At 39.2% G+C, this 72089-nt stretch overlaps 2 protein-coding genes across 5 annotated transcripts; one reads left to right on the top strand and one right to left on the bottom strand.

Annotated features, from left to right (window-relative positions):
• The first annotated feature begins 15160 nt into the window (after positions 1-15160).
• On the top strand, positions 15161-27259 carry LOC108132591 (uncharacterized). 4 transcript variants are annotated; one of them, XM_043213752.2, is made up of 4 exons: positions 15161-15319; positions 19128-19571; positions 26656-26816; positions 27012-27259. In XM_043213752.2, exons 1-4 carry the CDS (start codon positions 15226-15228, stop codon positions 27039-27041), a joined length of 729 nt encoding a protein of 242 aa, XP_043069687.1. In that variant the 5' UTR covers positions 15161-15225; the 3' UTR covers positions 27042-27259. The 4 variants fall into 4 exon arrangements, with proteins under 4 accessions (XP_043069687.1, XP_043069686.1, XP_043069688.1 ...); XM_043213751.2 differs by having other exon boundaries at positions 26656-26866; positions 26986-27259; XM_043213753.2 differs by having other exon boundaries at positions 26986-27123.
• Positions 27260-27327: 68 nt separating this feature from the next.
• hrm (solute carrier family 16 member hermes) lies at positions 27328-57798 on the bottom strand. The gene is made up of 5 exons (XM_043213702.2): positions 57440-57798; positions 42733-42835; positions 29326-29550; positions 29140-29266; positions 27328-29085 (listed from the first exon to the last, which is right to left on the bottom strand). The coding sequence occupies exons 2-5, from the start codon at positions 42830-42832 to the stop codon at positions 27564-27566; spliced, it is 1974 nt and encodes a 657-aa protein (XP_043069637.1). The 5' UTR covers positions 42833-42835; positions 57440-57798; the 3' UTR covers positions 27328-27563.
• Positions 57799-72089: the final 14291 nt, after the last annotated feature.

Here is a 72089-nt window from a genome sequence, read left to right as displayed (position 1 = left end):
AAGTGGCAGGTAATTAGAGCGGGTAAAGCCTGTTTCTGCTGCCTCAAGGTACACCGGAACAGATGCTGAACCGGGAACTGTGGAATTAATGGCTGTACAAGGAGACACCATGAGTTACTTTATACAAAATACGTTCCTAACAACATAGCCCAAGACAGATCACAAAGTCACGTGAGTACGCATCGAGCATCAGTTCTTTCGCATCATTTTAGACAAGCTGCATTAAGGCAGCAGGCAGACCAAAATCATCGCCTTTCTAGATGAAGTCATGACCTTAGCAGACGCATCAGTATTCCAAAGACTGGGAATACTAGGCCAGGTAGCGCAAATGTTTTTACAGTGGACCGGAGAGACGACTCGATTCGAAAGTGGATCCGTAAATGCATCCGTTCAAAGAGCTATGCGACCGATTCCAGCATTTGAGAGACATACCGTTACAGTCCTACTCTGCCCAGCCGACAATGCTAATCGGAACAAATAACTAAAAGCTAGCAGTCCCTCGCAAGGTCCGCGAAGGAAAATGAAACGAGCCGATAGCATCGAAGTGCATACTAGGATGGAGAATCCAAGGATCGGCGTACCAACAACGATCCATTTCCATGTACCACTGCTACTGGACATGGAACATGTGAAGAAAAAGGTTTCTCAGGAACCTGCTCTGTACGAAAAGATTTACGCCCAAATCAAGAAGCTCCTAGATAAAGGATATGCGGTTAAACTGTCTGAGGAAGAAACCAGCCGGGTGAACAGCCGTACCTGGTATCTGCCGATATTCATAGCGTTGAATCCAAACAACAAAAATCCAAACCGAAAAATTGCCGGCACCCAGCCAGAACCCACTCATAGACGTCTTACTAGACGTCATAGATTCTTGCAGCTTGAAGAATAATGTCAACTTTGGAAGCCAAAAGCATGTAGATTTTTGTTCAACAGAATAGATACTTGGTATGTCCTGGGACCCACATAATAATATGTTAAAGTTTATCTGCAGATTTTTAAGGCTGAAGCCTGACGTTCTGGCGAAAAACGCAGTCCCCACCAAGCGAGAAGTACTACAAGTTCTGATGTGGATCTTAGATCCATTGGGATTTTTATCATGCCAGACGATTTGGCTGAAAATACTCCTCCCGCGCATATGGCGGCAAAAAATTGAATGGGATCAGGAGCTACCTGAAAGGATTCTAGAGGAATGCTTTTGCTCTTCCCTAGCTACATGGGAGCCATGTCAAATTGGGCTTCATACATTCGTCGACGCCAGCGAGCAGGCGTATTCTGTAGTCTGCTACTTGCGCGTGGCAACGGATGACAGAGTCATCGTATCTTTGGTGATAGGGAAATCCAAGGTGACATCTTTAAAACCACTATCGATTCCCCGTATGGAGCTGCAGGCAGCAGTTATGGGAGCACGGTTAGCCCACAAGGTTATGAACACACGCAACCTACGAATTGACAACGCCACATACTGGTCGAACTCCAAGACAGTGTTGCAGTGGCTAACTGTGGACCCCCGCAACATTCATCAGTTCATGATGCACAGAGTCGCCGAATTGTTGCGAATTGGATGTTGCTGGATTAGTGCCTGAACGAGATGATGCAGTGCTCGCCCAGAAAAATACCTCGTGTGAACGATGGACAGGAGATAGTAAGATGTGGCAGTGAAGCCAGCGTCATCCGCCCGTGCTGATCCCGTTATGTTCACTGAGGTTAGAGTAGTTCAGCTGCCATTTGCAACGGGAATAGCCGCACTTAACCCAACAAGTGCTTGTGTGGCGTCAGATAGACCGCCATTTTGGAGTGAACCCGTACCGTGTACCGTTTCGCAGAGCTGTACGACGTGGAATATCTTCGTGCCGCGCCTACATGGTGCCTGTGAGACGACCAATGAAGGATATGGAAGCTCGATTCCACGAAAGCTTCCCGAGCTGCCTACGTTGCAGGTATTCAGACCTATCCGACTCCGCACGACCGACGATAGTTTGTATTGTTTTGCCAAATCAAATAGTATCCATAGAAAATCCCAAATTTCTAACTCTAAAAAGGTTTGGAATTTTTGAATAATCATTATATGTATAACTGCCATATAGGACCTGTAGGATTAGTCGGCTGATTTCGGCCGTCCCTTTTTGTATACTGCATGCAAAAGAAAGAAAGGTGTGTGCTAAGTTTCAAGTCGATAGCTGTAAAACTGAGACACTAAAAACGGGCATGCTCATATCAATTCATGAGGTGATCCCGACCCCTTCATAGAGTCGGAGATGTCTCTACTGCGTTGCTAACTTTAGACCAAAATTGTAATACCCTCTGTAATGGTACAAAAAAAACAAAGGACGACTGTTTTTACCGTTTCGACCTTAACTTTTTGGGGCACTGTCGAAATAAAATGTTATTTATTGTATTCTTTCTATTTTACTCAAACAGTATTTGAGTAAAAATGTGAGTCCCCATACCTACCAGTTTAGGCACTACCGGAAGTTGGTTTTTTAGTTTGAAGTTTTTTTCTGTTTATTTTCAATTTTTAAGTATCGTAAGATAAAAAACTGTTTGTTACAGCATTTGACAATAGCGTTTCTATCTTACACAGTCTGCAACGCTCTTTTTTAGCAAATACCACAGAATGTTCAATGCAATGGTTTTCACACAAAGATAGTAGTTGAATCGACATATTATCAAACTATTTGACGCATTCATGATATCATTGTTTTGACCAAGCCAATTTTCATTGCGGTACTTTTATACACCCAAGTATAACAAAACTCCGATATACCTTTTCATTTGATCTCCGCGTTTGGCAACTCTCCATGAGATCACAACAATGACCGAGATGGAGGTTAATGATTGAATATGGGCTAATTGCCTTTCTAGACATTGAAGGTGCTTTCAACATTTTTCCATGCCAATAACCGATGCGCTGACGAACCTACGCGAAACTAATTAATCCATTGACCTAATACGTCGGATCCTTGTAAATAGTACTGTCAAAGTTACAGGCGGATCTCTGCCAATTTTTTTAACGTGGCGTGTTCCTCAGGAAAGGGACTACAAACACAGCACTCGAATATACCTTCAAGAGGCATTTAGTGCATGGGCACGGATGGCATGTCTTCCAGCGCTCCAGACTAGTACATAGTGACCATCCTGGTACCTTTCAAATATGTGCTTGCTGTGCTGTATACTCCCTCTGAATACGAGGGGAAGTGTATCTTTCACCTTTACTGATCTATGGGTCACAGAACCCGAGTTAAATCGAATCTGAAGATTCTACCCGGGAAATGGGTATCAACCACAGCCACCACGATACCCCCACAAGAGGCCTACCTCAATGGTAGTGCTTTGGCACTATCCAACCCGTGGCATCAAAGATTGTCGGTCGGTGACCCATCCCTTTAGCTCCGACAAGCTCGAAAGGGGCGCCATGCCATGTTAGTCGCCTCCTACGATAAGCTATGGCGACCTGTGGCAGAATTCTCCGCCTCTAGCCACACAGCGCATAATCGCTTAGAGCTCGTTTTTGCAGAAATGCATTGAACGACACGTACCCGTACACGAGCACGTATCTCGCCGGACTGGCGGTGACACTGCTCTTCACATGCCACTAGGCATCGTCGACACATCGTCCTTGGCGGAATCCGAACTGCCACCTGCAACCTTCCGGACAAACTTCTCTTACCCGATCAATCATGATGGCCTCAAGCACCTTGCCGAATACCGGTAACAGGCATATCTCACGGTACAACGAGGGTTCGCACCGGTCCTACCGCCATCAGGTGCTTAGGTATAGCGCGCCACATTGCTTTGCAGATAGTGCCTGTGATGCCATCCATGCCGGAAGAGCGTCTGCTCTTCAGCCAGGGAAAAACTGGGATAAAGTTATGTCACCCCACTCGGTTACCAGCTCGCCATCAACGCGGAGGTACCCAATCTTCGTGCATTACCTGCGTCCTTGGCAGATCTTGTAGACGCGCACCCAGGGTCGTGTGAGTTTTCTCCAACGAAGACTCTCCAGATCTTCTCCTTCGCCTTTAGGATGAGCTTCTTGCACTTGGCTGAGGCTTGCCTCACCACGACGACGAGCGATTTGAAGCCGGTGGCAAAGTCTCCTGACTTCGCGCTCACGTCGAGTCCCAAGATTGCGAGTCCCAAGATTGGTTCTGTTGGCCTGCAATAGGACCGCATGCATGTACCTGAGGTACGGTTCTAGCTCGGCTTCGAATTGTCGGTGGTTGAGGGGCTCCATCAGCATGCAGATGACATCCTGGCCTTTTCTCTCCGGTCGGTGTATATTCGCATTCCATCTAGCAGAACATCCTTCATCCCGCTGCCAATCGCTCCTGCAGCAGTGCAAACATGCAACCGGACTCTCTGAGCCGGACCGCTAGCTCAATGGTCCCAGCTCGACCACAGTTTGCTTGTATGAAGCTAAGCATTAGTGTCTAGCATTCACCTTCGCAAGAATCACCGCGTACACCGTACCTGTGTAGGGCAAAGAGGATTTCCTGGACCGTTGTGCCGTAGCATTTAGGAGACCTTGGAGGCTCCCGCACAAACGAACACTTCCCAGGATGCTTACAGGAGAAGAAAATCCAGAAAACGCCAAGCCAGGCGGACTCGAGTCCGCTCGAATACTTCCAAAAAATATGAATCTCAGTTAGGCGATAAACAGTTTCAAGCTATTTAAATCACCAGGCCGAATGGCACCTTCCCGTCCCAATTAACTAAAGCCGGGACTAATCTGAGGTTATGGATCAAGAAAATCATCACAGAAATCTTAAGGACAGGTATCATGCCAGAAAAATACCTCACCGCATTGCTCTCCTAAGGACTTCAGCTCTACACGATATCACTACGTTGGTCGAAAAGGCATTTAATGACAAGGAATATGCGGTTATTGCTTTTCTAGACATGGAAGGTGCGTTCAACAATAACTTGCCATGTTCGATCACTAAGGCGCCGACGAGACCAATGCGTAGATAATGGATCCGTACAACTGTTAAGGCAGATCCTGGCAAACAAGACTGCTAAGGCGACACTAAGAGGAAAGTCTATTTAAAGATTCGTCAGGAGAGGCAAGGACCCCCCTTCTCTCTAACGTGGCGGTGAATAACTTACTACGACCCTTAGAGGGCGGTGGATGCAAAGTTATTGCTTATGTGGATGTTTGGCAATTGCCTTTACTGGAAAATTTCCAAAGACTGCGTGACCGTATAACGGACAAACTTAGGGTTCTCTCCACATGGGGAGATATCAACGGACTAGGAGTGAATCCATCCAAGACCGAACAAACTACCAAGTTTGAGGCTTCCAAAGCTTTGAGAGGATACACTTACCCTTAGGGGTAACGCCAAGTAATTCCTTGTACGCTAGACAGGCAACTGGAGTGGATTCTCAATACCATGGATAGAGCAAACAAAGCGTCTATCGCGCTCTATACCTGTTGTAAGACCATTGGTCCAAAAATAGTGAGATGGCTCATAAACCTATCCTGTTCTACTGGGGAATAGTCTGCTCCTTACACTGTCTATGGGGTGTATGGGGAATAACATACACTCCTTATGTAGGAAAAGGTTTAGGAAAACTCAAAAGATGGCGAAAGTTTGCATTACAGGCAGCTTTGGTACTATACCAAATAATCAAGGTAGCCACGCTATCGGCATTTAGGCTACGAGAGGCGATCCTATGGAAAAGGACTAACTATGGTCATACCTAAAACTATAAGGTCTTCATTCCTCATATATGTGTTCGGACATAGGGACCACGAGGGACCACTCCGCCGAGGACGAATTACTAAAGGCAGGTACTACCAATCCTCTCCTCCCAGAGAACGAACCAGAAGGCATCCCCTTACCCTACCAACTTGTAGGTTGCAAGAAAAATTGCAAGTAATACTTTGACCTGTTAGCACTGGAGAAATGTAGGAATCTCTAGAACTTTCTACAGAACAGAACGCTCAGGAAAAGATTAATTATACTTAACTCCCTTGATGGGGAGAACTGCAATCTATCGATAAAGGCCATCGCGGGGCACTGACTAATAGGAAAGCACGCGGCTGCCAAACTGGCCCATGCGATTCAGTTACTGGCCTCCCGATTCGTCGCCTCATCCTAACATAACTATTTAACTTCCTTGGCTTATTAAGCGCAGTACTGATTAAAGGAAAGATCCTATTGCAGGAGCTCAATCAACTAGATTAAAATAAGTCAATTCCACTCCATGAAGTCGGACCTATTTTGCTTCCTTGGCTTATTAAGCCCAATACATATTAAAAAAAAAAGATCCTATTGCTGGAACTTAATAACCTAGATTAAGATAAGTTAATTCCTCTGCACTAAAAGAGAGCGTGAAACAAAATTCATATTGCCGTGTCGAAAGTGGGGGTAATCTCGATACCAAGACTTGTGTTTCCCGAGCTGATGTCACCATTTCAAATTCATGCCTTTTCTGACGCTTCGATATATTCTTTTAAAAACTGCCGTAGGTTTTAAAGCAGTGGTGCCCAAGCTCTGTATACGGGAGAGCAAACTCCCATACCAATGCAAAAAATCATCAATACATTGGTGCGAGAATTTTTTTCCCATCCATGTGGGAACAATTATACTGAAAACTGAAATTATACTGAAAAATAAAATTATAGTAACATTCACAAGGGGTTTGAAAAAATATATATAATAAAAAAATATATTTTATTACAGCAATTATAAAAAGTCACAACATTTTTTACAACAGCTTATTTTTATACTATGACAAATAATGCGGAGCTTCTTACTTAAAAAAAATGTTCTGCGAAGAACAAATTCATCGCTTCAGGTCGAGAATTTTGGCAGAAACAAAAACAAGAATGAATTTCTGGCAGTGAACAGTTTTCGGCACTCCAACAACAAAATGCATTCGAATTAGCACGATTGAGGAACACGAAAAATTTTTATTGTAATTGCCCTTTGCCTATGCTGGGACCAACGAATCTTATGGCGTGAGCAACGGAACCTTATGGCGTGAACAGTCACACACAACTCCGTATGCATGAGCATTTGCAAAAACAAATGAGCAGCGAGAGCGATGGGATGAGCAACACTGTTTTAAAGATTCGGTGTTGACTAAGTTCCGATAACACGAAATGTATTTTAGTAGGGTTTAACTTTCCACTTCATTGAATCCTTTCCTTTCTTCATTGTCGTCAACGTTCATATCAAATAGAGTGGCTGAGATTCGAAAGTAGTAATTTGAAAAGTGGCAACTAGACAACTTAACAAAACCCGGAATAAAGTTTAAAGAGGTGTAGACGTAAGAGTCCCCGTTTTAATCTGCCCCCAGCACCTTTACAGATGAAAGCAAAAAACAATGCGGTCGGATTTACCCCAATATATTTATTGGAAGTGACATGTCGAAAATGAAGCCTTTAAGACGACTGTCGAGGTAGTTCAAAGGCGCGAGTATCAATACAAAATTGAAAATATCCAAAAACGGTGGTGGTTAACCCAAGGCTACAAAAGCTAAATTATGGATTTGGTTTATCTTTCCTTAATTTTTCCTCAAATCAATCAACCTCGCCCCGATCCCAACATTTCTAAAAAACTTCCTCCAAAAACTTCGTTACCTGCGGATTAGGGCGGAGAAACATCGTCGCGTCGCTTGCAGACAAAAGCTAGCTAGGACCTGCGGACCTAGGCCCAGGCACTTAAGAAGAAGAGCTTATGCCATATTTCACGCACGCCGGACGACGCGAAGCATAAATATAGAAGTGTGCAGAATTTGCGAGAACAAACACGAGACAGCCTAAAAAAATTAGGTCCAATGTGACTTTTGCGGAAGGTTGTACCATTTCGAGTGTGCCGGCATAGAAGACCACAATGAGAGCAAGGATTGGAGCTGCGATTACTGTCTCGCGGGATGCAGCCACATAGCACCGTACAGCGGTATGCAAAGATCACCAGTACAGCCTCAAACACGTGAAGACGCAATGGCTACCCCAGAACCGCTCGGCAAAGCGCTAGCTACAATAATCAATACTGCCGGCAACGGAGAGAACATGAATGTTGGGGAAGACAATCCGGACCTGAACAAGAACTAACTATTGTTAAAGATGCTCGGGGAGAAAAAACAATCTGAGGCAACGTTCATAGAAGAAAAGTACAAATGGGATGTTTCGAGCCACAGATTCACCTACGAGTACTCAAATAGCGGCCCGGCAAGCTATACCCAAGCACCTTCCAACATTCACAGGAGTCCTGAGGACGTTATTTATCAGCACATTTGAACACAGCACGTCAGCAGATATACGAATGTCGAAAATATGCTACGTCTGCAAAAGTCGCTTAAAGGGAAAGCTCGTGAACTGGTTGGAGATAATCTCCTACTTTCTAACCAAGTCCCAGAAGTTCTCAGCACTTTGAAAGCATTCAGTGATTCGCTGTGTAAAATCGCTGCGGCAGCGTCATTAGTGGTGGCGCCATCGTTTTACAAAACGGGCGCAGTTAACTTCCTCAACAGTCGCCGCCCGGTCAAGGGAGAGGAAGATGTGCCTGGAGCATCACGAGGACAAACACGATCGAACGCGATCCATTCTGAAGCAGCTCAGCAGCAAGTTTAATTGAGGTCCGTAGCTTGCGGCGACACGAGTCACAGCCAAGCACAATGCCACGTATTCTTGAACCTTGACGCGGAGCACAGGTGGCAGGTAATTAGAGCGGGTAAAGCCTGTTTCTGCTGCCTCAAGGTACACCGGAACAGATGCTGAACCGGGAACTGTGGAATTAATGGCTGTACAAGGAGACACCATGAGTTACTTTATACAAAATACGTTCCTAACAACATAGCCCAAGACAGATCACAAAGTCACGTGAGTACGCATCGAGCATCAGTTCTTTCGCATCATTTTAGACAAGCTGCATTAAGGCAGCAGGCAGACCAAAATCATCGCCTTTCTAGATGAAGTCAGGACCTTAGCAGACGCATCAGTATTCCAAAGACTGGGAATACTAGGCCAGGCAGCGCAAATGTTTTTACAGTGGACCGGAGAGACGACTCGATTCGAAAGTGGATCCGTAAATGCATCCGTTCAAAGAGCTATGCGACCGATTCCAGCATTTGAGAGACATACCGTTACAGTCCTACTCTTCCCAGCCGACAATGCTAATCGGAACAAATAACTGGAAGCTAGCAGTCCCTCGCAAGGTCCGCGAAGGAAAATGGAACGAGCCGATAGCATCGAAGTGCATACTAGGATGGAGAATCCAAAGATCGGCGTACCAACAACGATCCATTTCCATGTACCACTGCTACTGGACATGGAACATGTGAAGAAAAAGGTCTCTCAGGAACCTGCTCTGTACGAAAAGATTTACGCCCAAATCAGGAAGCTCCTAGATAAAGGATATGCGGTTAAACTGTCTGAGGAAGAAACCAGCCGGGTGAACAGCCGTACCTGGTATCTGCCGATATTCATAGCGTTGAATCCAAACAACAAATATCCAAACCGAAAAATTGCCGGCACCCAGCCAGAACCCACTCATAGACTTCTTACTAGACGTCATAGATTCTTGCAGCTTGCAGAATAATGTCAACTTTGGAAGCCAAAAGCATGTAGATTTTTGTTCAACAGAATAGATACTTGGTATGTCCTGGGACCCAAACAATAATATGTTAAAGTTTATCTGCAGATTTTTAAGGCTGAAGCGTGACGTTCTGGCGAAAAACGCAGTCCCCACCAAGCGAGAAGTACTACAAGTTCTGATGTGGATCTTAGATCCATTGGGATTTTTATCATGCCAGACGATTTGGCTGAAAATACTCCTCCCGCGCATATGGCGCGGAAATCCAAGGTGGCATCTTTAAAACCACTATCGATTCCCCGTATGGAGCTGCAGGCAGCAGTTATGGGAGCACGGTTAGCCCACAAGGTTATGAGCACACGCAACCTACGAATTGACAACGCCACATACTGGTCGAACTCCAAGACTGTGTTGCAGTGGCTAACTGTGGACCCCCGCAACATTCATCAGTTCATGATGCACAGAGTCGCCGAATTGTTGCGAATTGGATGTTGCTGGATTAGTGCCTGAACGAGATGATGCAGTGCTCGCCCAGAAAAATACCTCGTGTGAACGATGGACAGGAGATAGTAAGATGTGGCAGTGAAGCCAGCGTCATCCGCCCGTGCTGATCCCGTTATGTTCACTGAGGTTAGAGTAGTTCAGCTGCCATTTGCAACGGGAATAGCCGCACTTAACTCAACAAGTGCTTGTGTGGCGTCAGACAGACCGCCATTTTGGAGTGAACCCGTACCGTGTACCGTTTCGCAGAGCTGTACGACGAGGAATATCTACGTGCCGCGCCTACATGGTGCCTTTTTATTTATACTTTGTTTTTATTAATATCAACAACATTTAACATACATACATACATAAGTATAACCATAATAATAAGGGGGGGGGGGGGGGGGAGGGGGGGTGGTTGTTCATGGATGATGGATAGTGAGGGATTGAGTGCGGGCGGGACGACCGCTAGGCATTGCTTCGCCCGCCACAGGCCCCAACTCTCCACCCTACCGCCTCTCCTGCTCGATGCTCCTGAGCCTCTGCATTAATGCTGCAGCAAAAGTTGCTACTGCGTCCCAGAGCATCTGGTTCTCCAGCATTACCTCCACTAGGTTTCCCGGGTGGATTGATCTACCCGCCGTCATCTCCAGTCGGTGGCGCTCTCGTGCAAACCGCCGGCACTCAAAGACAACGTGCCTGGCGTCCTCGATTATCGAACTCCCGCACTCCGGGCACCAGTCATCCTCCGTGTGGCCAAAACGCTTCAGGTATTGCCGGAAGCAGCCATGTCCACTCAGGACCTGGGTCAGGTAAAAGTCGACCTGCCCATGGCTTCGCAGCACCCACCTTCTAAGGTTAGGAATGAGGGTGTGTGTCCATCGTCCCTTCGTCGACGCGTCCCAGCACTCCTGCCAGGCTGTGAGCGACCTCTCCTTGGCGTCCTCCTTTGCAGCTGTATTGGGGGTGCCGCCCGCACCCTCATTGCGAGCACGGGTTTCCTTGAGCTCCTTGAGCTCACGAGCGCGCTCCTTCAGCGGGACCATCCCCGCAATGACCAGAATGGCGTCGTCGGAGACTGTCCTGAAGCCGGACGCGACTCTTATAGCACCCAGCCTGTAGACTGCATCTACCCCTCTCCTGTAGCTGGGCGTATTCATCGCCTCAGCCCAGATGGGTGCTGCATACAAAATTTGCGCCGAGGCAACGCTCACGAGGAGCCTTCTCCTGTTCTGCTTGGGGCCTCTGGTGTTTAGAAGGATCCTGGCAAGGCCCCTGTTAGTGGCTGCAGCCTTGCCCTGGATATAATCAAGGTGCTCGCGGAAGGTGAGCCGGGCGTCGATCATCACGCCCAGGTATTTTATGGCCCGCTGGGAGGTTATGGCCATACCACCAACCCGGATTGTCGCCGTTTCCAGCACCTTGCGGCTGCTGACCAGCACCGCTTCGGTCTTTTGCGGGGCTAGGCTTAGACCGGCATTTTTGAGCCACATCTCCATTGTCTCGATAGCCTTGTTCGCCGCTCTCTCCGCTTCCTCCCTGTGCTTGGCCACTATCACCAACGCTACGTCGTCTGCGAAGCCGACGACGTCGCATCCCGCTGGGAGCTGCAGCCTCAGGATTCCGTCATACATGATGTTCCACAGCAGCGGTCCTAGGACCGATCCTTGGGGCACACCCGCCGTAACGTCATAGGACTCCGTGCCCATGTCCGTGTCGACCAGTAGCACTCTGGAGCTAAAGTAGCTACTGACGACGTTCATTATGGCACTGGGAACGTTGAACCGCCTTAGGGCTGCCAGTGTTTTGCTCCAGTCCGCCGTGTTGAAGGCGTTCCTGATGTCCAGGGTGACTATCAGGCAGTATTGCTTGGAGCCACCTTTCCACCTGGTTCCCGATATTGCGTTGCGAGCAATGCCGACCACCTCTGCTATGGCATCCACCGTTGACCTTCCCTTCCGGAATCCATACTGCTTGGGAGACAGCCCTCCCGCCTCCTCTATGGCAGCTTCGAGCCTCGCCGCGATCACCCTCTCGAAGACCTTGCCCGTTGCGTCCAGCAGGCAGATTGGCCTATAGGACGACGCCTCCTCCCTTGGTTTCCCTGGCTTGAGGAGCAGCAGGAGCTTCTGTACCTTCCACCTGGTGGGAAAAGTGCCTTCGCGGATACATTTATTGTAGAGCTCCGCAAAGCTGCCCGGCTGCAGAGCTAGAGCCAGCTTCAGGGCTCGGTTAGGAACCGAGTCCGGGCCGGGTGCTTTGTTCGGGGCCAGGCCTCTCCCTATGGCCAGTACTTCCTCTTCCGTTACCTCCTCATTCGCTTCATTGTCTGCTGGGGGGGTGGGAAGCTGGGTGACCTGGTTGCCGGCTGGGAACAGTGCTTGCACTATGGTCCTTAGCACGTTCGGGTCCGTGGGGGACTGGTTTCCTGCGCGCAGCCTCTTCACCACTATCCGGTACGCGTTGCCCCATGGATTTTCTTCCGCCGAGTCGCATAGCTCCAGGAAGCATTTCCTTTTGCTGTCTCGGATGGCCACCTTCAATGCTTTGCGCCGGTCCTTGAAGGCTAGGAGCCGCTCCTCAAAGGCGTCGCTGCCTCTCGCACGCTGCATGAGCCTCCTTGCTCTCATGCACTCAGCTCGGATGGAGCCGATCTCGACGCTCCACCAGTAAACGGGAGCGTGGTTCCTGCGGTAGCGGTAGCCTACATGGTGCCTGTGAGACGACCAATGAAGGATATGGAAGCTCGATTCCACGAAAGCTTCCCGAGCTGCCTACGTTGCAGGTATTCAGACCTATCCGACTCCGCACGACCGACGATAGTTTGTATTGTTTTGCCAAATCAAATAGTATCCATAGAAAATCCCAAATTTCTAACTCTAAAAAAACGAGAGGTTTGGAATTTTTGAATAATCATTATATGTATAACTGCCATATAGGACCTGTAGGATTAGTCGGCCGATTTCGGCCGTCCCTTTTTGTATACTGCATGCAAAAGAAAGAAAGGTGTGTGCTAAGTTTCAACTTTGAAACTTTCAAGTCGATAGCTGTAAAACTGAGACACTAAAAACGGGCATGCTCATATCAATTCATGAGGTGATCCCGACCCCTTCATAGAGTCGGAGATGTCTCTACTGCGTTGCAAACTTTTGACCAAAATTGTAATGGTACAAAAAAAACAAAGGACGACTGTGTTTACCGTTTCGACCTTAACTTTTTGGGGCCCTGTCGAAATAAAATGTTATTTATTGTATTCTTTCTATTTTACTCAAACAGTATTTGAGTAAAAATGTGAGTCCCCATACGTACCAGTTTAGGCACTACCGGAAGTTGGTTTTTTAGTTTGAAGTTTTTTTCTGTTTATTTTCAATTCTTAAGTATCGTAAGATAAACAAGAAAGGAATGCTAACTTCGGGCGGAGCCGAAGTTTATATACCCTTGCAGTTAAAACCGGATATATATCGCAAACACCGGATATGGTTGGCCGATCCTTATGGGAATAGGAATATATAATCCAATTTATTACAATACAAAATCTAAAAAAAGTCCCAAACTTCTATCTTCAAAAATACGAAAGTTGATATTTCTACCAAATACCATTTCCGATCGTTCAGTTATATGGCAGCTATAGGATATAGTCGACCGATCCTAATGAAATTTGGTAGGTCGGATCAACTGATCAAATATATAATCTGTACCAAGTTCCAGCTTTCTATCTTCAAAAACACGAAAGTTGGGTCATTTCCGATCGTTCAGTTATATGGCAGCTATAGGATATAGTCGGCCGATCCTTACGAAATTTGGCATGTCGTATTATTTTGCCAAAAATAGCTCTCATCTCAAATTTGAACTCTCTAACTCTAAAAACACCAAAGTTATACCATTTCCGATCAATCAGTTATATGGCAGCTATATGATATAGTCGGCCGATCCGGGCCGTTCCGACTTATATACTGCGTGCAAAGGAAAGAAGGGTGTGTGCAAAGTTTCAAGTCGATAGCTTTAAAACTGAGAGACTAGTTTGCGTAGAAACAGACAGACGGACAGACAGACGGACAGACGGACAGACGGACATGCTTATATCAACTCAGGAGGTGATCCTGATCAAGAATATATATACTTTATAGGGTCGGAGATGTCTCCTTCACTGCGTTGCACACTTTTGACCAAAATTATAATACCCTCTGCAAGGGTATAAAAACTGTTTTTATTGTTACAGCATTTGACAATAGCGTTTCGATCTTACACAGTCTGCAACGCTCTTTTTTAGCAAATACCACAGAATGTTCCATGCAATGGTTTTCACACAAAGATAGTAGTTGAATCGACATATTATCAAACTATTTGACGCATTCATGATATCATTGTTTTGACCAAGCCAATTTTCATTGCGGTACTTTTATACACCCAAGTATAACAAAACTCCGATATACCTTTTCATTTGATCTCCGTACATTGAAGATTAATGCCGTTTGTGTGGGTATATAATCGATACAAATTAGTTTTATTTGTTATTTAATCAATTACATTATTGTCACTTCATCGATTCGGCGAATATTGCTGAAATGGCCTACATTCTTTTCACTCTACTCAAGTGTTTTGGGATCAATTTTTTCAAAGCAACTACACAGGCCCACAATTTCCAATTTTTGTTTTCTTCCCCGCATAGGTTAAACTGCTCAGTAACCTTTAGACTTCCTGGAAAGGGGAAGGTTCAGAAGAAACATATGTAAGTGCCATCACCCACAATTTCCGCGGAACACCTACGAGAAAAAATGGTTCAAATATTGCCATATTGAATTATATTGAATATAATATTATGTGGGACCATATTGAATTATGAAGGACGTGAAATTGCGTTGACCACCATTGTTTTTAGTACAATATCTGTCGGACTGTGTTTTCAAATAATCAAATTTTTCTAGGGAAATATATAATTTGCCCGCTATCCGCTATTTATAAATTTTTCCCTCATTTTATACTTAAAATATAAAAGATTTAGTAAAAAATAGCTAAATTCTGTTTGAATACTCAGCATTAAAAAACAATTTACTATTAGAAAACATGAAATACATAGTATTATAGTATTTGTAGTATTTTTTGGTATATTTTGGGTGGAAAACCGGTATATTATATCGAAACTGTTCCTGTGCTCATACATACATATACTGTTGTGGAATTTTATCAAGTTATTTACAAAATGTTTATAAATTCAAGAAAAACCCTTTTTCGCCTTGGACACCATTTTCCTACTTTAATAAATCGTTCCGATACCTTTTTCCAAAAGTATCCTGGTAAATATGCACATATATACTTAATTTAATTTGAAATATAAATTGCGCTACTTAAAGCGCATAAGGGTTCAAAGGTTGATATTCTCTGAATGTGAATAAAAATACATTTACACACAAAACAATTGACAAAAATTTTCTTAATCAGCAACTGATAAAGTGGCATGTTTTAAACTTGGCAATTTACCACAGTATTCTGAAAAATTCTAGTCGAAGCACATATTAAGTCGAAGCAGCATATTGCTTCTTCGATTCATTGCGACTAAAAGGTAGGTAGAAAGTTTCTACTAGAAACAACTGGGGAATTTGTTGCATTCCTCTTATTTTGCGAAAATAGAAAAATTATCGCAGCTGCAGTTATAAATGAAAAAAAGTTGGACACACCACAAACGATCCGAGCCAGAGCCAAACGCCAAAGTTGTGAGAGTTTCACTTACATATATATGTATGTATTTACATAAATATGTATGCAAATACTTCATAATTTTTATACTTGTTGGATTTAAAGAGACGTAGTAGAAATTGTTTATCAGGTCGAATATAGCACGAAACCGTGTTTAAAATATTTTTAAACACGGAAAAAATGAACGTTCCAGTTTGCCAACTATTTTCATAGCAACACTCCCGCAGTCCAAAGGCAACAAGAACTACATAGCAATGCGAAGACTGGCGCCGGCCCCGCCTTGGCCAAAGGCCCAGAACATCAGCAGCACCCGGGACTCGAGGAAAATGTGCAGCCAGCACCGGCCCCGTCGGGCGCATTAAGTCCGACCAAGGATATAGAGATATGGCCTCACCTTTGAAACCGGGAACGAGCCTTTATGATCAAGAAAAGATAAAAGCTTCTCCTAACCTGGACCCTTAATGTCAGCCAGCGAATAAGTCTATGCATTAAAAGTCAGTCAGTAAATATATAGGTATTAGAGAAACTTGGATTATTAGCAAAAGTAAGGAATTAAGGATGGAGTTTTAGTAGATACTTAAGTAGCAATTTAAAATAATAAAGATGAGGACTATGGGGCGTCCTTACAATATCTGTTCAGATGGGGCTTTGTTTGAAGTTCGCAGTTCTTGATGTCGTGCTGACAATAAACAAAGCGAAAAATTAACATTCCTTTTTCTTTGTTATATATACGGAGCGGTCCAAGTTACGGGTCTGCAGGAATAAATTATTGCTATGAAACCCAGTGGGAAGTAAAAAGAACGGAAATGGTTTTTTTAACACACTCTATGCATTAATTTATTTTCTTCTGTTGAGCAAAAAGCTTTTTTAATACTTCTTTAATAATGGCAGAGTTGACCGAAAGGTAATTTATAATGTTTGTGTTGTTTTCGCGAATGCATAATTAATTCTTCTATACGTATGGTTTTTTTTTATTTTATTAATCTTGCTTTTATGCTTTTGCTTTGCTTTTTTTCGTTGCGAACATACCAAGGTACCCCAATGATAGTTCTCAAGATTTTTGATTATACGCGCTGATGTCTATGTTGCTGCTGCTCGCGTTCCCTCACAGCTGGGAGCCATACGTCCAGACTGGCTTTAGGACTGAATTCTAGAGTAGCACCTTGTATTCCAGGCAAAGTGGCGAACGTAAATTTATGACTCCGTGGAGGCGGCTAGCTTTTAGTTTTAGGTGCATCTTGCATTCGATGTGCTTACGCCAGATTAGTCGTCTATCGAGGTGGGCTGCAAGATACGTCACTTCGTTACCTTGAGGAATCGGAGTTAAGTGAAATCGCAGGGCATGTTTGTCAAAACATTAAACGGCGAACATTGTCGTTGTTAGTTGTTCGTTCGTAGGAATATCCGCAGTATACAAAACATATAGACAAGGGCCGAGTGCGCTTTCTTGTGGAACTCTAGCTTCGATGATGCAGTTTCCCAAAGTAGCTGCGTTGCATCTTACTGAGAAAACTTATTGAAGAGGTACGACTCGAGTAGCTTGTGGGTGTTGGCAAATGCGTTTAAACTTTGTGCATGAGTCCATTAAGCCAAACTCGGTCGAAAGCTTGAGATACGTCGAGAAAAATTGACGGACGAATATGGCGAAACGCGAAATTTGCTCGAACACAAAAAAGGGAATAAGTCGGAAAGTTGCAGTAAAAATTTAAAACATAGTCAAAAACCAAAGAGAGAACAAAAATGAAAATACTGTTCCTTTTATTAGTCTGTTAAAAAATATTTTTAAGACAAAAAGTGACCAATTTCTAAATTGGTTTTTTTGTTTTTGGCCTATGAAATCAACCACTGTGCACCGGGAACCTTTTTTTGGTTTTAGCTCCCTTATGACTTTTTCGATTTCAGAGGGCAAAGGGATAGCTTTTGAATAAGTGGCAGGAGGAATGAATTCGAGGCAGGATTTGGTGGAAGAAACATGAGGGGTGACTTTCTCCGAGTTGTTCTCAGTTCGGTAGTTATTATTGTTTCTTCCTCTTAAAAAATTTTATTTTTTAATATTCGCTCTTCAACTTTTTTTTTTTTTTGATAGGACTCTTAAAAAATTATTAACTATTAAAAAACGTCGGAAATCGTAAAATCGGTTTGAAATTACGCGTTTAGGAATTTTAAAGCTCAAAAAGCCACGAAAAACGGGTTTTTCCAAATAAATCACGATTTTGAGGGTGTTCAAATATTTTCAACACGGTTTTTAGCTATATTCGACCTAATAAAGAATTCCTACTAGGTCTCTTTAAAAGTTCCTCCAACCCTCCGGAAGGCCCTCCGGTTCAGAGGTGATCGAAGGTGCGCCATTCTCGAATTCCTGTCGTCGAAAATTGCGACACAATCGCCGAATTTGTCCCGAGGGACCGACATAGTAGCAGCTGTAGCATTGGCCAAGAGCGGAGCATGAGTCATAAAACTGTTATAAACCATTTGAAGAAGCTTGGATTAAAAAAAAAACGACTTGACGCAAAATAAACATTTTTGACCGTATGGATGCATGCGAATCGCTTCTGAATCGCAACAAAATCGACCCGTTTTTGAAGCGGATGGTGACTGGCGATGAAAATGTGGTTACTTACGACAACGTGAAGCGCAAACGGTCGTGGTCAAAAAGCTATGAAGCTGCCCAGATGGTGGCCAACCCTGGATTAATGGCCAGGAAGGCTCTGCTGTTTTTTTTATGGGATTGGCAGGGAATCATCAGACCTTTCCTGCCAACAATTCGACCGCTTGAAGGCAGAACTCATGGAGAAGAATCCATCTTTGATCAACCGAATTGTCTTCCATCAGGGCAACGGCAGGCCACACACATCTTTGGTGACGCGCCAGAAGCTCTTGGAGTTCGGATGGGAGGTTCTTTTGCATCCACCGTATAGTGATTACCACCTATTTCTGTCCATGGCGAACGCGCTTGTTAGTCAGTTGGCTACAAGTTGGCCACAAGAGAGTCCTGTGAAAATTGGCTCTCCGAGTTTTTTGCCAATAAGGAAGCGAACTCCTATAACAGGGATATTATGAAGTAAGAATATCGTTGAAAACTCATCGAACAAAACGGCGCATATTTGAACTAAATCGCATTATTTTAACCAACTAATACAATAATTCAATAAAAATACTGCAAGACTTTTTCGACAACCTTATATAAAAAAATTTAATTATCAAAGTGGCCCAAGTAACAAGACGACACCCTTTGTTTAAGTTTAACTGTTAAGAAATACCACTGGAAAGGAAATTTTTAAAGATTCACCAAATAATTTAAATTTTTAGTATATATATTCTTTAATAGAAACAATTGAAGAAATTGTCTGGTTTAAAGTTATAACTTATTTCATTATTTTTTTTTATTTCTATTCTATACAAAAATAGGTTCCCAACTGCTTAACAATAGTGCACCGACAGAAACTTACTCTGCTCCTGAGACAATTCCTATTCCGGTCAACGTAGATGCGGCTGAAACCACCCGTTTTTCTCCACATCGGTCGAGGGATATTTCCTCCATTCGCGCACATTCATCATCGCAAATTGACATCACTAATAGTTACGACAATAAGTGTGTGCCAGAAATAGCTAATACTAATTTTGAAGTAAAATTTCACATACAATCATATGATTGTAATGGATCTATTAGCCTAAATTCAGTTATGCAAAGTAATGTCCCAACTCCATTCGAAGGAATTCATAAGATATCGCATTTAAATATGCCTGGAGGCCAGTGGTCGCAAGAATGCAAGTTTACATCGCAAAGTTTGCAAAATTCGCACTATACCTGCCTTCGGGATAATGCCCGCGCAAACTGGGCGGATTACCAAGGTGAGCAGAAAACATTTTTTCGAAATTCTTTAAGAATGTAAGTTTATATCGGTTTAAACTTTAAAGCCACTTTTCAATTTGAATGCAAAAGAAATCAAAAGGAATAATAAAAAAAAATTAAATAAAAAACTGAAGTTACTACATGGGGGATGAAATTAAGAAGTTTGATGTATACGATTATATCGTATACATGTATATGTCCATTTATCTTCGTAAATTTTGCTCAGATCGGTATTTTGGTGTTTTGTTTAGAGGTATAAAACTTTAAGTTAGCATTGCTGTTCAAGATGGCGACCGATTTAACAGCTTTCATGTGATTTATCTCAGTTTGGTTTGTTAATTCATCATGAATAGACTCACGCCTGAACAACGCTTGCAAATAGTGCAATTTTATTTCGAAAATAATGGTGCTGTGCGGAATACGTAGCACCACGCCATTTTATCGTCGACAAAATCGTCCATCAGAGCATTTATTTTGATTAACCATGGAACGTTTTTGCAATACGTTTACTTTTTTGATCGATCCCCAGAGACGCCGTACAGAAGAATCTATTGCTACTGTAGAGCGAAGCATTGAGGAAGACACGAATAAGTCCATCCGCCATCGAGCAAAGAAGTTGAATCTGTGGAAGATCTTTTATGCAAGGATGGAAGATATATGGAAGATTTTTCGTAAGGATCTTGGTTTGCATGCTTACACAATCCAACTCGTGGAAGAATTGAAGCCAAACGTTCATCAAGCAAGGCGTATTTTTGTCGAATGAGCCCAAAACGAGATTGCCATTGTTACTGATTTTCATAAGCGAATTTTGTTTAGCGCACTTTTGGTTGAATATTAACGCCAAAAAACAAAACTGCCCCATTTGGACTGAACCTACCCTAGGGTGTATGTCAAAACACCGTTACTGCTTCAAGTCAATCCAGAACGTTACATTCAATGATGATAGAGCCATGAATATAAATTTGTTCATTCCTGAACTAAAAGCTAGATTTCTAGAAGCTGAACTTCCAATAAGACGGCGCAACATGTCACACAGCTTGTGCCACAATCGATTTATTGAATGACACGTTTGGTGACCGACCTGTTTTAGACCTGTAAATTGGCCTCCAAGCAAGATCGTGTAATTTAACACCGCTAAACTACTTTCTGTGCGGCTATGTAAAATCATTGGTCTATTTGGAAAAGCCACAAACGCTTGACCAGTTGGAAGACAACATTCGCTCTGCTATTGCCGATATACGGCCACAAATATTGGAAAAAGTCATCGAAAATTAAGGGGACCATCCCCCATTCTCGATTTCAATTTTGACGATTTTTAAAAATTTCCTTTTTTTCAGCCACAAATCAAGTTGAAAAGTAAAGAAGATCTTCACCGATTTAGTTTATCCTATTTTATACCAGAGCTATATATGTATAGAATAACGTATACAAATTTTGAACCGATTGGATTATTACGTTTTGGGTAACCTCATGCGCCAGTCGTAAAAACACTGTTTCGAGAAACACGATTTTAAAAGTTTGAGACGGCTCTCGCCGTCGCTTCCATAATAAATCGGCTATATCAGGGGTGGGCAAGCCTATGGCTCCTCGGGCTCTCAAGGCTCCCTCCGTTATTGTTGTTGTTTTAATTTGTTGTTTGGCCGAGCTGCGGCTCCGACCGTTAGATTTCGTGCCAAACACTGGGCTATATCTTCAAGAGTTTTTGAAATTTTAACTTAAAATTTTAAAGGAACATTCTTGAATAGTTATAAGTTCGAAATTAATTTTAAAAAAATCAATTTTTTGAAACCGAGAATGGGGGGTCCCCTTAAACGTCCAGATTGGACTACATCCGAGACAGCCGTTGGCGGTCATATGCCAGAAGTTATATTTAAAATTTAATGATACAAGATTATTTTTCAAATAAAAAAAAATGCATGTCAATCAAATAATCCATCGTTGTTTTATTGAAATTTAAAGTTATATACCTCTAAAAAAAACACCCTTTATATGTTTAATGGGGGACATCTGAGTAACAGGGGAAAAAAGACGGATATTCTGAAACTTTTTTTGGTCAAATGAAAAAGTCAATCGAAAATTTGTAAATTAGGTCTCATAATATTAGATGCGAAGAAAATAATTTTGTTTTCGAGTAAATATAGTAAATCGAAAACAAAATGGCGGCTGTGCAGCATTTGGTTAGTTTAACATCAACAGCTATTGACACACGTAGGATTTTTGCGATATATTGATTATTTGCAAAATGGTGAGTAATGGAAAAAAAGTTAATATTTTCACGAAAACAAAACGTCACGTCAAAACGTCAAAACAAAACAAATTGTTGATTAAAAAAAAAGTAAGCAATATAAAAATCCTACGTGTGTCAACACATAGAGGTATTTTAAATATACAGTTAAAATTTCAGATCGACCGGTTAAGAGTTGTTCGAGTTATGTGTCCGGCAGTCCCCAAAAAAGTGGTTTTGAGAAAAACGCGTTTAAAATTTAAAGTACTGTGGGATATACCTGTAAGGCATCGCCGCAAAATGAAAAATTTAGACACTTAGACACTTTTGCCGGGCTCTATCTTTTGATATGTTCTTTTTAAGACCCTTTTAAGTGAAAAAAAATTTCAAAATTCAAAATTCTACTCAGATGTCCCCCCTTAATACAATATACCTAAAGATTCTACAATTAATTACAATATTATAATAAACTTTTTTTTTGTGTTTGCATTATTTTAGTTATGTAATTCAGTAAATAAACATTGTACCTTTCTATGTACAGGGTGACAATAAATAACCCGGACAAACATTTTTGATCATAACTTTTTAAGGAACTGTATTTGAGAAAAAATGCAGATACACAACTATTAAATAGGTATTGTGTTAACATATATTCAGGTGGTTTCGTAGTGGCTTCCTTGGGCTGCGATGCAGAGGCCTAAACGTTTCTGGAAATTTAGCGCCATGGGCCGCAGGAGGTTCTTCCGATAATCGATCCCATTCTCGGAGGAATGATTGCTTCAGCGCCTCCAAACTTATGTGGCATTAAGCACATGCCCTGGACTCCAAAATAGACCACACACTGTAGTTCATCGGATTAAGATCTGGCGAGTAAGGTGCCCATACACTGGATGTGATAAAGTCCGAAAAATTGGCTTTGCACCAGTCCTGAGTCAATTTGGCTTTATGGGCTGACGCTGAATCCTGTTGAAACGTCCACTCCATATCACCGAAGTGCCGCTGGGCCCAAGGAAGCACAACAGTTTCCAAAATGTCCCGGCGGTACACTTCCTGATTGATTTTGACCCCTTGATCGATGAAAACAAGGGGTGTTTTGCCAGTGGCGCATATTCCTCCCCAAACCATTAAAGACTGCTCACATTGACGGCGCTCGATTATTGCAGAGGTACCTGGAGCTTTAGCAGACCAGCTTCTGTCATTTTTGTGATTGTGCACCTGTTGGATGGTGAATATCTTCTCGTCCATGAAAAGAACACGCTCCCATTTTTGACCTGCGGCCCGACGCTTTAGCTGACGGCATCTTTGGAGTCTCACGCGCTTATTGTCATCCGTAAGAAGATGCATTTTTTGGAGCTTGTAGGGCTTGAGATTAAGTTCATTTTTTGCTATGAACCGAACACTTTCTCGATTCACTCCGATTTCACGGGCTATTTTTCTGACCGAGACTCTGCAATTTCGAGTGATCCGCTTTTTCACTATCTGGCGAATTCTGCAAGTGTTAGCGGTACATGGTCTGCCTCGCCTGGGACGGTCACCTTCATGGCCAAGCTCATTAAATCGCCGGGTAGCGTCAGAGACCGTTTGTTTTGGTATGCCAAGCAAACAAACAATGTCGCATTGGCGATTTCCTTGTTGAAACAGTTTTAAAATTTCACAACGATTGTTAGACATCCCGAAAGAAATATCAAATTGATGGGAATCACAAAAATGTAAATATATTTGTTTTAGAAAAGTACAAGCTATCGATAAATGCATTTATGTAAGGGCTGCATCATAATACATTTATAATAGATTGCTTCAAAGTTTGTCCGGGTTATTTATTGTCACCCTGTATAAAGTATAATCAGTAAGCCATATCCGTTGTCCAATTTTCAAAATAAGAATGTGATGTAAGAAATTTTTGTGGCACCACATTTTTTATACCCTTGCAGAGGGTATTATAATTTTGTCCAAAAGTGTGCAACGCAGTGAAGGAGACATCTCCGACCCTATAAAGTATATATATTCTTGATCAGGATCACCTCCTGAGTTGATATGAGCATGTCCGTCTGTCCGTCTGTCTGTTTCTACGCAAACTAGTCTCTCAGTTTTAAAGCTATCGACTTGAAACTTTGCACACACCCTTCTTTCCTTTGCACGCAGTATATAAGTCGGAACGGCCCGGATCGGCCGACTATATCCTATAGCTGCCATATAACTGATTGATCGGAAATGGTATAACTTTGGTGTTTTTAGAGTTAGAGAGTTCAAATTTGATATGAGAGCTATTTTTGGCAAAATAATATGACATGCCAAATTTCATAAGGATCGGCCGACTATATCCTATAGCTGCCATATAACTGAACGATCGGAAATTACCCAACTTTCGTGTTTTTGATGATAGAAAGCTGGCACTTGGTACACATTCTATTTTTGGTCAGTTAATCCGACCTACAAAATTTCATTAGGATCGGTTGACTATATCTTATAGCTGACATATAACTGAACGATCGGAAATGGTATTTGGTAGAAATATTAAATTTCGTATTTTTGAAGATAGAAGCTTGGGACTTTTTTTTAGATTTTTTATTGTAATTAATTGGTTTTATTATGATGTAATCATAAGGATCGGCCAACTATATCCGATGTTTGCGATATATATCCGGTTTTAGCTGCAAGGGTATATCAACTTCGGCTCCGCCCGAAGTTAGCTTTGCTTTCTTGTTATACCCTTGCAGAGGGTATTATAATTTTGTCCAAAAGTGTGCAACGCAGTGAAGGAGACATCTCCGACCCTATAAAGTATATATATTCTTGATCAGGATCACCTCCTGAGTTGATATGAGCATGTTTGTCTGTCCGTTTGTCTGTCCGTTTCTACGCGAACTAGTCTCTCAGTTTTGAAGCTATCGTCTTGAAACTTTGCACACACCCTTCTTTCCTTTGCACGCAGTATATAAGTCGGAACGGCCGGGATCGGCCGACTATATCCTATAGCTGCCATATAACTGATTGATCGGAAATGGTATAACTTTGGTGTTTTTAGAGTAAGAGAGTTCAAATTTGATATGAGAGCTATTTTTGGCAAAATAATATGACATGCCAAATTTCATAAGGATCGGCCGACTATATCCTATAGCTGCCATATAACTGAACGATCGGAAATTACCCAACTTTCGTGTTTTTGATGATAGAAAGCTGGCACTTGGTACACATTCTATTTTTGGTCAGTTAATCCGACCTACAAAATTTCATTAGGATCGGTTGACTATATCTTATAGCTGACATATAACTGAACGATCGGAAATGGTATTTGGTAGAAATATTAAATTTCGTATTTTTGAAGATAGAAGCTTGGGACTTTTTTTTAGATTTTTTATTGTAATTAATTGGTTTTATTATGATGTAATCATAAGGATCGGCCAACTATATCCGATGTTTGCGATATATATCCGGTTTTAGCTGCAAGGGTATATCAACTTCGGCTCCGCCCGAAGTTAGCTTTGCTTTCTTGTTATACCCTTGCAGAGGGTATTATAATTTTGTCCAAAAGTGTGCAACGCAGTGAAGGAGACATCTCCGACCCTATAAAGTATATATATTCTTGATCAGGATCACCTCCTGAGTTGATATGAGCATGTCCGTCTGTCCGTCTGTCTGTCCGTTTCTACGCGAACTAGTCTCTCAGTTTTGAAGCTATCGTCTTGAAACTTTGCACACACCCTTCTTTCCTTTGCACGCAGTATATAAGTCGGAACGGCCGGGATCGGCCGACTATATCCTATAGCTGCCATATAACTGATTGATCGGAAATGGTATAACTTTGGTGTTTTTAGAGTAAGAGAGTTCAAATTTGACACGAAAACTGTTTTTGGCAAAACATTACTACATGCCAAATTTCATAAGGATCGGCCGACTATATCCTATAGCTGCCATATAACTGAACGATCGGAAATGATCCAACTTTCGTGTTTTTGAAGATAGAAAGCTGAAACTTAATACAGATTCTACTTTTGGCCAGTTGATCCAACCTACCAAATTTCATTAGGATCGGCCGACTATATCCTATAGCTGCCATATAACTGAACGATCGGAAATGGTACTTGGTAGAAATATCAACTTCCGTATTTTTGAAGATAGAAGTTTGGGACTTTTTTTATATTTTTTATTTTAGTTAATTAGTTTTATTATGATGTAATCATAAGGATCGGCCAACTATATCCGATGTTTGCGATATATATCCGGTTTTAACTGCAAGGGTATATAAACTTCGGCTCCGCCAGAAGTTAGCTTTCCTTTCTTGTTATATCCTGACAGAGGCTATTATGACTTTGGTCAAAAAGTTTAACGACACATTTTCCAACATCCATCTTATATACATTTATTCCTAATCGGCATCACTGCCTAAGTCGATATTCTGTTTTACGCAAGCCTGCCTCTTATTTCTAAAGCTTTGAACTTTGCATACATCCTTCTTTCCGCTGCACGCAATTTATAATTCGGAATCGTCGGGATCGGCCGTCTGTATCCTATAGCTACAATATATAATTGATCGGAAATGTCATAACGTTTGCCATAACATAAAATGACTGCATAATGTGAAATGACTGACCTACAAAAATTTATAAGGATCGGACAAGTCTGTAGGAATCTGTAGGAAGTTCCAACCCTCAAATCACGAAAGTTGGTTTATTTCAGATCGTTCAGTTATATGGCAGCTGTATATAGTCGGCCGATCCTTATAAACTTTGGTAAGCAGCATCAATTGGCATCATCCGTAGAAAATGCCACTTCGCGACCTTAATTAAAATTACCTCTGCAAGGGAATAACAACCTTTTGCAATGCGCTCCTGAGATTACGAGAAACTATCACTTTACAGGTTTTACAAGGCGAAGTTATACTACACAATCGACACCACCTTCTACCTCCTTACCTTCTTCAAATCTACCGGCTCACAAAGAAGCACCAGAAAAATTTTCTAAAAAAGAGCAACTTAAGCAAGCATTTAAGGACTATGGTGCTACTATAGTGGTCTTCCATGTAAGCATTTCATTGATTTCGGTCGGTAGCTTTTATGCCCTCGTTTCTAGGTAAGATAATATTTAATAATACTCAAACAATATATTTCTAAATCACGTTTAATTATACGTGTAATTGTAAATTTTCTAACAATATTAATTAAACGTTATTTTCTTTATGTATTTTTCAGTGGAGTTAACATGATTTCCGTTTTAGAATTTCTCGAAGTCGCTCCATCCGCGATAGCTGACAAATTAACTACTGGAAGCACTTTTGTAATAGCTTACGCTGTTCATAAAGTTTTTGCACCAATAAGAATAAGCATAACTCTAGCTGCCACGCCGTTTATCGTCCGGTACTTGCGAATGAAGGGATTCCTAAAAAAAAAGGACAAAAACACCTAAATACTATAGTAACTAAACTTGTAATAAAAAATTAAATCAAGAAAGTAGTTGCTTTTTAAATTGTATTTTTCTTTTTCACATATTGGTTTAATTCTAGAAAAAATAAACATTTTATTAAAATATAGATATTAGGTTAATAATAAATTTATTAATTACAAAATTTTACAATTAGGAAATAACAAAAGGACCAAAAAACTTTGGCTGAAAAAATAAACAATTTATATAACATGACTTATTTCCTCACAATAATGGCCATTTATACTGCACTCACACAGGACTCAACTACAATTTGTACGCCATACGAAGTCTATCTTATAATAATTGTACTCTATCTCGTACTAGAGACTTTAGCATTGTTTTCGTTTTAATTGCTATCGGCAGCCTCTTCGTCCATTTGCTCCTTTCGCTTTTCTTCTTTAACTTTTCTTCGATTAATCCATGGCATAAAGCTCCAAAGACTGGCACCGCCTAAAAGCGTTAATCCCAGAGCGTGGAAAAGTGGATTGTAATCATTGACCGCCTCGAACCAAAAATTGCACAGAGGTGGGCCAATCAACTGAAGTATGCCATTGACAAACAAACTGATACCGTAAGACGATGTCAAGCGTTCCGTTCCAAGCATGTCTGCCATGATAACAGCTGTTATTCCAACATAGATCCCAGACGCGAGCCCAAACAATGCACACCAAAAACAGACCACGCTGTATGACCATGCAAATGGTAACAGAGCAAGGGAAAGACCTGATACTGACAAACCGCCAACGAAGTACCAAGTCTTTGGTATATAGCCCATGTCAGAAAGAGCTGAACCTCCTATACGACCAATGAGATCGGTTGCTGATACAACGGACAACAGATAGGCAGCTAGTGTTTTATCAAATCCCCTGGCTTCGCCAAAACTGGGAAGTAATATGATAAAATTTGTGTAGCTTATGGCATTTGTCGAGTTGGAGATTAATATAACCAAATACATTGGATCTGTAAATAGGCTAAGGTCGAAAAATTTAGAGCGTTGGCTCGATTGCACCTTTCCTCGGGTTTCGTCATTGTCATGAAAACCATCAGCGCCGGCAAGATCGTTACTAGGTCCTGCACCACTACTGCCCAAAGACCGTAGGGATAAATGTGAGGAGAATTCTTTTGGTTGAAATGACAATGTGCTGCCGTGATATGGGGTGCTGACATATAAAAAGCTACTGGTAGAAGGGGAACGCTTTGATAATCTTGACTTCGAAGAATTCCTTAAAGTAAGTTTGCTTGAACTGGAGCGACCTTCGGGAACGGCGTACAGGGAAGACTGAGAGTTCAATTGGCCAGGCGTAAATGTTTGATTTCTTTGGGGCAATCTAACTGGTGTACTTATTTTACGAGTTCGATTTTGGAAATCATCACCATGTTTTGTATAGTTCTGAACAACTGCTGCTGATGCGCTCCGGACGAAATGCTGCTTTTCATCGTTGTGCAAATACATTGGGGAAGGAGGTGAATGACAAGTCAACAAATGCTTGTCATTTGTGTCATTCCCAGGCGTATTATCTTCAACATTTTCAAACTTCATTACAATGCCCATGTCTTCTTCTTCTGGTATGTCTTCCAACGCCTGACGAGCCCTTGGAACTCGGATCATATGTTGTTCAACCGGCTCGTAGAAAAGAGCAGCAACAAAAACGTTTAATGTGATTCCACCCATAATTAAACAAGACCCATGGTATCCGTAAGTCTCTAGAAGCCAGCGCAAAAGAGGCGGAAGAAAAATGCTCCCCAGGGCACTGCCTGAAATACAAAGTCCATTGGCTAGACCTCGTAGTTTAGCGAAATACGACGTTACAATGTACACTGTGGGTGGAAAGGAAAGACCCGCGCCAATTCCGACCAAAACGCCATAGCTAAAAAAATACATTTTATATATAAAGGTTTATTTAAGTATATTAAAAAATTACCTAATGTACAAGTATCCTATTGAAGAAGCCCAGAAAGATAATATCATTCCTAAAGACGCGGAGGCTCCACCCAGAATAGTGACGGTTCGATATGAATATTTCACAGAAAGAATACTTGATACAGGACCTGAAAATTTTAATTTAAGTATATTTTTCCTTATTTATACATATTAGTTTGATAATAACCTAAGGAACTGTAGAGAAAGTAACATAGAGCTGGTATCCAAGAAGCCTTTGTTGCTGAAGATTTGAAAGCCGCGGTAAACTCGACAAAAAGAACTCCAAAACTTTTGATAGTCCCAGGAATTAGGATGTTCGTCAAGCACGACCCCAACAATACTAACCAACCCCATCCACCATCAGGAGGAACCAAATCATATTCACAGTCATCATTCTTGGGGATTAATTTACCTGTGAAAATTAAAAGTAATATCAATATATAGCATATATAAATCGATTACGGAAACATGTGAAATAAACTCTTGATTTACTTTTCTTATTTTTAAAAAATTTAAAAACTACCTCAATTACAGCACCGCCTTTGGGTTTATTTTAAGCAAATCTTAACTGATTAACTAACATCCAAAGGTATACCTGGTCGAAATAAATATTGGGACACTTTATTTTTATACCCTTGCAGAGGGTATTATAATTTTGTCCAAAAGTGTGTAACGCAGTGAAGGAGACATCTCCGACCCTATAAAGTATATATATTCTTGATCAGGATCACCTCCTGAGTTGATATGAGCATGTCCGTCTGACTGTCTGTCTGTCTGTCCGTTTCTACGCGAACTAGTCTCTCAGTTTTGAAGATATCGTCTTGAAACTTTGCACACACCCTTCTTTTCTTTGCACGCAGTATATAAGTCGGAACGGCCCGGATCGGCCAACTATATCCTATAGCTTAACTTTTGTGTTTTTAGAGTTAGAGAGTTCAAATTTGACATAAGAGCTATTTTTGGCAACACATTACGACATGCCAAGATATGAAGATGATAAAGATAGAAGCTTGGGACTTTTTTTAGATTTTTTATTTTAGTTAATTGGTTTTATTATGATCTAATCATAAGGATCGGCCAACTGTATCCGATGTTGGCGATATATATCCGGTTTTAACTGCAAGGGTATATAAACTTCGGCTCCGCCCGAAGTTAGCTTTCCTTTCTTGTTTTTTAATAAAATCGTAAATGATTTTTAATTTTTTTTTGTTTTTATTTTATTTGTAAATGCACTGAAAACAGATAAAACTTTTTTATTTTACTGATCCTTTCCACGAAAATTGATATTGTTATGTTAGCTCCCTTAGAAATAATTATTGGGACACTGTGAAGAAAATAATTTTTGAAAAATTTATAATTGTAGAAAAAAAATGTATTTTCTTTCCTAATAGTGGGTATTGCCTCAGTGCTTTGGAAATTACTTCAGCCAAGCGTTTAGACATTAAATTAAATCCTGCAATGTTTATCGTCGATTTTGGCCTGTTCTTCAACAAAACCCTTTTTGAGCTGTGCCAAATTTTCAAACTGTCGTCCATTGCTGTATACTCTATTTGAGTGTATACCCCACACATTCTAAATCGGGTTTAGGTCGAGACTACAAGCTGGCCCCCAAAAGTTCAATTTTTTAATCCTCAAAAAACTGCTTTGACACTTTGGGTACGTGGATGGCGTCGTTATCCTGTTGAAAAATTATTTTTTTCTCAAAATAAGTTTCGCCAAACGGTATCAAAACGTCTTCCATTAGTATAAGACTGAGAATTCATTCGTGTTAATAAAAAACATAGAGGATCTTCCGGCGTGTCCAAATGCGGCCCATACCATCAGTGACCCACCTCCGATATTACGAGTATAGCAGGACTTGCGTTCAAGGACTTTTCCTTTCAACTTGAATGGTCCTGATGGAAAAATTATGTCCTAGAGAGATATCCGCCATGAACGCAAGTCTTGCTATACTCGCAATATCGGAGGTGGGTCACTCCGATAGAGCCAGGTTGAGTAAGCACGCAGATCAAAAGAAAAGCACACGCGTTATTGCACATACGCGGGACAAAGAGAAGCATGAACATTTAAGCATAAAGTGTGTAAAATTTTCGAAAAGAAGAGCGAGACGGCATTAGAAGTTGAGATTTCTGTCCCGCGGGTCGCAGCCACATAGCACCATAGCACCACTGTATGCAAAGATCATCAGTATATCCCAAACACGTGGAGACGCGCAATGAATACTCAGGAACGCCACGAAAAGCGATACGCTAATCACTATTGCCGGCAGTATAGAGAATATGCATGCGGGAAAGCAATCTGGACATGACAAAAACCAACTACTATTAGAGATACTTAAGGAGAAAAGACAATCTAAAGCAAGGTTCATAGAAGAGAAGTACCATCTTCTTACGCAGATAAGCCCCGCTGACGTACCGGCAACTACAGGATCCACTTAAGGATCTTCAGCGGGGATCCTGAGGACTGCCCGTTATTTATCAGCACGTTTGAATATATCACTACAGCAGGGTTGATTTACGAATGTGGAAAAAATGCTTTCTAACCTACCCCCAGATGTTATTAGCACTTTGAAGATGTTTTTTGGCAGACCAGAGCATATCCTAGAGAGATTGGTCGAAAAAGTGCAAAGACTAGCACCACCCAAGACAGGTTGGAAGCTTTAATAGAGTACGCGCTGGCAGTTCGCAACATCTGTGCGACTATTTAGGCGTGTGATCTAAAGGTGCTCTTAGCAATTCAATGCTGGTCAAGGAGCTGGTCATAAGCTTCCCAACCAACACAAGCTAAACTGGGCAATGCAACCCCGCGACGATAGTGTTCGTAAAGTGCGAGTTCTACGGAATATTGGCAGCCGCGTAGTGGAACCCGCTGTAAAAATAAAAACATTGGAGAGCGGGATCCACGAAAAACGGCTATCAGATGAGGGGGGGAAAGAGAGAATTATAATTTTATAACGTAATATCTTTGGAATGATGAATTCTCAAATTTTGCACATACGCTTAAATTATTTTTGTCGAATTTCGAATTTTTTTGTGACCACGCCCACTTCGGGCGCAAACGACGTTTTTTTTGCATAAACTCCATATATATGCTGGAAATATTTTTTTTTGAATTTTATTGTTTTGGAAATTTGACCACGCCTATGGCCGCCGCCTACATCAAGAGTTGGCCATACTGTCATTTTTACTTAATTTTTACATAAACTTAAGTTTTTCATAAAAAGAACTACAACTTTTACTAAATATGGTTCTATTAGTTATGATATTTAATTTAAACCTCTAAGTCTTTCCGGTGGCTCTCGCCCCAAACTTCGAGGAGCGCTGCATGAGAGATCTCATAAACACCTGCAAAATGTGTTGTTTTTTCGAAAAGGGGCAAAAACGGGCAAAGAAGACCAATTAAATTTGAATTCCTATATTTTTATAAGTAACCTCACCTGGTTAGTCACCATAAAACACAACTACTTTTGTTCCTACTACACATTCTTGCTAAATAGACACTTACAAAACATTTACAACACAGACACAAATATAATGATAACACGAAATAGTTTTATTATTGATTGATATTGAGCATATAATGTATATTTATATTTATTTGGAATGTCTATCCATCAAAATTTTGTTCATAATCAAAAAAAAATTTCATATTTTTTTTGATTTTATGCCGCACTGGGACCATACTGCAGTGGGAGAGCCAAGAGATCAGAAACATATTCTGCTATCTTTACTTCTTAGCTCTGTTTTGCCATTGGTTCTCGCTTTTACTTCAATAACAACTTTAAGTTTCTTTTTGATTTCGATTATTCATGTTTCGATTTTTAAAAAGTTAATTTTACTTTAATTTGTAATGCAAATTTAATGTAAGTTTAATGTAATAGTTTAATTATTTTTATATTTACTTGTTTTATAATTTTTTATTGCATTCTTTTACAAATATTTTAAAAATAATTATGTTGTTATTCATTTTATTATGAGAAATTAGCGAAATGGGGAAAATAGTGACTCAAGTGCCGGATGACAAAATGACGAACAGACTCCCTTGGAATTCTATTTACCGGACATGAATAACACAGTGCGACAAAAAAAGAAAAGTTGGAGGAACTTTTGAAGAGACCTAGTAGGAATTGTTCATTAGGTCGAGTATAGTATAAAACCATGTTTGAAATTTTTCCTACACCCTCAAATCTTGATTTATTTCGAAAAAACGGTTTTTCGAAAGTGTTTTGCTCTTAAAAATTCCTGAACGCGCAATTTTAGGCCGATTTTCAATTTTTTGATGACGTGAAACTGATGACTCTTCTTATAAACGCAAAAGATCATGCAAACATTTTTAGCATTTTTAAACATTGATAAAAGCAATGAAATCAATAAAAATAAGACTGACAAGAATAATCTTCCATTGAGTTTCTATCTTTCTGTTAACATACATACTGGTACTTACATACTGTTACGGTGCGCTCGAATTTGAATTGACTTGTTTTGGGAAAAGCGTAATAACTTCAACAATTTTCATAATTTCGTTATGAAATTGGTCTTGTTTTATTCAGGATTAATGAGACAATATTAATATGTGTTAAGAATGATACCATTTCTTGGAAGTTGTACCGAAAAAATGGCGTCAAAGTTTGAAAAACGTGACAAAAATTCAAAAAAGTCAGTTTCTTTTGTAAAATTTGTATCCTTTCTGTTTAAATAAATTGAAGATGTATTTTTTTTTCAAAAGCTACAACATTTAACTATTGAAAAACATACAAAAATTGAAAATCGCCCTAAATTTGCGCGTTCAGGAATTTTTAAGAGCAAAACACTTTCGAAAAACCGTTTTTTCGAAATAAATCAAGATTTGAGGGTGTAGGAAAAATTTCAAACATGGTTTTATACTATACTCGACCTAATGAACAATTCCTACTAGGTCTCCTCAAAAGTTCCTCCAACTTTTCTTTTTTTGTCGCACTGTGTAATTAAAGAAAATAGGAACATTTAGAACATATGAAAATTGTACAGAGAGGAACTACTCTTGCTCCTATAAAGATCTCCCCCTATCTTTAGGCACCAGCCTTCATCCTCAGGCGGACCCATCGGCAGAAGCCAACCTGGACCAGGCCGAGGGAGATGCAAGGGCAAAGGAGATCCTGCCCGACTTCCAACTGGTAAGGAGGGTGTGAGGCTGGAGCCGAAAAAGCACGCTGGTTCTGATACTGCCAAAGAGGCAGCGATTAACGGAAGGAAGAGCCCCCCAAGCGAAGAAGAGGAAGGTCCGAATTCAACATGAGGAGGATGACATCCTGGAAGGGTACACCTCAGAGAAGAGTGACTTGGTAAGGACGCTTAGAGGTGTCGGGATGAAGGAGGACTCTCTGCTGAGCTTCGAGACGGAGGCAGAGGTTACTGTGGTGGAGAATCTCAAGGATGTCTCTGACAATCTTACAGATAAACCTCCACCACAGTAAGGCGGCGTCAGCTGCCCTCCTACTCCATCAGAGCTGATGTGGCCCTCATCCAGGAACCCTGTATCCTTGGAGACAGGATTCTTGGGTTGGAGGCCTAGGCGTACAGGCTATGTGAAGCCGATACAATAAGTAAAAGGCGAGCCTGCATCCTCGCAAAAGTGGGAAAGTATTAACACAAGCGGGAGGGGTAAGTGAATGTTCGAATTTAGCCTTTATCCTAGGCTTAAATCTTCTGGTGGGTTAAAGAGGTACAGAACCCACCTTAATCTTTAGAAATCCTTAGAAAGCAAACTAGACGCTATACAAGATAAAACTAGACAGATCCTTGGGGGAAGCTGCAACAGGAGACGTTACCAGCAGGGAAGACCTGGACGCCATGCGTCCACACAGTGGTTGATTCCATAGACCAAAAATAAAAAAACAAAAGTCCAAAATTGGTCACTTTGTGTCTTTAAAATATTCCTTAACAGATCAATAAAAAGAACTGTATTTTCATTTTTGTCCTTTCTCTTTCCTTCGTTGTAAGAATAGTGAGAGAAGAGAGACAATGAAAACACGTGATCGTTGCAGTAAACTTAGCTTGAAAATTAGATATTACAAAAGAATTTAATTTACATATTAAATGGAGTCCAATCACCATAAAATAAAATAAAATTAAAAAATGTCATTGTGTCAAAAATGTTTTATGTCATTATGTGTTGTGTTTTTGTTTTAAAGTTAGTGTTTCATCAGTGACCTGTCGACTGGCAAATTTTTGTGTATACATAGAATTAAAATAAAGAAAAAGTTGTGATACTAGTTACTAATTAATACTAATAATACTAATTAATGTATTCTTAGACTATGTTTTAAATTTGAGCTGCAACCTTTGGCAACTTTCCGACTTATTCCCTTTTTTTTGTTCGAGAAAATTTTGTGTTTTGTTGTTTTCGTGCATATTTTGTGTTTTGTTCTGTTCGTCAACCGGGTATATGTATATCGCAAACATCGGATTAAATTAGCCGATAAATTAACCAATTTATTACAATAAAAAATCTAAAACAAAGTACCAAGCTTCCATCTTCAAAAATACCCAAGTTGGTATTTCTACCAAAACCATTTCAAATAATTTAGTTATATGACAGCTATAAGATATAGTTGGTCCTTATAAAATTTGATAGGTTGGATGACCTGACCAAAAATAGAATCTGTACGAAGTTCCAACTATCTATCTTAAAAAGCACAAAAGTTGGGTCATTTCCGATCAAACATTTATATGGCAGCTATAGGATATAGTCGGCTGATCCCTATGAAAATAGGTAGGACGTATTATTTTGTCAAATATAGCATTCGTATTATTTTGTCAAATGTAGCATAGCAAACTGAACTCTCTAACTGTAAAAACACCAAAGTTATAGCATTTTCGATCAATCAGTTATATGGCAGCTATATGATATAGTTGCCCGATTTGGCTGATTTTAACATATTATATTAGAACAAAAATATACATATTTTGTGCCATAATTAGAAGTATTTTTGGCCGCTCTCTTCATACACTGCACTATGGGGAATTTGACCAGTTTTTGTGACAAAAACCCATTTTCTGAAAGTCGGAAAATTAAAATAAGTTTCAGTGTAACGTATTCCAAATTCACCAATCTTCAGTGGTGCATAACAAAAATTTTTATAGAGGGCGCCAAAACAAAGGAATCAGCTGACAAACACAGCTGTTGCAATTGCAAAGCACAGGCGACTAAAACATTAAGTTTTGTTAACAAAGTTTGAGAGGCTAGAATTAAAAATCTAAACAATATAATAACTTTTTTTTAAATGAATATCATTCTGTGTGGCTTGTATTATATGTTTGTGATCGTCATTTGTAGAATAAAATCGTGTTGTCCCCGTAATCGAGCAAAAATGTAAGTAGCCTTGCCACTCCATATTTTGGATGAAGTCTCATGTTCCATAAGGGATTTAAAATGAGTCTAGAAGAGTCCATCGACGAAACCTATTGTATGTTGTAGAGTATTAAATTCTTGTTCGAATAAATGTAACTTTAAATACCACTTTTTCCGATTATGCGAGAATTTTTCATTTTTAGAACATAACCTTAATTTGGCAAACACAAATTTTTTTTGCGAAATGTTTCGAAGCAAAGGAAAAAGTTGCAGAGGAGAACGCTGTCTTTCATTTTATTAAAGATTCCATCTCAGGAGTGAATTTTGAAGAGTATAGCGATATCGTAGACCAAGAGAGTAAAAAATTTTGCTACCGCTTGACGCAAATGTGGAAGAGGTGCTCTTCTATCTTAAGTCAGTAGCGCCGGAATCATGCAGTTTGGCTGAATTCAAAAACTATTACATTTTCCGAAAACCAAGAAGCCTGTAGGCCAACACTGCCTTTTCATTCGAAGGGAAATATATCTCGCAGTAGTGCCTCCAGACTTGTAGTCCAGACGTATTTCTGCGAGCTACAGGTCCTTCTGATCCGATAATTTTCGCTAGTGAATTTAGATAGAAGAATATAGCAACCGAAAATGTGTCTTCCATTTGAGGTTTTGGGCCTATTAGAGGGCTAATCAAATCCCGACGACACCACGGCGGGTGAGGATGAAAGCTCTTTTGATAATGTGAATTTTGAACATCAATATAATATTGAGTTGGAGAACGAAGAGCTGGACCTTTGTCTTCTATACATTATTAATTGTCTTTCATTGCAGGGGCACACGATGCTTTAGATGGATTTTCTTCTTAAAACTGTAAGACATTGTTAAAGGCGTGCCACGCCCACCATTTTCTATGAAATACAACAAAATACTGTCACAGAACTAGTTGATAAGTACTCTAAAAATCTGCAGAAATTTACATTAGCTAACAAAAAAAAGAGGAGGTGCCACGCCCTCTATTTTCTTATTGGTAAAAGATATTGGTCAATATAACCCCATGCAAAAAGCAGAAGTCAAATATGTTGCTCCGATCTTGAGTTATTAATTTTTGTCACAAAAATTGGTAAAATTCCCCATAGTGCACTGTGCCATGGTGGCCACGCTAACGACGGGATGCACCAGGGCATTCAATAAGGCCTGCCCCAAAAGCAGATCGGGCCGTAGAAAGTCAAAGAAACCACCATGGGGGTCGCAAAAACTTTCGCCCTTTAAGACCAAGGCCCGTAAAGCCTTTAATTTCGCTAGTAAAGCAAACACAGAAGTAGCCTGGGAGAAGTACAAAGCGAACCTCAAGCAGTACAACAAAGAACTGTGTAAGGCAAAGAGGAATGCCTGGACCAAGTTATGCACGAACATTCAACAGACACCCAAGGTCTCCCGACTTAGGAAGGTCCTCGCAACCCTGCGCCTAATGTAGGATACATTAAAACCTCGGATGGTAAGTGGACCATGTCCATTAAAAAGAGGCTCTCACAAATGCACATTTCAGGAGGAAACCCTCCCGAGCCAGCTCTAATACCTCCTGAGAAATAGGAATCTCTGTTGGGCGATAAACATTTTCAAGCCCTTTAAATCTCAAAACCCAGATGGCATCTTAGCGGCACAAATAAGCAAAGACGGGATTGATCTGAGGTTTTGGATCAGGAAAATCTGCACAGAAATCTTCAGAAAAAGTATCGTGTTTGCGTGGTTGCGGACGAAGGTTGTCTTCATATGCAAAAGCGGGAAAACCATCGCACTGCTCCCTTAAGGACTTCACCTCTATAAGCCTGTCTTCCTTCCTCCTCAAGACAATGGAGAGACTTACCTGCCTCCACATTAATCTTACCATTAACCCAGATGATATTTCGGGATTACAGAATGCGTATAGGAATGGCCGATTCAAGGAGACGGCGCTCCACGAGATCACTACGTTCCTCGAAAGACACTTAGTGACAAGGAATACGCACTTATTGCTTTTCTAGACATACATACAAGGTTTAACATCATCCTGCCATGTTGGATAATCAATGCGCTGACGAGACTAATGTCAGAAGAGGCACTCCGTAAGGAAGTAAACTCTCGCCCCTACTGTGGAACGTGGCGGTTATAAGCCTACTACGATCCCTAAAAGGTGTTGGTTGCAAATTACCTTCTCTGGAAAATTTCCCCAGACTCTATGCGACCGCATGACGGACAAACTGATAGTTCTCTTAAAATGGGCAGAAAGAAAAGGGGTTCATACTCGACCTATTATCTGTAGAGATAGTCACGCTATAGTCACAAGATAGCCACGACAATAGCTATCGACAATCAGGCTATGCCAGGCGAGTCTATGGAAAAAACTAATTACTGTATACCTGACGAGCATCCTTACTTAAAATATAAAATATCCATTCCAGCGAGGGAGGAATGGGCCACACAGCGATAAAAGTCAGCTGTTGGGAAATGACGTTTCTAGTTTGCGTTTGGCTTCATTTTGTAGTGCGGTTTCAAATTGATATTTCTTGACCGTCGAAGCACAAATCAATAAAATTTTAAATGGATTTTTTAACACTAATATTTTGCCAAATTCGTGCATGTATTTCTAAAAATTTGTAAATAAAGCAAGTGGTGTCCGAACAAAACTTTCGTAATGAAAGTTCAACTTTGGGAAAAGTTTTAAAAAAATGTTTAGATTCGATCAGTGAGTAACATCATATCCATGATGTAGAGCCATAAAATCTTAATTCAGAACATCTAGGTTCAATTGCGCCTTTTTGCGAAATTCCAATTTTTAGGAAAGAAGGTTACAATCAGAAATGCGGTGTTGCTAGAAGTGTGGGGCCAAAAAAAAATTTGGGGGACACGCCTACTTTGCTTCAAAAACTTGTATAGCACTAGAAAAAAACACCATACAAATATCTTGCCTCGTTTGCAAGTTATAAATTAATGCCACAAAAACAGAGCGAATTCCCTGCGATTTTTCGCAAAAAAATAGTTCGAAAACGCCCATTTTTTTAAAAAAATGCATAAAACTAGCATTTTGTCATAAAAAGAAAAAACATTTCTTTTTTAAATTTTTACCATAAAAAAAAATAAAAGTGGATTAAAAAAAGCGGAACCATGCCCATTTTTTTTTAAATATCTTCATTTCTTTATTATTAACTTAATTCAAAAAAACAGAATTTAAAAATGTTGGTTTGTTTTTAAGTTATTAACTAATGCCACAAAAAACTGGGCGAATTCCCCACTGTGCACTGTAGTTGGTTCCAAGCAGAAGTAATAGTTATCGCGGAAGCACTGAAGTCTCCAGCACTTACTGGCAATCGAGAAATAATCTGTATCTTCTCAGACAGTCAAGCGGCACTCAGAGCCCTTGACGGATTGTCATCCCACTCCAGGACAGTCAATGACTGTCGCAGATCTCTTGCAAGATGGCGAGATGGCGGAGCAGCATGACATCTACCTCATATGGGTGCCCGGACATAGGGAACCACGAGGGAAATTGCGCCGCTGATGAACTAGCAAGGGCGGGTACTACCAACCGTCTCCTTCCGGAGAAAGAACTAGTAGGCATTCCCTTAGCTACGTGTAGGCTAAAATGCAGGGATCACTTTGACTGCGCATCACTGAGGAAATGGAGAAATCTCCAAAACTGCAGGAACTCACGCATGATATCGCCTATCCGCTCTAGGAAACGATCAATGATGCTTATCGCCCTCAATAGGCAGGACTGCAGTCGGGCAGTCAAGATCACGAGACAATGGTTAATAGGAACGCACGTGGCTAGTCTAGCGGTTCCACACAATGAATACTGTAGGAGCTGCGGGGATGTAGAAGAAGGAGAAGAGCACTCACGGATCTAACAGACCTCGCGGAGATCGCTCCACGCAGACTTGTTGCCTTCATCCGGAGAGCTGGATAAGACCGCGAGCCGCCGCAGGAAGGATAGTTATCCTTTGCACAATAGAAGATAGGAGGGGGGAGGTCCCCTTGAGGGACCTTTTGCCTGCTCCTGCCTCAAGGAGCCCCAAAGGCACAAGTGGATGGGGGTGTCAGTGAGCAGCCCCGCATCGCCGCCTCAACCTAACCTAACTGAACTTATCTATGCATTACGCTTCCATCCTGACTCGAGCGGTATCGATTAAAAGTTCTATCTATTCTACTACCACATTGGCGCATTGTAAAGAATGAGGCTGTGAGCATGACGTTTCACACACTTATACTGTGTGTGTGTAGCAGAGCTCCGGCTGAGAAATTTCCTTAGCCCTCGGGATAGGGCCGTGCCGACCACTGATGTAAAAAGTTCTAAAAATCGAAATCGAAAAGCGTTTTCCCCTCACCCACAAGCTCGACGAAAAAAGCTTACCGTTTTGGTCCCTGAGGTCCCATCTATGTATTGTATAATCTTTGTTAGTGAGAAGCCACCACGACGCCTGTAATAAACGACATCAAGGCTTAGTTCTATATCAGTCGAGGGGGAGAGTAGGATGCTTCGAGAGACCGTCTATCTATACAAGCGTTGATTATTTTGGCTTGTTATTGAAAAAGGCGCAAAGAGAAATTGGGAATATTGGGAAAGCTCTGTTCACCTGTCTTACGTTGAGCGCAGTGCATTTTGACACACTGCACATAGGTGGAGCATGGAAGAGACTCGTCCGTACAACGAAAGGGAACATTTTCTCAAATGACTCATTCAACGACGCATTGATGTAGGAACAATTTATTAAGAAGTTCAATACTTTTTTTTGCTTCCCTACTATATTGACTAAAGACCTTTCTTATTTTATGTAATCTTACCCAGACTTCGGGCGGAGCCGAAGTTGATATACCCTTCCAGTCAAAACCGGATATATATCGCTTAAATCGGACATAATTGGCCGATCCTTATGAGAATATCATAATATAACCAATTTGTTGCAATAAAAAAATAAAAAACAAGAAAGGAAAGCTAACTTCGGGCGGAGCCGAAGTTTATATACCCTTGCAGCTAAAACCGGATATATATCGCAAACATCGGATATAGTTGGCCGATCCTTATGAAATTTGGTAGGATGGATCAAAATATAATCTGTACCAAGTTCCAGCTTTCTATCTTCAAAAACACAAAAGTTGGGTCATTTCCGATCGTTCAGTTATATGGCAGCTATAGGATATAGTCGGCCGATCCTAATGAAATTTGGTAGGTTGGATCAACTAACCAAAAATAGAGTCTGTACTAAATTCCAGCTTTCTATCTTCAAAAACACGAAAGTTGGGTCATTTCCGATCGTTGAGTTATATGGCAGCTATAGGATATAGTCGGCCGATCCTTATGAAATTTGGCATGTCGTATTATTTTGCCAAAAATAGCTCTCATGTCAAATTTGAACTCTCTAACTCTAAAAACACCAAAGTTATACCATTTCCGATCAATCAGTTATATGGCAGCTATAGGATACAGTCGGCCGATCCCGGCCGTTCCGACTTATATACTGCGTGCAAAGGAAAGAAGGGTGTGTGCAAAGTTTCAAGACGATAGCTTTAAAACTGAGAGACTAGTTTGCGTAGAAACAGACAGACGGACAGACGGACATGCTCATATCAACTCAGGAGGTGATCCTGATCAAGAATATATATACTTTATAGGGTCGGAGATGTCTCCTTCACTGCGTTGCACACTTTTGGACAAAATTATAATACCCTCTGCAAGGGTATAACAAGTCCCAAACATCCCAAGTCCCAGAAATTGGGTAGGTGGGATCAACTGACCAAAAATAGAATCTGTACGAAGTTTCAACTTTTTATCGTCAAAAACATGAAAGTAGGATCATTTCCGATTGTTCAGTTATATGGCAGCTATAAGTTATAGTCAGCCGATCCTAATGAAATTTTGTATGTCGTAATATTTTGCAAAAATATCATTCGTACGAAATTTGAACTCTAAAACTAAAACAACAAAGTTATAGCATTTCCGATCAATCAGTTATATGGCAGCTATAGAATATAGTCGGCCGATTCCGGTCCCTCCGACTTATATACTGCGTGCAAAGGAAAGAAGGGTGGGTGCAAAGTTTCAATTCGATAGCTTTAAAACTGAGAGACTAGTTTGCGTAGAAACAGACAAACATGCTCATATCAACTCAGTCGGTGATCCTGATGAAGAATATATGTATACACTTTATACTTGCACACTTGTGACCAAAATTATAATACCCTCTACAAGGGTATAAAAATAGTAACTTAAAATATAAGTGAACAATTTCATTATTACTGACCGGTTTTATTACTATTCGTATTTGAAGTCCCATTTATATTATGATCTTTAATTTTTGCTTTGTTAGATGTTTTTGTACCAATAATTCTTCCCTTTTGCATGGTCTGAAAAATAGAGAAAAAAATGTATTTAAAAATTGGATTGAAACAAAACAAAGGTCGAATAAAGTTTTTCTTCATTGAACTAGCATTAAACGATGACCTTCTGGCCGAGGATCACGTTCTTTTTAATTTCCTTTTTCTGTGAATTTATTTCTGCGCAACCTTTCTTGATATCGGACTCGTAATAATAGATCTTCCTCGATTTCTTGTCCCGTAAACTGTCATAAAAATCTGTTATGTATGTCAAATTATTCAGAATCATTAATGCTAAAATTATGCCACGTATTAGTTTGTTGACCTTTGAAAGTTTTCGTCTCACTTACTGTAAACCTAGATTGCAATATGTTTGAAAATGTTGTGAATTTGACATTATTTTTTTTCAAATTTGTCGGGTCAGCCAGCAACACAGCGGTTTAATGTTAATATTTAATGTAATGTTTATTTATTTAGGCTTAAGTTTGTACAAAACGCTTAGTTGGCCGCAAGCCGACTTTCTCTCGGCCACTCGACTCAACAGGCATTTCTTTAGAGTTTTAGCTTCGCAATGTCTAGGTCGGGCCGCCCTCTCCATTACCGAGACCTTATGTTCGCAATGACTAGTCGGGCCGCCCTCTCTGTAAATTACTTGAGTCTCGGCATGCACCATGAGCTGGTCTATTTGCTGATCATCCGGCTTCATTTGCATGCAGAAATAAACATTTTTATAACGTTTAAAATTAAATATAATTTGCCTTTTTATACCCTTGCAGAGGGTATTATAATTTTGGTCAAAAGTGTGCAACGCAGTGAAGGAGACATATCCGACCCTATAAAGTATATATATTCTTGATCAGGATCACCTCCTGAGTTGATATGAGCATGCCCGTCTGTCCGTCTGTCTGTCCGTCTGTCTGTTTCTACGCAAACTAGTCTCTCAGTTTTAAAGCTATCGTCTTGAAACTTTGCACACACCCTTCTTTCCTTTGCACGCAGTATATAAGTCGGAACGGCACGGATCGGCCGACTATATCCTATAGCTGCCATATAACTGATTGATCGGAAATAATATAACTTTGGTGTTTTTAAAGTTAGAGAGTTCAAATTTTAGGTGAGAGCTATTTTTGGCAAAATAATACGACCTGCTAAATTTCGTAAGGATCGGCCGACTATATCCTATAGCTGCCATACAACTGAACGATCGGAAATGACCCAACTTTAACCCAAGTCGTGTTTTTGAAGATAGAAAGCTGGAACTTGGTACAGATTATATATTTGGTCAGTTGATCCGACCTACCAAATTTCATTAGGATCGGCCGACTATATCCTATAGCTGCCATATAACTGAACGATCGGAAATGGTACTTGGTAGAGAAACTTTCGTATTTTTGAAGATAGAAGTTTGGGACTTTTTTTAGATTTTGTATTGTAAAAAATTGGATTACATATTCCTATTGCCATAAGGATCGGCCAACTATATCCGATGTTTGCAATATATATCCGGTTTTAACTGCAAGGGTATATAAACTTCGGCTCCGCCCGAAGTTAGCTTTCCTTTCTTGTTTATTTACGGTATTGAAAAATCCCAATGACCAAACAAAAATTTTTTTTTTTTTATAAAAACTTGTTTGCCTGATTTAAAAATTGCTTACAGTATAATAACAAAGCAACATAAAATGGTACAATTTGGTACAATGGACGGTCCGATCAATTTTGTTAACAAATCCCTCGCCTTCTTGTTTGTTTCTTAATCTTTCTTTTTGGTCTCGAACGCTCCGCTAGTGTAAGGCGTTAAGCAGCGCTCGATTATTGTTATTCTTTTTATGCAATCGTTCGCGACAATTATTAAAATTCAATTATCTGTAAGATAATATTATAATTTTGCAGCTACAGAAAACGCTCGGAAACATAACAGTGGGAAAGGAACTTGAATAATTTTGTGATCTTTGCAGCTAATTACCTTTACAATTGTACAAAAAATAAAAAAAAATAAAAAATTTGGAATTAAATAGGTAGGTCACAAAAATCTTCCGGGGAAAAATGTTTTAGGAAACATCATAAAGGCATACAATTAAATGTATTAAATCGGAGGTTTCAACTTTCAATAAATATTCCGAAGATATTGTCACTGCTAGATGCTATTTTTATACCCAGAGGGTATTATAATGTTGTCCAAAGTGTGCAACGCAGTGGAGGAGACATCTCCGACCCTATAGATTATATATATTCTTGATCAGGATCACCTCCTGAGTTGATATAAGCATATCCGTCTGTCTGTTTCTGTTTCTGAAACTAGTCTCTCAGTTTAAAAGCTATCGTCTTGAAACTTTGCACACACCCTTATTTCCTTTGCACGCAGCATTTAAGTCGGAACGGCCGGGATCGGCCGACTATATCCTATAGCTGCCATATAACTGATTGATCGGAAATGCGTTTTAGAGTTAGAAATGAATTTTTAGAGTTAGAGAGTTCGGATTTTGAACGAATGCTATTTTTGACAAAATACAACTCCCACAAAATTTCAGGATTTCAAGGATCGGCCAACTATATCCTATAGCTGCCATGTAACTGAACGATCGGAATTGACGCAACTTTAGTGTTTTTGAGAATAGACAGTTGGAACTTCGTACAGATTCTATTTGTGGTCAGTTGATCCGACCCACCAAATTTCATATCGGCCGACTATATCTTATAGCTGCCATATAACTGAACGATCGGAAATGGTATTTGGTGTTAGGTAAAAATACCAACTTTTTTATTTTTGAAGATAAAAGCTTGGCGCTTTTTTTTAAAGATTTTTTATTGTAACAAATTTGGTTATATTATAATATTCTCATAATGATCGGCCCACTACATCCGATTTTTGCGATATACATATATCCGGTTTTAACTGTAAGAGTATATCATCTTTGGCTCCGCCCAAAGTTAGCTTTCCTTTCTTGTTTAAAATGAGTTGGTATACAAAATAATATGTACTAAAAAATTTAAAAATTTAAATTCAATTTAAAATGATACATGTAAAAAATAATATGTACTAAAAAAAACGTAAATACAAAGACTCTTTTTATTGCGGTCTTTCAGAAGTAGGGGAATGGCTAGTGCACCAGGTAGCATTCCTACATTCATCATGAAGCTTGAAGGACCAACCGACATAAGGGGCGCTGTCGCATCACATTCGGTCCGAAACGCGGGAACCGACTTATTAGGTAAATAAAGAAATTAGAAAGCTAACGACGAAGAATTACTTCTAAAGTTTAAAATAAATGTTTTTAAGATTGAAGGACAGGAAAGTAAGATAATAGGGTAGAGTTATTGTAGTTCATGATGTCATGTTGTGCACATGTCAAACTAAAATGGGTAAGGAATAGAGGACTAAAGATCCTAGTCATTTTATTAAGAATAATAAAATTTAATCGTGTTAGTAAGCGCTGGCTATCTATGTATATCACCATTTATAAGGTTGTGCAGAAAAACGACACCCAACATTGTTCTACCATTTGATAAATGTTTTATAAGGGTAATTGACGGGTAATTATTGGTAAGAGTTATGATACGATACAAAGAAAGATTATTAGCATTTCAGTTAAGACCTCTTCTGAAATGCAAACGTTAAGATATTATTTGAACAGATTCTATACTGTCTTCATGTACTCCCTATCCCCAATATCTCCAGACATATGAACAGTACTCCAGTATCGGACGAACCAAAGAAATAATTCAACTTTTATTAATAAAGGGTAGTTAAATTCTTCTGACCACCTTTTAACAAACCCAAGGACACCTTAAGCCTTAGTAATTTTGTGGAAATATGGTCCGCAAACTTGAGTCTAATAGGAAATCAACATCTTTAATCTGAGTAAAGTTTTTTAAGGCAATCCCATAGAGCGAATACGTAGCCTGCGTAGGGCAAGAGCGATAAAAAGACATACGCTTGCATTTTGAGTGCATTTTAAGTTACGGTTAAACATTTGCTAAACACCATTTTCGAAAATTTTCGAGATCGGACAGAAGTTTTCATTGGGCAGAAGCAGATTTATTCTGAAGACAAACATTCATACATAAGTACTAGCAAGATCGTTAAAGCAAGGAGCAATTCATGAAAAAAAGAGTAAAGAGTAACGGACCAAGATGACTTCCTTGAGGGACGAATGTTCATTTTTAAATAAGACTCCTTGTGTTCTTCCGTCTAGCTGGAGATCCACGTTAGGAGGTCTGTAAGAAATCTTAGAATATTCGGTTTTCGCAACTGGAGTGATTGACTGAATCGAACGATTTACGAAGTCTGTGTAAAGAACATCAGTTTAAAATCCATTTCGGAGGCCATCTATGACAAAGGATGTCAACAAAAATAAATAATTGGTGATGAAGCATCCCTTATTCAAGCAATGCTGACATGGAGTAATGATCGAAGAGCAAAGCTGTTGCAAATGAGGATTAATTAATTTTTCGAAAAACTTTAGAATGGCCGACAATTTTGAAATGCCTCTGTAGTTCGCAGAATCTGACTTTTTCTCTTTTTGATGTAAGGGAATCATGAAAAATTCCTTCCACTTACAAGAAAAAATGGAGGTTTCCAAAAATAAGTTGAAAACTCTATATAGATGTGTCCACAGAGCCCTGGCACAGGATTTAAGCACACAGTCTGGTACTCCATCGGGGCCTAGCGAATCAACGAGTTTGATCCTCCTTATGCACGGTCTATACTACTGCAGGTTTTTTTTATATTTAAGTAAGAGCCTATTTTTAGTATTGTTTAAGTTCGTTAGGCACCTTGTAAACCAAGGAGGATATGTTGAAGCGGATGGATATTTCCATGGCACACATGAGACAAAAAATGTATTGAAAATATGGTAAAATTTTTGTAAGTGACAATAAGATCGGTGCATGGCAGAATATTGAACCAATCATATGTATCGATAAGGCTATAAGGTTTGTGAAAATCAGACTTACGGAAACAGCAAATCTTATTTGGCACGCAAGGAAACTTCAAGTTTCGACAGAAAACTCAAGAGTGGGGTGATATTGATCCTCTGGTGTTCAAAGGGCAAAGCTCTGGCAAAAGTGATACCATCAGGATAAGACATAAGTCTAACTGCCGACCTAACGAATTTCTAACATGGTTAATTTTCCTTAGGGATATGTCAAACATGCCAGCGGTTAAATCATGGTGCGTGAATAGCAGACAAATAATGCCAGTATGTGGGCGGTTCGGCCGAAGGAGGTATGGAACAGGTAAAACATAAAGATTTACCGGTAAATATGATTTTAATGGAAATACATTGTAAATCACAAAACTTTTGTGATTTCACCTCTTCAGAAGCGAGATTTAAGTCTACCGAAATAAGGACTCCTCCCCTCTTCACAGAGGTCCATCACGTCTTACTTGGAAAAACTTCGGAGCTAAAGATCTCCGGCTTTAACAAAGTTTTTGTAAAGGCTATAATGTAGGATGGAAAGAAATATCTGACTATACATACAATCAGTATCAGTATCAGCAAAGATTATAAAGAACATAGATGGGACATCTCAAACAAAAACAAGAAAGCAAAGCTAACTTCGGGCGGAGCCGAAGTTGATATACCCTTGCAGCTAAAACCGGATATATATCGCAAAAATCGGATATAGTTGGCCGATCCTTATGATTACATCATAATAAAACCAATTAATTACAATAAAAAATCAAAAAAAAAGTCCCAAGCTTCTATCTTCAAAAATACAAAAGTTGATATTTCTACCAAATACCATTTCCGATCGTTCAGATATATGGCTATAGGATATAGTCGGCCGATCCTAATGAAATTTTGTAGGTCGGATTAACTGACCAAAAATATAATTTGTACCAAGTTCCAGCTTTCTATCTTCAAAAACACGAAAGTTGAGTCATTTCCGATCGTTCAGTTATATACGCGAACTAGTCTCTCAGTTTTAAAGCTATCGACTTGAAACTTTGCACACACCCTTCTTTCCTTTGCACGCAGTAAATAAGTCGGAACGGCCGGGATCGGCCGACTATATCCTATAGCTGCCATATAACTGATTGATCGGAAATGGTATAACTTCGGTGTTTTTAGAGTGAGAGAGTTCAAATTTAACATGAGCGCTACTTTTGGCAAAATAATACGACATGCCAAATTTTGTTAGGATCGGCCGACTATATCCTATATCTGCCATATAACTGAACGATCGGAAATGAACTAACTTTCGTGTTTTTGAAGATAGAATGCTGAAACTTAGTACAGATTCTATTTTTGGTCAGTTGATCCAACCTACCAAATTTCATTAGGATCGGCCGACTATATCTTATAGCTGCCATATAACTGAACGATCGGAAATGGTATTTGGTAGATATATCAACTTTCGTATTTTTAAAGATAGAAGCTTGGGACTTTTTTTTAGATTTTTTATTGTAATTAATTGGTTTTATTATGATGTAATCATAAGGATCGGGGAACTATATTTGATGTTTGCGATATATATTCGGTTTTAACTGCACGGGTATATCAACTTCGGCTCCGCCCGAAGTTAGCTTTGCTTTCTTGTTTTTTTTTGTTATTAACTAAAAAAATACGATATGTCGCGCTACAACTATATTTTGAAGTATCGATTTCGAAATGATCGATGTATTCAAATATCGATGTTTTTATAGCTCTACGGCAGAGGTCGGCACGGCCCTATCTCGGGGGCATAGGAAATTTCTCTGCCCGAGCTCTGCCACACACACACAGTATAAATGTGTGAAACGTCATGCTCACAGTCTACTTTCTGCTATTCGTTACTAAGACTAATGCGGTAAAATCATATCAATGTATTGCGGTGCCGACCACTGCTCTACGGTCATCTCATACATTAATAAAGAAGTATAAAAAAAAACGTTTAAAACGTTTTCTTCTTCAACAGAAGAAAATAAACGAATGCATAGAGTGTGTTAAAAACCATTCGCGACATTCGGCTGCATTCCTCATTCCAAATGATTTCATTTTTATAGCGGGTTCCACTACGCGCTCTGACAATGTGACGTAGAACCTACACTCATAGAGATTTCTACAGCGTGTTCCACTATGAACTGAGACGATGTAAAGGTGATTTAAAATTTTTTTATTTTTCTTGATTGTATTGGAAAACATTTAAAAACAATTAAAATATAAAATAAATAAATTTAAAATAAACAAAAACTTGAAGTCTTGAGCCTGATTAGAACTCGTTTCACTCCGCACATCAGACAAGCAGCCAATAGCCGAGTAGGCTATTCCTCATTCGGTGTCTAGCGAAAAATGTCTTTAACTTAACTTGTCACGCAGTGGAACCCGCTCCTTTCAGCGGAATCCAGCGCTAGAACCCGCCAAAGGAAGACTTTTGTTTCTATGAGATGTCCTTTTTTTTTATATAACTAACCTTTAACGTTTTAACTTTAAGGGGTTATATACAGTTGTACCGCGCAAAAATGGTATTTTATAGATTTTTTTTTTTACACCATAGAAAATATTTATGAAAAATGTTTTACCGACGTTGTTTAGTACATGTTTCTGGGTACTTAAGGGGACCCCCCCCATTCTCGATTTTAAATTTTGACGATTTTCAATGGGCTGGCAAATGAACATAAATTATTTTTTAGGGTTGTAACTGTGCTTACATATATTAAGACACAAAAAGGAAAAAAATCATTTCACAGAATTTTTTTTTGTTTTGTTTTTGTTGTTGTTTTTTGTGATCAAAGAAAAGCCCTTCTTTTCGGCGGCGCATGTGATTTCCGCTCACTGGAACATCTGAATCCAAAAATTCTAACGGGATTAGAAAAAGTACATGTTTGGCTCTCGTATGAACTAGGATTATTAACTTCGCTCAAAAATTAACAAAATGGTGGACCTTTGAAATTTTTTTTTCGAAATTTCCATTTTTTTCAGCCACAAATCGAGTTGAAAAGTAAAGAAGATCTTCACCGATTCGATTTATCCTAGTTCATACGAGAGCTATATATGTATAGAATAACGTGTTAAAATTTGGAACCGATTGGATTAATAGTTTTTGAGTAACTTCATGCGCCAGTCGTAAAAACACTGTTTCGAGAAAAACGCGTTTAAAGTTTTGAAATGGCTCTCGCCGTCGCCTGAGGCTTCCACCATAAATCGGCTATATCTTTAAGAGTTTTTGATATTTTTACTTGAAATTTTCAGGGAACATTCTTGAATAGTTACAAGTTCGAATTAAATTAAAAAAAAAAAACGATTTTTTAAAACCGAGAATGGGGGGGGTCCCCTTAATTAAATTTTTTCATAAAAAAATATTACATAATAAAAATGTTATAGCCGAATTCCCGGATTGTCTTTTTTCGATGGTGTCTTGCGGTGGACATGATATCCCAAAAACGGTTTGTCTGAAATCCAAAATTCAAAAAAATTTAGTTAGTGTATTGTATTGTCTAGACCGTGAACGAAAGATATTTAAAAAATTTGATAAAAAAAAATGGTTTAACGGTTTTAACAAAAAATGTACTTTTTTAACCCTTTACATGGCAATAACTCCGATTTTCTTGATTTTTTTTTGTTCGGTAGATAAGTAAGTAGATACACTTCTTTTTATTTTTTTTTAAGGTTGGTTTTTCTTAATTTTTTTTACAAAAAGCAAAAAAAATATAATTTTTTAAACTAAGCGAAATTAATGATTTAATTGTATAATAATGCAATAAACACAAAAACTCAATAATATACAACTAAATATAATATTTACCTGTTTTTAAACATTAATTGAATCAACTATACAATTTTTTTTGATTTTTTATATTTTGTATCAGAAACTGCACAACCAATTCAGATTACCACATTCACCAAATTGGTTGGAAAAGTAATCACCTGTTGAGTATTGGACAGAATTCTGAGTGATCAACACTTTTCATATAAAAAACGAAAGTTTCTGAACTGCATAAAAAAGTTTTTATACAGTTTTGTAACGCAGGTTGATAAATAATTGAATTTAAACGGCATGATGCAGATCTGCATCACCACCATGTAAAGGGTTAAGGTATAAGATTTTCGATTTTTATGCTTTAAAAAAGGAGTTTTCAAAAAAATTGAAAATCCCTCGTTCACGGACTAGCTAATAACATAATAAATAAGTGGTAATATAATTGGTGTTGATCGGATTAGTAGTTTTTTAGTAATCGTGTCCACCGCAAAGGTAATTTCGAAAAATCAAAATTCTGAGATAATCGCGTTTAAAGTTTCACGTTTGATCAAGTTTTATGTGTAGGTAGTGCGCTTTAAATAGCTACAACTTCGGTTCTAATGCTCCGATCGTTATGAATTTTTGTGAGAGTATTCTCAACAATATATACTTAAAGCAAAGATTACACAGTACATAGATGGGACATCTCATACAAAGAAAAATTTTCTATGGCGGGTTCCAGCAGTGGAACCCGCTGGAACGAGCGCGACAAGTTAAGTTTGAGAAATTTTTCGCGCGACAAAGAATGAGGAATAGCCGAGTGGTAGAAGGCTTGGCTGGTGTGCAAAGTAAAACGAGTTCAATCCAGGCTCGGGAAGTCCATTTTTTTAAATTTTAAATCTATTTATATTATTGTTTTATTATTTTAATGTGTTTTCCTAAATTTATAATCCAGAAAAAAAATACAAAATTGTAAAATCATCTTAACGTCGCCTCAGTTCGTAGTGGAACCCGCTGTAAAAATGTCTATAAGTGCGGGTTCTACGGCATTTTGGTAGGCCTCGTATTTCAGCGGGTTCCACGACGGAAAAAATGAAAACATTTGAGAGCGGGTTCCACGACAAACGGCTGGCAGATGAAATAGGGAGAGAGAGAATTCTATTTTTAGATCGTAACATCTTTGGAACGATGAAAGTTTGAAACGTTGTAATCGAACCAATGTAAGAGTAAAGAGATCAGATATATCTTCTACTATCCTTACTTGTCAACTTTGTTTTTGGTATAGATTCTAGCGCCTCCTTTAAGACCAATTTTAAGTATCATAAAATCAACTTCGAGGGTAGCCTAGATGGATAGTGCGTGGTCCTTATTCATGGGGTCCTGGGTTCGACTTCATTAGCGGGCGGTTGTTTCGATTTTGATAAAGTTTTAGTTTTATGATTCTTTTTATATTTACTTTTATATTTTTAATTTTTTATTTTTACTTTTAATTTTTACGTTATTATTATTATTTTTAATTGCATTCTATAACAATTAAAGTAAAAAAAAGTGACGGACGTGTCGGATGACAAAATGCCGGAAGGACTCCCTTAAAATTTTATTCCGCAAAAATAAAAAAAAATAATTATAAAAGAACGAAAAAGTTCAAAGTCCTTACGAGAATTGGAACACAGAAAAATTACACATAGAGTAACTACTCTATGCATTACGCTACCATCCTGTCTCGATCTGCGGCGATCAAAAATACTATTTCTTCTACCAAGTACCACATCGGCGCATCGAAAACAGAAACGAGAAATAGAAATTGAAATTTAGAAGCCAAAACATTTTTACTCCGTCGTTCGAGCAGTCACACATACACACATAGGTTCACATTTTTTTTGACGGATACATGTAATGAGTTCTAAAAATAGAATCGTATGCATGTGCGTTTCCCCCCTCACCAACAAGCTCGACGAAAAAAGTTGACCGTTTTGGGCCCTGATGTCCCATCTATGTACTTTATAATCTTTGCTTAAAGAATACGCAATAAAAATAAAAGGCGCTTCAGAAATTTCCAATTTATGGAGGCGGAAAAGAGCGTAGCAAAAATTTGGAACAGATTTGAACTGCGTGGGCATTATAGGAGTCTCCATGCCAAATACTTTCGCTCTATCTTTTAAGTCTCTGAGAAAAAGTATCTTTAAAAATACATTTTTTTGTGTAATTTCTCATACCTTTCTTATACCTATAAAATGTAATTTTAAATGTTATGCCTTTCTTATGTAATTTCTTACACCTTTCTAATACCTATAAAATATTTTCGTCATCAAATTTGATATTTCCAAATTTGGGCTTGGCATGCAGGTTTGCCCTCGGGATTTACCTCCTCAAAAGGTTTTTAATTTGATTTACCCCTTGGACATCAACAGAGAACATGTATAGGACTATATATGTATATTGTATACGGACTACATTAAAAATGTAACCATGCCTTTTACATAACTCGAACTTGGACAGCCCCTAATCACTTTAGCGCCTATTCAATCTATTCCAGACTTTAAAGGTATCTTTAAATTGATCTTAATTGAGCTATATTGCTCTCATTAAATTTTTATATAGACAATAAAGAAAATAAAGAATTGATTCAGTAACAGTATAACAATTCAATAGACTCTCTCTTTTGTTTTTCGTAGTTTTAGGCCAAAAGTGTGTTTAGGATTGAAGACGATTTCTTTGAACCTTTAAAATAAATAAATTCCTGATTAGGTCAGCTTCGGAGTCGATATAAACATGTACATACGTCTGTTTGTTTCTACGCGAACTAGTCTTACAGTTTTAGAGATATTGACTTTGTAAGCATCCTTTTTATACCCGGTATTCGTAAAGTAAAAGGCTATATTGTAGTCGTGTAAATGTATGTAACATAGAGAAGGAATCATCACCGACCCAATAAAGTTTATATATTCTTGATCAGCATCATCAGCCAAGTCGATATAGCCGTGTCTGTCTGTCCGTATGAACGCGTGGATCCAAGAGACTAAAAGAGAAAAAGCTAGGATTTGACATGGCCAAATAATGACTACGCAGTTAAAGTTTGTTTAAAATTTTTGACTACCTTTTGATGCCAATTTTTAGGAGGTATACCTATAGTACATATGCATTTCCCATACAAAGGTATATCTCTTGGACTTCAATGACTATAAAAGATAAGTGATAGTGCTGTTACTTTAAATTGAACGTAGTATTTTTTGGTCGTCTAACATCGGGGGTCAACAAATCCTTCTCATCAGTCCTAAGGACCTTCTTAAATTTTTGCAGGATCTGTAGTTTCTTGGCAGCAATCAGAGTCTCTAATCAATATGTTTGCAGAGGATCTCTTCTAGATCGAGTATACCACTTATGAAACGTCATGCTCTCAGCCTACTTTCTTCCATTCGTTACTAATTCTAATGCATTAAAACAGTGGTCGGCACGGCCCTATCCCGAGGGCATAGGAAATTTCTCTGCCCGAGCTCTGCCACACACACACAGTATAAATGTGTGAAACGTCATGCTCACAGCCTACTTTCTGCTATTCGTTACTAACACTCATGCGTTTAAATCATATCAATGTATTGGTGCCGACCACTGCATTAAAATGATAATAATGTATAGGGTGCAGACCACTGCATTTTGTCTCAAAAGCCGAAATTTTTTTTTTTTGTGTGAAATAATTCAATATTTTCAGGTAATTCAGCTTTTCAATGTCGTTTTGTTTAAGCATAAAAACACGGGAAAATGTTCACAACTTGCATCTAGTGAGGCAATTAAAGCTAACATTTAAAGCTAAAAGTGTCTTTATAGAAAATATAGATCAAGGTATGTACGTACATTTTTAATTTTAAAGGTTTTTCTATATTTATATGTATATGTTTCTATTGCTTTATCCAATGTGTTGCAAATATGTTGTTCTAGGTTATTCTAACAAAAGTAGATGTGTTCTGATAAGGTTTTCTTTTAAGTGCCTCTAAGTGCCTTGGAAAGGTTTAAATGCAACGTTTTTAACAAATTACTATAAAATAAATTTTTAGTAATGGTTTTTTGCCACTTTTCGAAAAAACAATACATGTTGCAGGTTTTTATGAGTTCTCTAATGCAGCGTTCCGGAAGGACGACGCAGTTAGAGGTTTAAAATTAATTTAATAACTAATGAATCCATATTTAGTAAAAGTTTTAGTTCTTTTTAAGAAAAACTTAAGTTTATGTAAAAATTAAGTAATAATGGAAATATGGCGCACTCTTGATATAGGCGGCGGGCATAGGCGTGGTCAAATTTCAAAAACAACAAAATTCGACAAAAATAGTTTAAGCATAAATTTGAGCGCAGGATCTCTAATTTATTGGAGTTTATACAAAAAAAACGGCTTTTCGGCCCAACATCAAGGGCCGAGAAAATCAACCAATTTTTTGTTTTTATATTCTATGAAGCCTGGAAGCCCTATTGAACGAACGTCTATTTTTGTAGTCGGTCCTATGAGCCTTGTTAAAATCAAATCGATTTTGTTGATCCTACGCATTCATATGCATATGCATTCCCATCATAGAGGGGAACGGGTTCTCTGGGTTAAAAAGATTAAGACTGTGGTTAAGACTAAATAAAGCAAAAAAAAATGATGAATTTTCAATGTCACAAGCCAAAAAAAAACAAAATTAAATTCAATCTTTCCCTAAAATATCGGCTTTTTAAAAAATCCTTTAAAAGGGATGTTTAAAAGGGAAACATCAAAACTAATTTGTGGATTTTTGTCAAATTTTCTGCTTCTAGAAGTTCCACTCTAAAAAGCAGATTGAAATAAAAAAATTTTGGTTATACATATATACATATGTACATACATGCACATATATACAAAAAAGCTACATATTTATCCATCATTAAAATATAAGAATCAGCCAACTATGTATATTTTTTAGCTGCCATGTAACAAAACGACAGGTAAGGTAATCAATTTTGTTTTTTTATACACAATTAAAATAAATTTATAAATATAATATTATAAAATATATATATGTATATAATTTATATTATATACATTCATACATACAAATTTAAATCGAACTCATATGTGCCTATCTTAAAATACAAGTTTCTTTTTAATTGTAATTTATCCGTCCGAAAATTTCCTTTTTCTTTATTTCAATTTTTTTTTACTCGTACGAATGGGACTGAGCTGCATTTCTAGATTTATTCACGCCCACTAAAGGGTTCACCATAAAATTCTAATTGAAACGTGAAGGCTTAAACAAAAATTAAAGTTAAAAGTAGTTCGTAGGACAAGCAAAAATCATATTTGTACATTATAACATATTACTCAATATTCTATTCAGCTAAGGTATCATTAAAAAATTTAATTATTGTTCATAATTCCGGACAGATTTTAAATGTAACTTTTGAATGATTGATAATAAAAAAAAAAAAAAAATAAAAAAATAAAAAAATTTTTACTAAGCAACTATAAGTGTTTATACAAATTATATTATACAAATTTTTTAGATTATATGTAAATAAATATACAGTATATACACATATAAGTAGAAAGTAAAAAAAATATTTTTTTATAAAAAAAATTTGCATATTTGCGGCAAAAATGTTTATTAATTTAATAGTATTAAATATTTTATCCCGAACATGTATATTTTTTTCTTATACACTAATTTTTTTATTCACGCATATATACATATTATGTATTTGAGTGTATGCATGCTTTTATATTCTAGTTTAACATGTTTGAAATATTTTTAATTCACGAATTTTTGAATAAATACTTCTGAGCTCATAGTACTATTAATATAAAATAATTTCCCTCAACTATGTTTCAGAAATGTTGAGTACTTGATAAGAATTATAGAATGGGATCAACAGCCTCTCTTTAATTGACAATGCGTCAGCTGTTTTTGTTTTTTTCATATCGCCTTAATATATTAGAATTTTAAATCCTTTGTATGTTTACTTACCTAGAACTTGATTATTTAGCTACAGTAAATTCGTCCTTTGTAATGTCTATCTATGACGTACAAGACGTAAACGCACACCACGTTTTTGTTCAATTTATTGTTCTTTGTCGAGTAAGGGGGTTACATGGCACGCACAGGTTTTTCCGATCATTTCTTAAGCCATGAACAACACGGGTAACATTTTTTAAAATGATATTTTTGTATTTACAATGGCGGGCACGACTTGTTATTATTTGCTAATATCATTTAAAATATATACAAAACAAAGGGTGAAAAATAAAGGCAGTTCGATGATTTAATGTGCACCAATGTATCGCACTGGAAATCATCTAAAGGAGCTAACGCTTCCCGCTGACAAACAGTATTTAATATTTCTAGTGGTTTCAGACTGACATATGTTATCGAGATAACAAAAGTAGCTACATATGTATATTAAAAGTTTTACATCGATGGAGATGTTTTAGAGAGACTAACCACCAGTTTCTAAGTCTTAATTTAAAATATTATTTAAATAAAAATTTTAAAAAGAGGGAATACTTGGGTCGGAACAGACATACATAGTTGAGTGGAAATTTTAAAGAATACATGTGCTTGAGTTTAATTTTTTTGAACTAATTTTAAAGGTGTTACCCCTAGGGCACTTACGACTTCCCACTATCATTCGAAGTACATATTTTGGAATGAGCTTTTTGAAAATATCTAAACTGCTGTCAGCAGCGTTTTCAATTTAGCTATTTCCCTGATAGGTCTGGCGGTTTTCAAAAGCATATGGCGGGATATATTAAAATCTGGCGGATAGCTATTTTAAAAACAAAACTGAAGGAACGAGTCCATCTGGTACCTTCTTGTATTTTTATGTGTTACGATGCCACACTTTAATACTGGCAGTATTTTTGCATTGGAATGGTAAAAAAAACATCGATATGCCAAAAGATCTTTATATTCTTATCGATTTTCATTAGTTTTAGACCATCACCATCTGGGTATTTCACAATTTTTAAGACGTTCATGAGTGACAGTTAAAATTCCCAAGATATGTGAACAAAAACCGATGCTTGCAACAGAAATTCAGCAGATAAGGGGGACTTGATTGAAAAAATTTCAGAACTTCTCAAAAATACTTAATAAATAAATAAAATTAATAAAAATATTGTTATACTAACGTAGCTTTATATTTTAAGTATCGTCCTTATTTACTGACAGCGTCTATCTTTTTTCATATGTTAGCCTTTTTATGACCAGAAGAATAGTCAACACTGGCTGGCAGAGCCGAAATGGCCCTACAGCAGTGGTCGGCAGGGCCCTATTCCAGTGGCATGAAAAATTTCTCTGCCCGATTTCTGCGGCTCACAAACAGTATAAAACAGTGGTCGGCACCCCAATACATTGATATGATTTTACCGCATTAGTGTTAGTAACGAATAGCAGAAAGTAGGCTGTGAGCATGACGTTTCACACATTTATACTGTGTGTGTGTGGCAGAGCTCGGGCAGAGAAATTTCCTATGCCCCCGAGATAGGGCCGTGCCGACCTCTGGTATAAAACATGTGAAACGTCATGCTCGCAGCCTACTTTCTGCTATCCTTTAAGGGTGTAGATTGAAAAAATCTTTTTTTTTCTTTTTTTGGTTATACTTTTTTTGGTATTTTGGTTATATATACAATTATTATAATTATATATATATAATTATAATAGATTATTCTTTTGTAAGGTTATGGCTCTGTCCCGTACTAGAATGAAATATTTTCATCAATAAACAACAAAATGGCGAACTCACAAAAAAAAAAATTTTTTTTAATTTTAAAAATTTATTTTAAATTAATGATAAATAAAAAACTACTTTTACTGTTACTTTTTCGAACAAAATATGCAAATTTCAGCTAGATCGGTACCATAGAATTTTGTGAATCACCTGCGCCGCACACATAAATGTCGTTCCGAGAAAAACGAGTTGAAAGTTTAGACGCTACCGAGTACCTCATACTATTCGGGGTGGGCGCGCTCTCGATTATGGGCTGTCATTATTCATCTTTGTCATTATTTGATATTTATACCCTTGCAGAGGGTATTATAATTTTGGTCAAAAGTGTGCAACGCAGTGAAGGAGACATCTCCGACCCTATAAAGTATATATACATATTCTTGATCAGGATCACCTCCTGAGTTGATTTGACCATGTCCGTCTGTCCGTCTGTTTCTACGCGATCTAGTCTCTCAGTTTTAATGCTATCGACTTGAAACTTTGCACACACCCTTCTTTCCTCTGCACGCAGTATATTAGTCGGAACGGCTTGGATCGGCCGACTATATCCTTTAGCTGCCATATAACTGATTGATCGGAAATGGTATAACTTTGGTGTTTTTAGAGTTAGAGAGTTTGAATTTGACACAAGAGCTATTTTTGGCAAAACATTACGACATGCCAAATTTCATAAGGATCGGTCGACTATATAGCTCTTATAGCTGCCATATAACTGAACGATCAAAAATGACCCAAATTTCGTGTTTTTGAAGATAGAAAGCTGAAACTTAGTACAGATTCTATTTTTGGTCAGTTGATTCAACCTACCAAATTTCATTAGGATCGACCAACTTTATCCTATAGCTGTCATATAACTGAACGATCGGAAATAGTATTTGGTAGAAATGTCAACTTTCGTATTTTTGAAGATAAAAGCTTGGGACTTTTTTTAGATTTTTTATTTTAGTTAATTGGTTTATTATGATCAAATCATAAGATTTGGCATCTCACAAAAGAAGATGAGAGAGCTTCTAAATATTTTGAGCGTGCTCACACTGTCTAGAAGTGACCTGTGCAGACCTGTGCACGCGGGCTATGGAAAATGAGTATTTGCCAGTGGTGGGTTTTAGAGATGGAGACATCAATGTTGTTGGAAATCAATGTTTCATCGATTTCGGAAAAATTAAAAAAAAAAAAACATTACAAATTTCAATTGTCCTTTTTGCTCGAAAACCAAAAAAATCATATCTTTTTTTAAGTTGTATTCAGTATTTATGTCTGGTCATTCTGGTCTGGTTTTCGATGCCGTAAATCCGCTTCAAAAAACAAAGTCGAATTTAAGTATTGCACGTTATAATTATTTACTCTGCAGGCAGATGAAACTGGGATTAACAATTGTGATCATCCAGCTTATGGTGCTAAGCAGTGACAATAATATGGACAGACAGTGCGGCCCGACTAGACATACGCGAAGCTAAAGCTCTTGATAGCGGAGAAGGCGGCCCGACATAGACATTGCGAAGCTAAGGCTATCTTAAAATAGTCCCGTTGAAGTCGAGCGGCCGAGAAAGAGTCGGCTTGCGATCATCTAAGGCAATATGGCCATATTTTAGCTTAATAAATAAACTATAAACTGATTCAGCGGCTGCTGCCTGACCCGACAGGTTATACAACAATAATATAAAATATAAATTCTTAAGTAGAGATGGAAAAATATTGATTGATTGATATATGAGGGTATATATATAAAATATAAGGTAGTTTTTTAGGTTTTGCCAATAAAGCATAGTATTGAGTTGACGAAAATCCGCTGTTGAAATTCTGATAGCGATTTTGTACTTTATTCGGCTGCCGAGGTAGTGTGACCAAAAAAATGAAGAAATAAGGTAATACTGAACAGCTGTTGTTTGTAAACAAAAAACCAATAAGCAAAAATGAATTCAAAACGATTGGATGTTGGTGTTTTGTTTATGTATTTTGCCGCTAAGGAGCTGATTAAGAAAAAGAAAACTGGGTCAAAATCAAAATCAAAATCAATCACAAATCATTTCAATGCCATTTTATTGAATTAAAATGCCCCTTGTGGGTCAAATCCCATATTATGGGCTTCGTCTTGACCGCAGAAATGAATTTTAATTTGTCCTGGCGCGTCGAAAATTTTTCGGGCCGACTTTTTTTTTGTTTGGTCAATTGACCCTCCATGTCACACCTATAAAAATAAATTGAAATATTTATTTTAACACCCCGAGAGCAGCTGTTTATTTTTTTTGATCCGGCAACACGATTAAAATCGATAACAAAAATTTTCGTCAACTCAGTACCCGCAAAATCTAGAAGGCAAACATTTCTTCTTCTTTCCTTTTTTACACCGTTTTTTTTATATGGAGTTTGACAGCTGTCACTCGTTGGACAGCGGATTTTCGTCAACTCAGTACTATGCTTTACCCATAAAACGAAACCTCCATACAACCGGTATACCGTTTCATACCCAATATGGAAGCCTGATACTGCGGAAGCCCAATATGGAAGCCTTTCTTTCACAAAGCACTGATATCTCTTCTCTTCTGATCTCTCTCTCTCTACTACTTCTTCCCTTATATTATAACCACAGACAAAATAAAAAAAAAAAACAAGAAAGGAAAGCTAACTTCGGGCGGAGCCGAAGTTGATATACCCCTGCAGTTAAAACCGGATATATATCGCAAACATCGGATACAGTTGGCCGATCCTTATGATTCATAATAACACCAATTACCTAAAATAAAAAATTTAAAAAAAGAAAGTTGGCATTTCTACCAAATACTATTTCCGATCGTTCAGTTATATGGCAGCTATAGGATATAGTTGGCCGATCCTAATGAAATTTGGTAGGTTGGATCAACTGACCAAAAATAGAATCTGAAATAAGTTTCAGCTTTCTATCTTCAAAAACACGAAAGTTGGGTCATTTTCGATCGTTCAGTTATATGGCAGCTATAAGATATAGTCGACCGATCCTTATGAAATTTGACATGTCGTAATGTTTTGCCAAAAATAGCTCTTGTGTCAAATTTGAACTCTATAACTCTAAAAACCCTCTAAAAGGTATACCATGTTCGCTCAATCAGTTATATAGCAGCTAAAGGATATAGTCGGCCGGGCCGGCCCGTTCCGACTTATATACTGCGTGCAAAGGAAAGAAGGGTGGGTGCAAAGTTTCAAGACGATAGCTTTAAAACTGAGAGACTAGTTCGCGTAGAAACAGACAGACAGACGGACATGCTCATATCAACTCAGGAGGTGATCTTGATCAAGAATATATATACTTTATAGGGTCGGAGATGTCTCCATCACTGCGTTGCACACTTGTGACCAAAATTATAATACCCTCTGCAAGGGTATAAATATTAAAAAAAACGTGATTATTACTATCAGATGGAAAATGCACAAAGTTTAATTTTTTTTCCCCTTTGCACCGGCATTCACCATGTGACTTGCAGATTCAGAGGCAGGTTGCGAAATATAATAGCTTCTCCTAGGAATAAAGGATAGGAATAAAGCAAAAACGAATTTATATTAGCTTATTACAGGAAATGACGCTTATTAAATCGTTCATGTGCGAAAACATCGATGAAGCTCTACTTCGTAGCGAGCGGGAAGAGGCTACAGGCATTTCAAGTCAAACAATAGAGCATGGAGAATATATTGGAAAATTAAAATATTGGTAGATAAGTCGGCACTGTATTTCTCTCCAAAGCAAAATTCATCTTTTGAGAAACATCTGTTTAGGAACCTAACTCTAGTTGAGGATGAAAGTGTTGCGAAATTTGAATAACGCCTCAGGCTACAAATAAAGATATGTAAATTTGGTTTAACAAAAGAAGAGATTTATAACATATGCCTACAGATTCCTGGGCGATGTTGGACCTTAAAAGACCTAAAAGAAAGACCTAAAAAGAAAGCTACTAGAAAAAGAACCCTCCCTATTTAAAGTCATTGAAGATTGACAAGTGGATAAGAAAATCAAAAAGGAATCTTCAACGATAGCGAAAACTATCACGAAACCAGTAAACAAAATCTTGCCAGGGAAACAACGACTGGGAAACCAAAATCACGAATATGGTAGATTTGGTCGTCTGGCCCTCAAAAATGATAACGCTACATTCCCGGTCGCAAGTGCAAAACAAATTTAAAATGACAGTGGCAACCAAGATGGACATACCAGGATGGACGGAAGAAAAAGAAGTCTTAAGGAATTTAAATTGGAAATGTTTTCGAGACCACAGTGAAATTGGAGAGGAATGGACCAAATGCCAAACAGGAGGTACGAATATGTTTTTGACTATCCATTCGCGATATGGACATAACCTCATTGCCAAGCTGATTGGGCCTTATTGAAACGGAATAAAGCAACTGTATTAAATTTTCTGCCCAATTCACAGCATCAGTTTAAAGGTAACGCTTCAGCCCAAATTCCCAATATAATTTGTGTGTTTGAGCCGATTTCACTGGGCGGAAACGCTGAAAGGATTGTATCCTTTTTCGTCATAGAAAAGAGAAAACAGTCTTTGCTAATACGTTAAATGTACTGCGTCTAGGACTAAAGGTTAACAATATCCAGGAAGAGGCTGTTTTTCCAAAGTGAAAGAAGATAAAACCAGTGCGAAGAATCCCTAGGTGAAATATTCAGGAGGCCCTAACGCATGACATGTTTGAGCCAATAAAGGGGCCCAGCTTATGGATTTCGCCAATGGTATTGGTATTCAAAGAAAATTGATATCAGATTACGTTGTCGTTGATAGTTGCTCGTTCGTAAAAATATCCGCAGTATACAAAAAAAAAGGGAAGGGCTGAGTGCGCTTTCTTGTGGAAGTCTAGCTTGGATGATGCAGTCGCGACTGCATAAATACAATAATAGTTTTTTAAAACACCCTATTGTAGAGCTACGACTCCAGTAGCTTGTGGGTGTTTGCGTTAATAAGTAGTTTTAGGTAGATTAAAGATTTTCATGTTTCTTTCGTGTAAGAGAATAATAAGAAGATAAAAAATTTTCCAAACGGAGCTCATTGGAGTAACACATTATTATTTGGGGCTCCTCTTAACATTTAGTCCATCGAGACACCCTGACGTTTTCCCCCTGTAGTAAGAGATTGAGGTTTAAAGAACTGGCACGTATAAGTGGCTGTAGAAAAATAAAAATACTCAGCCCATGGTAGCTAAAAAATAAGGCTGCGATGTGGGTAAAAAAGAACCCAGTTTAAAAATCGTAGTTGTCTATCCCCCCAAGAAGTAAGGTAAGGAGCACAGAGAATAAAATTTTATAAATACCTACAACAAAATACAATAACAAAAATTAAAACAAAAAATATCAAAAAAATTACAGTAACAACATTATCAGGAGCAACTGCAGTCATAACAGTAGCTCTAAAGGCTCTAAGGAAGAAAAGCCAGCCCGTGGAGGTCCCGTGGAGAACTTAAAGCGCTACAAAGAGCGCACAACAACGAATTTGAATTTCTTTTTATATACTATATTTTAATTTGTGCACAGCGTTGCATTATTCATGTAATGCGTTGCATTATACTTATAAACAACTTAATGTAAAATTGAGCGGAACCCTTTCTGTCCAATAGCAGTATAGCCTGTAAAGCTATGCGAAAAATTATGTAGAACCCTGTAAAAAAAATCAAAATCAAACAAAAAAAAGTAAGCCGTTAGGTAAATTAATAGCAATTTGAAAATTGCAATTATTGAAGACCAGTTGCGCCCCATCCGGAAATTGATGCGCTACTCGCAAAAAACTCCTATTTAGAAGAGGGTAGGGGAAAAAACTACAATCATTTGGATTATGTTATAAAAAATTATTTCGATAGCATGTTATCATAATTTAAGTCCGCCAAGGACCAGATGAAAAAAATTCTTGGCCAGGATGAGCTTTTTTTATGATTGAGGAGGCTATAAAGCACCTCAAGGATTACCTCGAGAAAACTTCGTACATAAAAATTCAGAAAGGAAAAAGGAAACCTTTTCAATAAGAATTAAAAGATTAAAAATGTTTCTAAACCAGTGGTCGGCACCCCAATACATTGATATGATTTAAACGCAATAGTGTTAGTAACGAATAGCAGAAAGTAGGCTGTGAGCATGACGTTTCACACATTTATACTGTGTGTGTGTGGCAGAGCTCGGGCAGAGAAATTTCCTATGCCCTCGGTATAGGGCCGCGCCGACCACTGTTCTAAACTAAAAAGACTACTCTAAAAAGCAGAGTAGAAACAGTGTCCAATTTGAAAAATATTGAAGTGCTCAATAATAAATTTAAAAGCAAAAAAATAGAACTGAAAGACGATGTTGAGATACACATTGAGCTAATGGATACTTAAGTCCGAGAAAATACAGGGTGACAATAAATAACCCGGACAACCATTTTTGATCATGTCTTTTTAAGGAACTGTATTTGAGAAAAAATGCAGATACACAACTATTAAATAGATATTGTGTTAACATATATTCAGCTGGTTTCGTAGTGCCTTCCTTGGGCTGCGATGCAGAGCCCTAAACGTTTCTGGAAATTTAACGCAATGGGCCGCAGGAGGTTCTTCCGATAATCGATCCCGTTCTCGGAGCAATGATTGCTTCAGCGCCTCCAAACTTATGTGGCGTTAAGCACATGCCCTGGACTCTAAAATAGACCACACACTATAGTCCATCGGATTAAGATCTGGCGAGTAAGGTGACCATTCACTGGATGTGATAAAGTCCGAAAAATTGGCTTTGCACCAGTCCTGCGTCAATTTGGCTCTATGGGCTGACGCTGAATCCTGTTGAAACGTTCACTCCGTATCACCGAAGTGCTGCTGGGCCCAAGGAAGCACAACAGTTTCCAAAATGTCCCGGCGGTACACTTCCTGATTGATTTTGACCCCTTGATCGATGAAAACAAGGGGTGTTTTGCAAGTGGCGCATATTCCTCCCCAAACCATTAAAGACTGCTCACATTGACGGCGCTCGATTATTGCAGAGGTACCTGGAGCTTTAGCAGACCAGCTTCTGTCATTTTTGTGATTGTGCACCTGTTGGATGGTGAATATCTTCTCGTCCGTGAAAAGAACACGCTCCCATTTTTTACCTGCGGCCCGACGCTTTAGCTGACGGCATCTTTGGAGTCTCACGCGCTTATTGTCATCCGTAAGAAGATGCATTTTTTGGAGCTTGTAGGGCTTGAGATTAAGTTCATTTTTTGCTATGAACCGAACACTTTCTCGATTCACTCCGATTTCACGGGCTATTTTTCTGACCGAGACTCTGCAATTCCGAGTGATCCGCTTTTTCACTATCTGGCGAATTCTGGAAGTGTTAGCGGTACATGGTCTGCCTCGTCCGGGAAGGTCACCTTCATGGCCAAGCTCATTAAATCGCCGGATAGCGTCAGAGATCGTTTGTTTTGGTATGCCAAGCAAACGAACAATGTCGCATTGGCGATTTCCTTGTTGAAACAGTTTTAAAATTTCACAACGATTGTTAGACATTCCGAAAGAAATATCAAATGGATGGGAATCACAAAAAATGTAAATATATTTGTTTCAAAAAAGTAAAAGCTATCGATAAATGCATTTATTTAAGGGCTGCATCATAATACATTTATAATAGATTGCTTCAAAGTTTGTCCGGGTTATTTATTGTCACCCTGTATAATATTATAGAAAAGGTAGAAGGGGTTAGCAATAGAATGGACAAACTGCCTAATCTACCAAAAATTGAAGTCCCCAATTTCTTTGGAAATTCCAAAGAGTTTCAAGGACGTTTTACATTCAAGGACGGATCCATCCTTAAAGCTAAGCTACCATAAAAGTCCTCTAAAAGGGGAAGCTCGAAATGTGGTTTCCCATTTATTGGTTGGCTCAGGCAACAGTTATGATGCAACCTGAAAGTTGCTTATAAAGCGGTATGAGAATAATAGGATAATCTCAGATAAGCTGAATCGCCTCATTGAGCTTTCAAGAATAAATTTGGCCTCATATAGACATTTAAAAAATGCCATTGATTCTAAAAATCAATCAATTTATAAAAAAAACTTAGCGCTGTGATTGACAATGGGTCACCAAATACTTTAATTTCTTAAAAACTAAAACTGCCTAAAATAAAATCTCCCAAAAAAATTAGTGGAATATCACAAATAGGTGCCTGCGTTTGAAATCACAAATTAAAATGACACTCAAGAATAATAGTTAATATTCAAAAAAATTTAGCACAAACGAACTAATAAAAATAAAATAAATATTAATAAATTTGATTGGAAAGGCTATTATTTAGCCGATCCCAATTGTTACAAACCTGGTCGAATCGATCTAATAATTGGTGCAGATTTATATCCACCAATTATTAGTCCGAAGATAGTAAAGAGAGGTTTACTTGCCGGACAAAAAACGATTTTCGGATGACGGTGTCAGGTCGCACAAGATTCAATCCCATTAAAAAATTAATTATTTCTACAGCTTGGTGAATAAAAGAGGAAATTATGGGGAACCCTTAATACAAAAAAAAAAAAACACGGGTAAAAAAAGAGTTTAAAAATAAAAAAGAATTTCAAAAATACAAAATCTGTCATTTATCGTTTGGGGAAACATAAAATATTACAGGAACAAAAATACTAATAACAATTTCAATTTTGTAATTTAAAATTGTTATATAACAATTTACCTTATTCATGCATGAAGGAGTTTAATATTGCGTTGCATTATACATATAAACAACTGGATGTAAAATTGAGCGGGCCAGACACTGACATCCCGCATCCTCTGGAGCTGCTGTGATACCGCGCAGGAAAGAAGTCCCAAAAGGGAACCCCACCCCATCCTATCTAATAAAGTGCCCAAGGAATACTACCCTTCCTAAGGCGGCTCGGTGTCCCATCCAGTTTTCCGGATGAAGGCAACGCGTCCACGTGGAATAATCTACATACGTGAAGTCTATTAGGTCCGTGAGTCTTGCTGTACCCAGGAGTTTGAATCGACTGCGCCCAAGCACAAGGCAGTGGCACAGAAGGTGTTTGTCTCCACCTCCTCTACATCCCCCAGCTCCTACAGTAATCATAGTGTGGAATCGCTAGTTTAGCCATCGCTAGTCGTGCGTTCCAATTAACCAGTGCCCCGGGATGCCATTGACCCCTAGACTGCAGTCCTGCCTATTGAGGGCGATAAGCATCATTGATCTTTTCCTAGAGCGGGTGACCACATCATGCGTGAGTTCCTGCTGCTCTGGAGATTCCTCCATTTCCTCACCATTTCCATTTCCAACCAGGTCGAAATGATCCCTGTAATTTCGTGGTCCCGATCATTCCCTATGTCCGGGCACCTATATGAGGTGGTTGTCATGCTGCTCCGCCATCTTGCTAGGAGATCTGCGACAGTCATTTTATGTCCTGGAGTTGGATAAGAATCCGTCAACGGCTCTGAGTGCCGGTTGACTATCTGAGAAGATACAAATGGTTTCTTGATTGCCAGTAAGTGCTGGAGATTTAAGTGCTTCCCCCATAGCTATTACTTCTGCTTGGAAAACACTGCAGTGCTCGGGGAGTCTGAAGGACTCATTTAGACACAGCCGCTCTCAGTGGAAACCTTCTCCCACCTGGCCATTCAACTTTGATCCGTCTGTGAATATATGAAAGGAATAGGCTAATCCCGTGATTTGTATGACCCATTCCTACACCAATGGAATGGAGTTCTTATAGTTTAAGGTGGCATGATCGACGGGTATACAGTAGTCTGTAGCCCCCGTAGGCGTGAAACGGTGTAGTTCCAACTTGGTGTGTCCATAGTTAGTCCTTTTCCATGGACCCGCCTCGCGTAGCCCGATTGCCGATAGCTTGGCTATCTTGACCCCCCCCTATAGTTAAAAGATGGAGTGTGAAGTCTAGGGCGTCTGTTAGTCTGTGGTACGGAGGCACCTTCAGACCTCCACCATCTTTTTTTATTTTCCTAAACTTCTCTTTACATATGCAGTTTGTTAGAGCAGGCCACCAGACCACTACCCCATAGAATAGGATAGGTCTAATGACCGCTGTATACAACCATCTTACTATTTTTGGAGACATACCCCATCTGAGTCCAATGGTGTTTAGCTTCCATACCAGTTTCCTGTCTAGCGTAATTCCTAGGTACTTGGCGTTAACACTGAGGGTAAGTGTTTCCCCCTGATAGTGCTGAAAGCCTTGAAATCGGTTCCTCTTCTGACGTATCTTTGAACAGACTCTCCCCCTAGTGTCGCCTCAACAGTCCTGCTTACCAGGATCTGCTTTACTAGGCGCTCCGATTGATCGTCTACCCATAGTCTCTTCAGCGCATTGATTATCGAACATGGCAGGATAATGTTAAACCTTGTATGCCTAAAAAGCAATAAGTGCGATAAGTTTCTTGTCACTAAGTGCCTTTTCGACAAACGTAGTAATCCCGAAATATCATCTGGGTTAATAGTAAGATTAATGTGGAGGCTGATAAGTTTCGCCATTGTCTTGAGTAGGGAGGAGCAGTGCAATGGTTTTCCCGCTTTTGGGTATGAAGACAACCTTCGTCCGCAACCACGCCTATGGCATGATACCTGCCCTGAAGATTTCTGTGAAGATTTTCCTGATCCATAACCTCACACTAGTCTTCCCGTCTTTGGTTAATTTCCCGTCCCGTCTTTGGTTAATTGTGCTGGGAAGCCATCTAGCCATCTTTTTTTTCAGGATTGCGCCATTGAGGTGAAAATGTATCCTAGATACTATTGGTCCGTACCTATAGCATGCACGATTCCTCGGCATGTCTAGCCTAGTCTAGCCCGGTTTACGTACTAAAGACACCCCTGCACACACCACAGACCTCGCGGTACCACTGCAAAGTATTACTTCGCAGGGAACGGTTGCCTAATCTGGGAATTCTTCCTTCAGCGACGTTCATTTTCAAGTCTTTTTAAGTCGCCCTGTGTATAAACTATCAACTGGCTTACCCAGTCCCATTGCTCCTGTGAGCTACACAGGAATTTCACAAGCTGCACCGGATCTGGTAGCGATCCAACTATGCGCGAATTAGGGCAAATTGGACTTTCGTCGTTTCCGAATCAATGGAGGTATTTTCTGTATCCCCCGTGTCCTGTAAGAAACTGGGTAAGCTGGTAACTAACCTGACCGTTATCTCTTCCGATCCACTCCTGGATGTTGGGGATTAGCCTGTGCGTCCATCTTTGGTCGTTGAGTCCCACCTCTCCTGCCATGAGGATAATGCCTCTCGGGATGAATTCCTTCCCCGTTGTCGATTGGATGCGTAGATTTCCTCCGCTTCATTAGCCAGAATATCAATTGGAATGGCCCGATGGCCCCAGCTTTTTCGTAAGCCCCTATTGTCTTCTGACTGAAGCAGCCCAAATCGGCGCTCCGCACAGCAAGACCGACGTGACGACCCTGGCTAGAAGACGTCTCCTACCTTCTTTTGGGCCTCCCACGTTTGGCAGCATCCTAGAGAGTGCTCCTTGGATTCTTGCAGCTTTTATGGCGGAGTGTTCCAGCAGTACCCCTAGGTATTTAATTGCCTCCTTTGACGTGATGCTGCAGTTGCTCACCAGGATGGTAATGTACTCCACCTTCTTCCTGCTCGTGAAGAGAACCACCTCCGTTTTATGGGCTACTAGGTCCAGTCCAGATTCAGACTTCCATATTGATATTCTTCGTATGGCTTCGTTCGCCTTGGTTTCCACGTTCTTGATTTCCTTGGATGCTTCGTCCGTGTCGTAAAGCAGTGTTCTTTCTGAAAGGTAGTTTGATATTAATAATTGCAGGTATCCAGGAGTGCTTGTCAGGAACAAGGATCATGGGATACGTGGCCAATAAATCGAGTTGAAGGCGTTGCGGATGTCTAGTGTTACCATCGCGCAATACTCCTTTTCTCCCCATTTTCACCGAGTTCCCGCGATGGCTGCTTCCACCGTGTCGGTCACGACTTTGATGGCGTCCACCGTGGAGCGCGCCTTCCGGAACCGTACTGGCGAACCGAGAGCGTTCCTTTGGCCTCAGCGAATTTCGAGACGCGAGTAGCTATGGCCATCTCGAGGACTTTCGCTACCGTTCCTAGGAGTCATATGGGCCTGTATCCTGATGGGTCTGTCGCCTTGTTACCTTTCGGCAGCAGAATGAGGCTCTGAAGACACTTATTGAGTTCCCAGAGAAGATCTCCGGTTTCTTTTTCATGGCCTGCCTCAAGACGGAATTTGGCACTCCGTCTGGTCCTGGAGTCTTTCCAGCCTTATACTTTTTATGCATAGTTTCGGATCGCCTCCTCCGTAACTGGCGTTAACGGCTCCCCATCATTGGCTGGTATAGTCTTAATTTTTGGCGGGTGCTTCTGAAACTCCTCCGCCTCGTCGCAGATTTTTCTGAAGCATTCGCGTTTTCTGGCTTTTAAAGCCAGGAAAGGCCCTTTTAGCTGCCTTGAGCTCCTCCGTTTTGGTGGTCAGTTCCTCGGAGCCTCTTGCCCCTTGAAAGCGTCTTCTTGCCCGCAGGGAGGCGGTCCTGAGTCGCTAAATATTCTGGTTCGACCAGTATACTGATGCTCCTCTTTTTCTCCTCTTTCCTCCTAGGCATGGCGCTGTCGCAGACACCTGCTAATGCTCCTGAACGTTCCTCCACTGCTCCCTCCGGGGAGGTTGATGAGGTTCGGTCCAGCGTCTGCAGAGTTACCGAGAGTGCTTCTCGATCCAAACGCGTGTCCTTCTATTTTGGTCCTGTCACCTTGGGAATCCGTTTCCTACTTACCCCTCCAAGGGTGAAGTGTATGGTCTGGTGGTCGCTGAAAGTAAAAGCATTACTGACCTTCCAGTTGCACCTTCTTATTAATGCGCTGCTAACGAAGGTGATGACGATGATTGATCTGGGTCTGGGTCTGCTCGTCTCAGACCGCCTG

The sequence above is a fragment of the Drosophila bipectinata genome, chromosome 2L, assembly GCF_030179905.1.
Source record: "Drosophila bipectinata strain 14024-0381.07 chromosome 2L, DbipHiC1v2, whole genome shotgun sequence".
In the NCBI taxonomy this organism is placed as follows: Eukaryota; Metazoa; Arthropoda; class Insecta; order Diptera; family Drosophilidae; genus Drosophila; species Drosophila bipectinata.
Note: the sequence above shows the minus strand (reverse complement) of the source record. Positions and strands in the feature narration are given on the sequence as shown.

Bases quoted from the DNA above. Each gene is read 5' to 3' on its own strand.
- LOC108132591 (XM_043213751.2), top strand. From the start codon at position 15,226: ATGTTTATAAATTCAAGAAAAACCCTTTTTCGCCTTGGACACCATTTT. The intron at 19,572-26,655 runs GTGAGCAGAAAA...ATCACTTTACAG, and splicing joins AAACTGGGCGGATTACCAAG to GTTTTACAAGGCGAAGTTAT. The intron at 26,867-26,985 runs GTAAGATAATAT...TGTATTTTTCAG, and splicing joins TTTTATGCCCTCGTTTCTAG to TGGAGTTAACATGATTTCCG.
- hrm (XM_043213702.2), bottom strand. From the start codon at position 42,832: ATGCAAAAGGGAAGAATTATTGGTACAAAAACATCTAACAAAGCAAAA. The intron at 29,551-42,732 runs GTCAGTAATAAT...TAATTTTCACAG, and splicing joins TACGAATAGTAATAAAACCG to GTAAATTAATCCCCAAGAAT. The intron at 29,267-29,325 runs GTTATTATCAAA...TAAAATTTTCAG, and splicing joins CTTTCTCTACAGTTCCTTAG to GTCCTGTATCAAGTATTCTT.